We start from the raw sequence: 55460 nt of genomic DNA, 5'->3' as shown, positions 1-55460 counted from the left end.
CTGGAGCTCGCCGGTAACGCCGCACGTGACAACAAGAAGACCCGTATCATCCCACGTCACTTGCAGTTGGCCATCCGCAACGACGAAGAACTCAACAAACTTCTGTCTGGCGTAACCATTGCACAGGGAGGTGTTCTTCCAAACATTCAGGCAGTTCTTTTGCCAAAGAAGACAGAGAAGAAGTAAGCACTTCTGCCACCCACCACGACAAATACCATAACCAGGCTCCATCCGGAGCCACACACACTTTAATAGAGAGATTCAAGTAGACAATCAACTTTCAAACATTAATAATAACATTTATATTGATTTCATTTGGAATGTGTACATAACAAACAAACAAACAAAACAAAATTATAGGGGATATTCAGCATCACTTGGAATATTAACCAATCATATAAATCCAATATATATTTTATATTTTACTTTAAGCGAGGAATTCATATTCTATTAATTTTTAATCATACAAATGAACAAAAGCAATTCTTCACTAGACGTAATGAATGAATAAATGATCAAGGTTTTAATGTGTTTCATGAATATATATATATATATATATATATATATATATATATATATATATATATATATATATATATATATATATATATATATATATATATATATTAATACTTGTGAACCAGAATATGTTTGAGCAGCAGCGATCGTGCCTGCCATTGGCCGAAGTGCAACAATTCAAATAATTTAAAGGGCCTGCTCGGGTATATAAGAGAGGCTGGGAGACTGGGGCCGGTGGTGGGTGATGGGTGATGAGTGATGGTGTGGTGTGGTATGGTGTTGTTAAGAGTTGATTTACGGCCAGCCAGCCAGCTGCAGCCAAGGCAGGGCAGGGCAGGGCAAGGCAAGGCAAGGCAAGGCAAGGCAAGGCAAGGCAATAACAGAACAGGACAGGACAGGACAGGCAAGGCAAGGCAAGGCAAGGCAAGCAGGCGGGCGGGCAGGCGGGCGGGCGGGCGGGCGGGCGGGCGGGCGGGCGGGCGGGCGGCGGGCCAGCCAGCCAGCCAGCCAGGCAGGCAGGCAGGCAGGCAGGCAGGCAGGCAGGCAGGCAGGCAGGCAGGCAGGCAGGCAGGCAGGCAGGCAGGCAGCCAGCCAGCCAGCCAGCCAGCCAGCCAGCCAGCCAGCCACTCCCACTTTGTATTTATATGCATTCAATTTATATTCAAACATTATATATGTTAAGGGCCTAGTTTTAGTGTTTATTTTAAAAATGACAAACATCGAGTCGTTTTACCAGTCCTTTAGCGTTAACAGTGATGCATTTTAAAACTGAACAGAAATCACCTTTTCTGGATATATCAAATATCGAATCCGCTTAATGTGCCTACAATTCAATCATTCAAAAAATACATAATTTACATCATGCCTTTTCATAGAACAGACAATAAGATTTGAGACAATAAGAACTTTACTTTTATAACTAAAGTTGCACAATTATACCAACTCTATGGTGGCTGGGTGGTAAGGTGTGTGGCTGGTGTTTTGGAAGTCGCGAGTTCAAACGACCCAATGGGAGTACTTTTTTTTTTTGCCATACAATCTTCCTAATACTATTATGTAGGTGTGTGTGTGTGTGTGTGTTTTTATTCATTCTTTGGTTTTATAGATGACATACATATTGACTCCTTTTACCGGTCCTTAATTAGGCTCTGGGGAAGCAATGGTGGTGGTGCATTTAAAACTAAACCAAAAATCACCAGTTCTGGACGCGTCAAATATCATATCCGCTTAATGTGTCTACAACCTAATTACTTAAAACTACACTATTTAATTCATTCATATCATGTGCATATTGGTCATTATGCTCATACAACCGACATCAAAATTTATTTTCATTATTAGAATCATACATTTCATCAAGTAATACAGATACAAAGAGATTTTCTTTCTGAGAAGACCGTTAGTATTGGCTGGCTGGCAGGCAGGCAGGCATTTGAGGGTTATTATTTCGCCTGTTGATTGGGGGGAGGGTTGATGTGTTAGGGGGTTTTCGGTTAGGTGTGGTGGTGGTGATTGGTGGTGATTGGTGGTGATTGGTGGTGGTGGTGATTGGTGGTGAGTAGTGGTGGTGGTGGTGAGTAGTGGTGGTGGTGGTGGTGGTGGTGGTAGTAGGTGGGAGGGGGGGGGGGGGGGAAGGGGACTGATGGTCTGTGGATTCCTTCTCCGTACCCCTTACATATAAGCAAAAACATGCCTTCCTGTGGGTATAGAAACATTAACACAAATTATATATGTAACTGATATTGTAGCCTTTTAAACAGAAAAGATTTGTACATACAAATACTTTTAAATTATCATTTATTTGTGGAAATGGCATTTACGTCATTAAATTGATACCTCAGCATCAAGCTTGTGTCCTGCAGCTGTGGTCCAGTGGTAAAGTGTATATAAGTGATGCGTATTCTTGGAGTTGCGAGTTCAAACCCGGATTAAGCTATATATATATATATATATATATATATATATATATATATATATATATATATATATATATATATATATATATATATATATATATATATATATATATATATATATATATATAAAACAACATGTTTTGTTTTGGTTGTTTGTTTTTGTATAAAGCCTCACACACTATATTAAGCGAGTTTGTTTTAAACATGACATACATATTAATTCATTTTACCAGGCCTTATTCCACACAACTCCGTGAATTTCCCGTGGAGCCAGCCATTCAAACAAAAACAAACGAAACAAAACAAAACAAAACAAAAAACATTATTGCCAACAGCATTTGGTGTTCCCAGGCGGTCACCCATCCAAGTACTAACCAAACCCAACGTTGCTTAACTTCGCTGATCGGACGAGAAGCGGTGTTCTCAACGTGGTATGGCCGTTGGCATGAGACTGCCTACACATTGTGGCTAATAACCAACTCTTTTTAGTCATCACGGCAGGATACGGACCTTCTTGTGGTGTCTTAATGGTAATTGTATCCTAACATATTTTTGTCTCCTTGGCATGGATATTTAACATCGTTTATTCAGTCTTGGGTTTATGTTCTTTCGCCATTTACAGACATTTTACATCTACCTACTTCCTCAGCCTGCCCTGCCAATTTCTAATGAATTTGTGGATTTTCTTTTGTAATACATACATGTGTGTGCTCATCTGCTCTTCAGTTTTTATGATATTTGTCTCATCTGTCCTGCTTTATGATACTTTTACAAAGAACATGAACAAATGCTTCTATTTTAGAGAAGATATGGGATCCAGGTTTCGGAGCCGTAAAACCAACCGTTGTGATTGGTGGACGAGTTGCCAGGTTGCAGCTTCTGTACCGTGCCGGCACATAAATAGGTTCGGCTCAAGCGGCGGCAGCATCATTCCCCCGTGACTGTCTGAGCGTCTCTCATCACCTTGGTTATCTCATCATCATCATGGTAGAAGCAAAGCCTACCAAGAAGGCTGCGGCTGCTGCTGTGGTGGCCACCACCAGGAAACCTCGCGTCCAGGTTGCTCACCCGAAAACTAGTCAAATGGTTCTAGCCGCGGTCGCAGCACTCAAAGACCGTAAGGGCTCGTCTCTACAAGCAATCAAGAAGTACGTTGTTGCCAACAACAAAGTCGAGGCTGCCAAGATCGCCATTTACATCCGAAGATTTCTCAAGAAAGCAGTGGCTGACGGCATTCTTGTTCAGACCAAGGGAAGTGGAGCTAGTGGATCATTCAAGCTGGCCGTAGCAGAGAAGAGGGCCGTTCTAACTCCCAAGAAAGCCACCACAACCAAGAAACCATCTACAGCAGCAAAGAAGGCCGTGGTAACTCCCAAGAAAGCCGCCACAAGCAACAAACCACCTACAGCCTTGAAAAAGAAGCAGCAGCAGCAGCTTGTTGTTGGGAACAAAAAGCCCAAAATAAAGAGAGCTTCAAAATCTCCCAAACCACCCAAGGCAAAGAAAGCTGTCAAGAAAACAACAAAGGCAAAATAAACGATGACATGCAAGCAGCATGAATACACATGACAATAAACATCCAGGCCTCCCCCCTCAGTGGAGGGGCCTCATATGATTCCAAAAAGAGTTTAGTTTTGTAGACAAATAAATCATTACTTTTGGGGTAGATTTACTCTGTATATTATATATATATATATATATATATATATATATATATATATATATATATATATTTATATATACACATGGGTGAGGTGATATGGTACCAAAGTTTTGGGTAAGGTGATTGACATTTACACAAGATAAAACACGAACCAATGGGAATAAAAACATAAGAATGGAAGTAACTGCAGAAGGCCTATTGGCCCATAACACAAGCACTTCCTCTTGATGCTTCTATATTGGTTCGGAGTCTTGAAGCTATAATATATATATATATATATATATATATATATATATATATATATATATATATATATATATATATATATATATATATATATATATATATATATATATATATATATATATATATATATATATATATATATATATATATATATATATATATATATATATATATATATATATATATATATATGCACACAAAACTAAATAGTCTTGTTAGACAAATTGCCCCTATTAGAGGCAAGTTGACTAACAAGCCGAATGACTGCAATTGTTTTGAATTTGAGTTAAATCTAACATAGAAATGTAATCAAACCTAACCTAACCTATGCTAACCCAAGCTAAGCTAACCTAACCTAACCTAAGCTAACCCAAGCTAAGCTAAGCTAAGCTAACCTAACCTAACCTAACCTAAGCTAACCTAACCTAACCTAACCTAACCTAACCTAACCCAGCAATTCATGATCTTAATATAATACTGTTAATTGGATAAACCAATTTGGAAAGAAATGTTCGAAAATAACAAAATTAACTGTGCTTGTTAGGAAAATTGGGCCTTGCATACTTGTCCCAATAGTGTGGTTCTCGCTTTTAGGTACGACATAAACGTATACCTAAGTTGAGAGAGAAAAAGATTCGCACTCAAACATGCATATCGATTGCCAGTCCTGAATTCTGGGTAGATATTCGTGTCCTCCCTTTTCATTTACCATCATTTGGATACTATCAAAACAGCTCTGAGAAGGATAAAATGAATAAAACGGGTAGCTCACTCATGTAAAAAGGAAGAGTTGGGAAAGATCTCTCTCTCTCTCTCTCTCTCTCTCCCCCTCACCCCCCACCAATGATCCTGCTCTGCTAGTATATAACGTAACAAACCTTCCCCCCCCCCCCCTCCCTCCCCAATCAGAGTCCCTTTAAGCATGCGAGGATAAAAAATAGATTTCATAAGACCCAATGTGCTAGCTGATATCAAAACAATTTATGTTATCGTCTATTAAGCCCTTCAGTAAAAAAGTATAGGGACCTAATTAGGTCCCGTTTTGAGGTGGTGGTGGGTGGAATCGATGGATTAGCCAAGCTCTTATCCGCCGAATCCGTAGAGGGTACGACCCTGGCGCTTCAGAGCGTACACCACGTCCATAGCAGTGACGGTCTTCCTCTTGGCGTGTTCCGTGTAGGTTACAGCATCACGGATGACGTTCTCGAGGAACACCTTCAGGACGCCACGGGTCTCTTCGTAGATGAGACCCGAAATACGCTTCACGCCGCCACGACGAGCTAAGCGACGAATAGCGGGCTTGGTGATGCCCTGGATGTTGTCACGTAGCACCTTACGATGACGCTTGGCGCCACCCTTTCCGAGTCCCTTGCCTCCCTTGCCGCGTCCAGTCATGGTGTTGAAGTTGTGTGAATCGAATTGACGAATGCCATTCATTCATTCATTTAAATATAGGTCAAGATACCCTGATGGGTGAGCGTGGAAGTGGGGATAGGGGAAGAATTAGTGGGGGTGAGAGGAAGGGTTTTCAGTATGAGGTAAAGTGCCAGGGCTAGACCCAGCTGCATGGCATTGAAATCGTTATGACCAGACTAGGCAGTGAAGGCAAGGAATCGGATCTCTGTGACAACATTTCGTCTTTTCTGAGCACCCACGGAGACAGCAGCCCTCAGCTGGGTGTGTCCTGGGGGCTCACTCCAGATGTGGTCTTAGATCTGCTAATCAGCATCGCGCCCCACCCAAGGCACCAGAAAACGGGAGCTAGTTGGTCCCCCCCTAAAGAGGGGGGAGAAGAGTTAGGAGGCTATAGTTGGAAGTTTGGTTATTTGAGTAGTGATATTATAGGAGAGGGGTTATGTAAAGGACGGAGCAGGAGGTGGATCGTCAATCAGGTTAAAGAGGTTGTGCGTATGTCTGGGTCTGCTTAGGACGTTTCTGAGGAACGTGTCGTAGTTGTCATGATAGGTGAGAATTCTGTCAATCTGTTTCTTCCCCATAGTATCCCAGGTTATGTTCAGAGGTGGGATGTTCGCCCACTCATGCAGGGCCTCACTGGTGGTGAAGTCCTGCCAGTGGGTATTGAACACCCATCTCAGAGCCCTGTTCTGGGTACGCTGGAGTTTCTTCCTATTTGTTGGTGCTGCAAGTGTGAGTGGGATCGGTGCATATGTTAGGAGTGGGAGAATAAGTGTTTTGTATAAATAGAGCTTGGTGGCTTGGGAGGCATGTTTGAGTGGGTAGAGTTTTGATAGAGCGTTTGAGGCTATAGCTTTCTTGGGTGTTATGTGTGTGTGAAAGCGAAGGTTGAAGTCTAGTGTGAGTCCAAGTACTGTGGTTTTGTTGACTCTTGGGATCTGGGTTGCATCTGGTGATTGAGAGTAGAGTTTTACTGGGTCAGGGTTACGTCGTTTGTTGTAGAAAAAGTATGTAATTTTTGACTTGTTGGGGTTTGTTTTTATTCGCCAGTCGTGTTCCCAGAGGGTGACTTTGTCTATTTCTTGTTGTGCTTTCCGTGTGAGGGCGTTAATCGTATAGTCTGTGATCAGTTGGGTTACGTCGTCAGCGTAGCAAAGGGTCATTGATGTCCAGTATATTGGGTCAGGGATGTCGTTTATATAGAGTATGTATAAGGTTGGTGAAAGAACTGAGCCCTGAGGGACACCTGCATTTAGGTTGAAATAACCTGACAGCTTGCTGAGGAATTTGATCTGCATCTTTCTATTTGTTAGAAAGCTGCAGAGTAGCCTCTGCATGCTGTCAGATAGTTGAAACAGAGTGCAGAGTTTGTAACGTAGGCCGTCGTGCCATACAGTGTCAAAAGCCTTTTCGACGTCCTTTGCAATGAGGGCCGACTTGGCCCTCTGGTGTTTATTTATGGAGAGGTAGTTTGTTATTATGTTCAGTGCGTCTTGTGTTGAGCGGTGTTGTCTGAAGCCAAATTGTTTGTCTGTCAATATGTTTTTGTGTTCTAGGTGATTCCTGAGTTTATGATTAATGAGTTTTTCGTATACTTTCCCTAATGTCTCTAGTAAGCTGATCGGTCTGTAGTTCTTAGGGTCTGTCGGGGATTTTTGGGGTTTTGGAATGAGGATTGCTGTGGCTTCTTTGAATGGGCTTGGGAAATATCCTGATGCTAGTGAGGCGTTGTAGACGTCTGTGAGTGCAAGGATTAGGGGGTCTGGAAGTTGCTTGAGGAGAGCTTGGCCAATGCCAGAGGCTCCTGGGGCTTTACGTCTGGTGTTCTTGAGCATGAGTTTAACTTCTTCAGGTAGTATTGATTCTGTGAGGTCACTTTCTAAGTCGTCTAGTGTCGTGAGGTCAATGGTAGGGTAGTGTGTGATGGCATGAGGGTTGTGTCGTATCCATGTTTCTACTCTGTTTATGTTTTGTATTGCTGTTGGTTGTGGGGGGTGGGGATTGAAGATGTCCTGCCAGTGTTGTTTGAATATGCCTATTACTTCTGAGGGATCGGTGTAGTTTTGATTGTTGTGAGTGATGTATGTAAAGGCAGAAGAGGAGGAGTTTCCTCTGATCCTCTTTATGAAGTTCCAGAATTGTTGTGGAGTTGTTTTTCTCTGTATTTCAGCTTTATGTATGAGTTTCTCCCAGTTGTTAGCATGGTCTTGGTCAAGGCTGTTGAGTATGTGGTTTTTGAGTATAGTGAGGTCTGTGTTTACTTGATTGTATCTGTGAAGGTTGTGGGTGAATCTGTTGTGATAGCAGGAGAGTAGCCTTTTTGTTCTGATCGAAGGAAAAAAGGAGTATCTGGTTTTGTGGGTTGTTTTTGGAATGGTAGCATCAGCTGCTTGTATGATGTTATTCTGGATGGTGAGGACTTGGGAATCTATGTCTGTGTGTGGTTTGTCTTGGAAGTTGTAGCCGCACGATTTCCCGACTATATCCCATCAAGCGGACGTACTAGTAGCATTGCAACTCCTGCCTGCCCTTACTTTACGCTTGTGGTCGAGTAGACACGGCTTTCTCACAACGCTTTCAAAACTGCAGTTGCCTACTCGTCTGTTTCACGTCCCTGTGAAATGACTTTTGCACAAATCCAAAAAATAGAGCAAAATCAGCGATAATAGTGATTGAGGTGAGCCGCCTGTTGGCTGCAGCCAGAGGAAGGAGGGGAGGGGCAACGGGGTGACGTAGGCGAGTCGAGCAGCCAATGGCGCTCGAGCAAGCGCCTCGAGACGGCGTATATAAGCAAAAATTTTTCGGCGCCGGCCATCACAAACCACAGTTGTTCACCATGGCTCGCACCAAGCAGACTGCTCGCAAGTCCACGGGAGGCAAGGCTCCTCGTAAGCAGCTGGCCACCAAGGCAGCACGCAAGTCTGCTCCTGCCACAGGGGGTGTGAAGAAGCCTCACCGTTACAGGCCCGGAACGGTCGCCCTGCGTGAGATCCGTCGTTACCAGAAGAGCACCGAGTTGCTCATCAGGAAACTTCCCTTCCAGCGTCTGGTGCGCGAGATTGCCCAGGACTTCAAGACCGATCTTCGCTTCCAGTCGTCTGCCGTCATGGCTTTACAGGAGGCATCCGAGGCTTACCTGGTCGGTCTCTTCGAGGACACTAACCTCTGTGCCATCCACGCCAAGCGTGTCACCATCATGCCAAAGGACATTCAGCTTGCTCGCCGTATCCGTGGAGAGCGTGCATAAGCTAAATCGACCACCCTAGTATACACCAAACTCGGCCCTTCTCAGGGCCAAAATATCCTTCTAAGGAGATTTCAGACATTCCTAGCATAATTTAGGTGTCATACATACATGTGATATCAATAAATCAAGTCATTTGTAGTACAACCTGTTCTCTTACAAACAAAACGCCGTCGCTTTTCACTCTTATGCACTGTCAAGGATCACCCCCCCCCCCCCCCCCAAAATAAAAATTGTCATACTGTACTAGAAATAAAAGCAGCTTGTATAAGTGACATATACTGTCCAGTCCTGTTTTATTCTGTTTTCGGTCCTCTGGCTTAATCTGTTAAGTTAGGAGATGACATTTTAAATTAACCGTTTTCTTGACATTTTCAAACCTAAGAGGGTGGCCTGCATAGTAATCCTAATGTGGAACATAACAATGAATCTCTAATCTCTAGAAAAAAGATACCGAGTGCTTATATGTGTTGAGAGAGAGAGAGAGAGAGAGAGAGAGAGAGAGAGAGAGAGAGAGAGAGAGAGAGAGAGAGAGAGACACACAGACAAGATAGACAAGACAGACAGACAAACAGACAGACAGACAGACAGACAGACAGACAGACAGACAGACAGACAGACAGACAGACAGACAGACAGGCAGGCAGGCAGGCAGACAGACAGACAGACAGACAGACAGACAGACAGACAGACAGACACTGAGAGAGAGAAACACACACAGACAGTTTCATAAATATTCTCATTTTATAGCTATTTGCTTTCAGTGACAGAGGTTTTTGTTATAATAGTATTGGTGTCTAACACTCACAATCTCTTTAGAAATTAAAGTGTGGCTCCAATGGAGCCGAGTTTGTTGGTTTGAGGCCAAGCCACCACCACAGGGCAGTAAGTAAGCCGTTTACTTGGAGGAGGTGTACTTGGTGACGGCCTTAGTGCCCTCAGAGACGGCGTGCTTGGCCAGTTCTCCGGGCAACAGGAGCCTTACAGCCGTCTGGATCTCCCGACTGGTAATGGTGGAACGCTTGTTGTAGTGGGCCAGGCGAGAAGCCTCGGCGGCGATGCGCTCGAAGATGTCGTTCACGAACGAGTTCATGATCGACATGGCTTTGGAAGAGATACCAGTGTCGGGGTGGACCTGCTTCAGCACTTTGTAGATGTAGATGCTGTAGCTCTCCTTCCTCCTGCGCTTCTTTTTCTTATCGCCCTTGGCAATGGCCTTCTGGGCCTTTCCGGCCTTCTTGGCAGCCTTTCCAGATGCCTTGGGTGGCATGATGATGCTCGTGCTGGCTGGCGTTGCGATACAATAATGAACTTTTGCGCGAGGCGAGCTTTCCTTTTATATCCCGCTCGCGACTCAGCTCAGAGCGGGTCGCGTGGCGGAGCGCGCTGATTGGTCAGTGGCGGGCTCCCTTGATCCTGAGCGGGGTATATAACACGAAGCTCGATCTGCGGGGCGGCATAAAACACCACAAACCCACAACAGCAGCAGCAATGTCAGGACGCGGCAAGGGAGGCAAAGTGAAGGGCAAGTCAAAGTCTCGCTCCAGCAGGGCCGGACTTCAGTTCCCCGTGGGCAGAATTCACCGTCTGCTGCGTAAGGGCAACTACGCCGAACGCGTCGGTGCTGGCGCTCCTGTCTACCTGGCAGCCGTCATGGAATACCTCGCTGCCGAAGTTCTGGAGCTCGCCGGTAACGCCGCACGTGACAACAAGAAGACCCGTATCATCCCACGTCACTTGCAGTTGGCCATCCGCAACGACGAAGAACTCAACAAACTTCTGTCTGGCGTAACCATTGCACAGGGAGGTGTTCTTCCAAACATTCAGGCAGTTCTTTTGCCAAAGAAGACAGAGAAGAAGTAAGCACTTCTGCCACCCACCACGACAAATACCATAACCAGGCTCCATCCGGAGCCACACACACTTTAATAGAGAGATTCAAGTAGACAATCAACTTTCAAACATTAATAATAACATTTATATTGATTTCATTTGGAATGTGTACATAACAAACAAACAAACAAAACAAAATTATAGGGGATATTCAGCATCACTTGGAATATTAACCAATCATATAAATCCAATATATATTTTATATTTTACTTTAAGCGAGGAATTCATATTCTATTAATTTTTAATCATACAAATGAACAAAAGCAATTCTTCACTAGACGTAATGAATGAATAAATGATCAAGGTTTTAATGTGTTTCATGAATATATATATATATATATATATATATATATATATATATATATATATATATATATATATATATATATATATATATATATATATATATATATATATATATTAATACTTGTGAACCAGAATATGTTTGAGCAGCAGCGATCGTGCCTGCCATTGGCCGAAGTGCAACAATTCAAATAATTTAAAGGGCCTGCTCGGGTATATAAGAGAGGCTGGGAGACTGGGGCCGGTGGTGGGTGATGGGTGATGAGTGATGGTGTGGTGTGGTATGGTGTTGTTAAGAGTTGATTTACGGCCAGCCAGCCAGCTGCAGCCAAGGCAGGGCAGGGCAGGGCAAGGCAAGGCAAGGCAAGGCAAGGCAAGGCAAGGCAATAACAGAACAGGACAGGACAGGACAGGCAAGGCAAGGCAAGGCAAGGCAAGCAGGCGGGCGGGCAGGCGGGCGGGCGGGCGGGCGGGCGGGCGGGCGGGCGGGCGGGCGGCCAGCCAGCCAGCCAGCCAGGCAGGCAGGCAGGCAGGCAGGCAGGCAGGCAGGCAGGCAGGCAGGCAGGCAGGCAGGCAGGCAGCCAGCCAGCCAGCCAGCCAGCCAGCCAGCCAGCCAGCCAGCCACTCCCACTTTGTATTTATATGCATTCAATTTATATTCAAACATTATATATGTTAAGGGCCTAGTTTTAGTGTTTATTTTAAAAATGACAAACATCGAGTCGTTTTACCAGTCCTTTAGCGTTAACAGTGATGCATTTTAAAACTGAACAGAAATCACCTTTTCTGGATATATCAAATATCGAATCCGCTTAATGTGCCTACAATTCAATCATTCAAAAAATACATAATTTACATCATGCCTTTTCATAGAACAGACAATAAGATTTGAGACAATAAGAACTTTACTTTTATAACTAAAGTTGCACAATTATACCAACTCTATGGTGGCTGGGTGGTAAGGTGTGTGGCTGGTGTTTTGGAAGTCGCGAGTTCAAACGACCCAATGGGAGTACTTTTTTTTTTTGCCATACAATCTTCCTAATACTATTATGTAGGTGTGTGTGTGTGTGTGTGTTTTTATTCATTCTTTGGTTTTATAGATGACATACATATTGACTCCTTTTACCGGTCCTTAATTAGGCTCTGGGGAAGCAATGGTGGTGGTGCATTTAAAACTAAACCAAAAATCACCAGTTCTGGACGCGTCAAATATCATATCCGCTTAATGTGTCTACAACCTAATTACTTAAAACTACACTATTTAATTCATTCATATCATGTGCATATTGGTCATTATGCTCATACAACCGACATCAAAATTTATTTTCATTATTAGAATCATACATTTCATCAAGTAATACAGATACAAAGAGATTTTCTTTCTGAGAAGACCGTTAGTATTGGCTGGCTGGCAGGCAGGCAGGCATTTGAGGGTTATTATTTCGCCTGTTGATTGGGGGGAGGGTTGATGTGTTAGGGGGTTTTCGGTTAGGTGTGGTGGTGGTGATTGGTGGTGATTGGTGGTGATTGGTGGTGGTGGTGATTGGTGGTGAGTAGTGGTGGTGGTGGTGAGTAGTGGTGGTGGTGGTGGTGGTGGTGGTAGTAGGTGGGAGGGGGGGGGGGGGGGGAAGGGGACTGATGGTCTGTGGATTCCTTCTCCGTACCCCTTACATATAAGCAAAAACATGCCTTCCTGTGGGTATAGAAACATTAACACAAATTATATATGTAACTGATATTGTAGCCTTTTAAACAGAAAAGATTTGTACATACAAATACTTTTAAATTATCATTTATTTGTGGAAATGGCATTTACGTCATTAAATTGATACCTCAGCATCAAGCTTGTGTCCTGCAGCTGTGGTCCAGTGGTAAAGTGTATATAAGTGATGCGTATTCTTGGAGTTGCGAGTTCAAACCCGGATTAAGCTATATATATATATATATATATATATATATATATATATATATATATATATATATATATATATATATATATATATATATATATATATATATATATATATATATATATATAAAACAACATGTTTTGTTTTGGTTGTTTGTTTTTGTATAAAGCCTCACACACTATATTAAGCGAGTTTGTTTTAAACATGACATACATATTAATTCATTTTACCAGGCCTTATTCCACACAACTCCGTGAATTTCCCGTGGAGCCAGCCATTCAAACAAAAACAAACGAAACAAAACAAAACAAAACAAAAAACATTATTGCCAACAGCATTTGGTGTTCCCAGGCGGTCACCCATCCAAGTACTAACCAAACCCAACGTTGCTTAACTTCGCTGATCGGACGAGAAGCGGTGTTCTCAACGTGGTATGGCCGTTGGCATGAGACTGCCTACACATTGTGGCTAATAACCAACTCTTTTTAGTCATCACGGCAGGATACGGACCTTCTTGTGGTGTCTTAATGGTAATTGTATCCTAACATATTTTTGTCTCCTTGGCATGGATATTTAACATCGTTTATTCAGTCTTGGGTTTATGTTCTTTCGCCATTTACAGACATTTTACATCTACCTACTTCCTCAGCCTGCCCTGCCAATTTCTAATGAATTTGTGGATTTTCTTTTGTAATACATACATGTGTGTGCTCATCTGCTCTTCAGTTTTTATGATATTTGTCTCATCTGTCCTGCTTTATGATACTTTTACAAAGAACATGAACAAATGCTTCTATTTTAGAGAAGATATGGGATCCAGGTTTCGGAGCCGTAAAACCAACCGTTGTGATTGGTGGACGAGTTGCCAGGTTGCAGCTTCTGTACCGTGCCGGCACATAAATAGGTTCGGCTCAAGCGGCGGCAGCATCATTCCCCCGTGACTGTCTGAGCGTCTCTCATCACCTTGGTTATCTCATCATCATCATGGTAGAAGCAAAGCCTACCAAGAAGGCTGCGGCTGCTGCTGTGGTGGCCACCACCAGGAAACCTCGCGTCCAGGTTGCTCACCCGAAAACTAGTCAAATGGTTCTAGCCGCGGTCGCAGCACTCAAAGACCGTAAGGGCTCGTCTCTACAAGCAATCAAGAAGTACGTTGTTGCCAACAACAAAGTCGAGGCTGCCAAGATCGCCATTTACATCCGAAGATTTCTCAAGAAAGCAGTGGCTGACGGCATTCTTGTTCAGACCAAGGGAAGTGGAGCTAGTGGATCATTCAAGCTGGCCGTAGCAGAGAAGAGGGCCGTTCTAACTCCCAAGAAAGCCACCACAACCAAGAAACCATCTACAGCAGCAAAGAAGGCCGTGGTAACTCCCAAGAAAGCCGCCACAAGCAACAAACCACCTACAGCCTTGAAAAAGAAGCAGCAGCAGCAGCTTGTTGTTGGGAACAAAAAGCCCAAAATAAAGAGAGCTTCAAAATCTCCCAAACCACCCAAGGCAAAGAAAGCTGTCAAGAAAACAACAAAGGCAAAATAAACGATGACATGCAAGCAGCATGAATACACATGACAATAAACATCCAGGCCTCCCCCCTCAGTGGAGGGGCCTCATATGATTCCAAAAAGAGTTTAGTTTTGTAGACAAATAAATCATTACTTTTGGGGTAGATTTACTCTGTATATTATATATATATATATATATATATATATATATATATATATATATATATATATATATATTTATATATACACATGGGTGAGGTGATATGGTACCAAAGTTTTGGGTAAGGTGATTGACATTTACACAAGATAAAACACGAACCAATGGGAATAAAAACATAAGAATGGAAGTAACTGCAGAAGGCCTATTGGCCCATAACACAAGCACTTCCTCTTGATGCTTCTATATTGGTTCGGAGTCTTGAAGCTATAATATATATATATATATATATATATATATATATATATATATATATATATATATATATATATATATATATATATATATATATATATATATATATATATATATATATATATATATATATATATATATATATATATATATATATATATATATATGCACACAAAACTAAATAGTCTTGTTAGACAAATTGCCCCTATTAGAGGCAAGTTGACTAACAAGCCGAATGACTGCAATTGTTTTGAATTTGAGTTAAATCTAACATAGAAATGTAATCAAACCTAACCTAACCTATGCTAACCCAAGCTAAGCTAACCTAACCTAACCTAAGCTAACCCAAGCTAAGCTAAGCTAAGCTAACCTAACCTAACCTAACCTAAGCTAACCTAACCTAACCTAACCTAACCTAACCTAACCCAGCAATTCATGATCTTAATATAATACTGTTAATTGGATAAACCAATTTGGAAAGAAATGTTCGAAAATAACAAAATTAACTGTGCTTGTTAGGAAAATTGGGCCTTGCATACTTGTCCCAATAGTGTGGTTCTCGCTTTTAGGTACGACATAAACGTATACCTAAGTTGAGAGAGAAAAAGATTCGCACTCAAACATGCATATCGATTGCCAGTCCTGAATTCTGGGTAGATATTCGTGTCCTCCCTTTTCATTTACCATCATTTGGATACTATCAAAACAGCTCTGAGAAGGATAAAATGAATAAAACGGGTAGCTCACTCATGTAAAAAGGAAGAGTTGGGAAAGATCTCTCTCTCTCTCTCTCTCTCTCTCCCCCTCACCCCCCACCAATGATCCTGCTCTGCTAGTATATAACGTAACAAACCTTCCCCCCCCCCCCTCCCTCCCCAATCAGAGTCCCTTTAAGCATGCGAGGATAAAAAATAGATTTCATAAGACCCAATGTGCTAGCTGATATCAAAACAATTTATGTTATCGTCTATTAAGCCCTTCAGTAAAAAAGTATAGGGACCTAATTAGGTCCCGTTTTGAGGTGGTGGTGGGTGGAATCGATGGATTAGCCAAGCTCTTATCCGCCGAATCCGTAGAGGGTACGACCCTGGCGCTTCAGAGCGTACACCACGTCCATAGCAGTGACGGTCTTCCTCTTGGCGTGTTCCGTGTAGGTTACAGCATCACGGATGACGTTCTCGAGGAACACCTTCAGGACGCCACGGGTCTCTTCGTAGATGAGACCCGAAATACGCTTCACGCCGCCACGACGAGCTAAGCGACGAATAGCGGGCTTGGTGATGCCCTGGATGTTGTCACGTAGCACCTTACGATGACGCTTGGCGCCACCCTTTCCGAGTCCCTTGCCTCCCTTGCCGCGTCCAGTCATGGTGTTGAAGTTGTGTGAATCGAATTGACGAATGCCCGCACGATTTCCCGACTATATCCCATCAAGCGGACGTACTAGTAGCATTGCAACTCCTGCCTGCCCTTACTTTACGCTTGTGGTCGAGTAGACACGGCTTTCTCACAACGCTTTCAAAACTGCAGTTGCCTACTCGTCTGTTTCACGTCCCTGTGAAATGACTTTTGCACAAATCCAAAAAATAGAGCAAAATCAGCGATAATAGTGATTGAGGTGAGCCGCCTGTTGGCTGCAGCCAGAGGAAGGAGGGGAGGGGCAACGGGGTGACGTAGGCGAGTCGAGCAGCCAATGGCGCTCGAGCAAGCGCCTCGAGACGGCGTATATAAGCAAAAATTTTTCGGCGCCGGCCATCACAAACCACAGTTGTTCACCATGGCTCGCACCAAGCAGACTGCTCGCAAGTCCACGGGAGGCAAGGCTCCTCGTAAGCAGCTGGCCACCAAGGCAGCACGCAAGTCTGCTCCTGCCACAGGGGGTGTGAAGAAGCCTCACCGTTACAGGCCCGGAACGGTCGCCCTGCGTGAGATCCGTCGTTACCAGAAGAGCACCGAGTTGCTCATCAGGAAACTTCCCTTCCAGCGTCTGGTGCGCGAGATTGCCCAGGACTTCAAGACCGATCTTCGCTTCCAGTCGTCTGCCGTCATGGCTTTACAGGAGGCATCCGAGGCTTACCTGGTCGGTCTCTTCGAGGACACTAACCTCTGTGCCATCCACGCCAAGCGTGTCACCATCATGCCAAAGGACATTCAGCTTGCTCGCCGTATCCGTGGAGAGCGTGCATAAGCTAAATCGACCACCCTAGTATACACCAAACTCGGCCCTTCTCAGGGCCAAAATATCCTTCTAAGGAGATTTCAGACATTCCTAGCATAATTTAGGTGTCATACATACATGTGATATCAATAAATCAAGTCATTTGTAGTACAACCTGTTCTCTTACAAACAAAACGCCGTCGCTTTTCACTCTTATGCACTGTCAAGGATCACCCCCCCCCCCCCCCCCAAAATAAAAATTGTCATACTGTACTAGAAATAAAAGCAGCTTGTATAAGTGACATATACTGTCCAGTCCTGTTTTATTCTGTTTTCGGTCCTCTGGCTTAATCTGTTAAGTTAGGAGATGACATTTTAAATTAACCGTTTTCTTGACATTTTCAAACCTAAGAGGGTGGCCTGCATAGTAATCCTAATGTGGAACATAACAATGAATCTCTAATCTCTAGAAAAAAGATACCGAGTGCTTATATGTGTTGAGAGAGAGAGAGAGAGAGAGAGAGAGAGAGAGAGAGAGAGAGAGAGAGAGAGAGAGACACACAGACAAGATAGACAAGACAGACAGACAAACAGACAGACAGACAGACAGACAGACAGACAGACAGACAGACAGACAGACAGACAGACAGACAGACAGGCAGGCAGGCAGGCAGACAGACAGACAGACAGACAGACAGACAGACAGACAGACACTGAGAGAGAGAAACACACACAGACAGTTTCATAAATATTCTCATTTTATAGCTATTTGCTTTCAGTGACAGAGGTTTTTGTTATAATAGTATTGGTGTCTAACACTCACAATCTCTTTAGAAATTAAAGTGTGGCTCCAATGGAGCCGAGTTTGTTGGTTTGAGGCCAAGCCACCACCACAGGGCAGTAAGTAAGCCGTTTACTTGGAGGAGGTGTACTTGGTGACGGCCTTAGTGCCCTCAGAGACGGCGTGCTTGGCCAGTTCTCCGGGCAACAGGAGCCTTACAGCCGTCTGGATCTCCCGACTGGTAATGGTGGAACGCTTGTTGTAGTGGGCCAGGCGAGAAGCCTCGGCGGCGATGCGCTCGAAGATGTCGTTCACGAACGAGTTCATGATCGACATGGCTTTGGAAGAGATACCAGTGTCGGGGTGGACCTGCTTCAGCACTTTGTAGATGTAGATGCTGTAGCTCTCCTTCCTCCTGCGCTTCTTTTTCTTATCGCCCTTGGCAATGGCCTTCTGGGCCTTTCCGGCCTTCTTGGCAGCCTTTCCAGATGCCTTGGGTGGCATGATGATGCTCGTGCTGGCTGGCGTTGCGATACAATAATGAACTTTTGCGCGAGGCGAGCTTTCCTTTTATATCCCGCTCGCGACTCAGCTCAGAGCGGGTCGCGTGGCGGAGCGCGCTGATTGGTCAGTGGCGGGCTCCCTTGATCCTGAGCGGGGTATATAACACGAAGCTCGATCTGCGGGGCGGCATAAAACACCACAAACCCACAACAGCAGCAGCAATGTCAGGACGCGGCAAGGGAGGCAAAGTGAAGGGCAAGTCAAAGTCTCGCTCCAGCAGGGCCGGACTTCAGTTCCCCGTGGGCAGAATTCACCGTCTGCTGCGTAAGGGCAACTACGCCGAACGCGTCGGTGCTGGCGCTCCTGTCTACCTGGCAGCCGTCATGGAATACCTCGCTGCCGAAGTTCTGGAGCTCGCCGGTAACGCCGCACGTGACAACAAGAAGACCCGTATCATCCCACGTCACTTGCAGTTGGCCATCCGCAACGACGAAGAACTCAACAAACTTCTGTCTGGCGTAACCATTGCACAGGGAGGTGTTCTTCCAAACATTCAGGCAGTTCTTTTGCCAAAGAAGACAGAGAAGAAGTAAGCACTTCTGCCACCCACCACGACAAATACCATAACCAGGCTCCATCCGGAGCCACACACACTTTAATAGAGAGATTCAAGTAGACAATCAACTTTCAAACATTAATAATAACATTTATATTGATTTCATTTGGAATGTGTACATAACAAACAAACAAACAAAACAAAATTATAGGGGATATTCAGCATCACTTGGAATATTAACCAATCATATAAATCCAATATATATTTTATATTTTACTTTAAGCGAGGAATTCATATTCTATTAATTTTTAATCATACAAATGAACAAAAGCAATTCTTCACTAGACGTAATGAATGAATAAATGATCAAGGTTTTAATGTGTTTCATGAATATATATATATATATATATATATATATATATATATATATATATATATATATATATATATATATATATATATATATATATTAATACTTGTGAACCAGAATATGTTTGAGCAGCAGCGATCGTGCCTGCCATTGGCCGAAGTGCAACAATTCAAATAATTTAAAGGGCCTGCTCGGGTATATAAGAGAGGCTGGGAGACTGGGGCCGGTGGTGGGTGATGGGTGATGAGTGATGGTGTGGTGTGGTATGGTGTTGTTAAGAGTTGATTTACGGCCAGCCAGCCAGCTGCAGCCAAGGCAGGGCAGGGCAGGGCAAGGCAAGGCAAGGCAAGGCAAGGCAAGGCAAGGCAATAACAGAACAGGACAGGACAGGACAGGCAAGGCAAGGCAAGGCAAGGCAAGCAGGCGGGCGGGCAGGCGGGCGGGCGGGCGGGCGGGCGGGCGGGCGGGCGGGCGGGCGGGCGGGCGGGCGGCGGCCAGCCAGCCAGCCAGCCAGGCAGGCAGGCAGGCAGGCAGGCAGGCAGGCAGGCAGGCAGGCAGGCAGGCAGGCAGGCAGGCAGGCAGGCAGGCAGGCAGCCAGCCAGCCAGCCAGCCAGCCAGCCAGCCAGCCAGCCAGCCACTCCCACTTTGTATTTATATGCATTCAATTTATATTCAAACATTATATATGTTAAGGGCCTAGTTTTAGTGTTTATTTTAAAAATGACAAACATCGAGTCGTTTTACCAGTCCTTTAGCGTTAACAGTGATGCATTTTAAAACTGAACAGAAATCACCTTTTCTGGATATATCAAATATCGAATCCGCTTAATGTGCCTACAATTCAATCATTCAAAAAATACATAATTTACATCATGCCTTTTCATAGAACAGACAATAAGATTTGAGACAATAAGAACTTTACTTTTATAACTAAAGTTGCACAATTATACCAACTCTATGGTGGCTGGGTGGTAAGGTGTGTGGCTGGTGTTTTGGAAGTCGCGAGTTCAAACGACCCAATGGGAGTACTTTTTTTTTTTGCCATACAATCTTCCTAATACTATTATGTAGGTGTGTGTGTGTGTGTGTGTTTTTATTCATTCTTTGGTTTTATAGATGACATACATATTGACTCCTTTTACCGGTCCTTAATTAGGCTCTGGGGAAGCAATGGTGGTGGTGCATTTAAAACTAAACCAAAAATCACCAGTTCTGGACGCGTCAAATATCATATCCGCTTAATGTGTCTACAACCTAATTACTTAAAACTACACTATTTAATTCATTCATATCATGTGCATATTGGTCATTATGCTCATACAACCGACATCAAAATTTATTTTCATTATTAGAATCATACATTTCATCAAGTAATACAGATACAAAGAGATTTTCTTTCTGAGAAGACCGTTAGTATTGGCTGGCTGGCAGGCAGGCAGGCATTTGAGGGTTATTATTTCGCCTGTTGATTGGGGGGAGGGTTGATGTGTTAGGGGGTTTTCGGTTAGGTGTGGTGGTGGTGATTGGTGGTGATTGGTGGTGATTGGTGGTGGTGGTGATTGGTGGTGAGTAGTGGTGGTGGTGGTGAGTAGTGGTGGTGGTGGTGGTGGTGGTGGTAGTAGGTGGGAGGGGGGGGGGGGGGGGGGGGGAAGGGGACTGATGGTCTGTGGATTCCTTCTCCGTACCCCTTACATATAAGCAAAAACATGCCTTCCTGTGGGTATAGAAACATTAACACAAATTATATATGTAACTGATATTGTAGCCTTTTAAACAGAAAAGATTTGTACATACAAATACTTTTAAATTATCATTTATTTGTGGAAATGGCATTTACGTCATTAAATTGATACCTCAGCATCAAGCTTGTGTCCTGCAGCTGTGGTCCAGTGGTAAAGTGTATATAAGTGATGCGTATTCTTGGAGTTGCGAGTTCAAACCCGGATTAAGCTATATATATATATATATATATATATATATATATATATATATATATATATATATATATATATATATATATATATATATATATATATATATATATATATATATATATATATATATATATATATATATATATATATATATATATATAAAACAACATGTTTTGTTTTGGTTGTTTGTTTTTGTATAAAGCCTCACACACTATATTAAGCGAGTTTGTTTTAAACATGACATACATATTAATTCATTTTACCAGGCCTTATTCCACACAACTCCGTGAATTTCCCGTGGAGCCAGCCATTCAAACAAAAACAAACGAAACAAAACAAAACAAAACAAAAAACATTATTGCCAACAGCATTTGGTGTTCCCAGGCGGTCACCCATCCAAGTACTAACCAAACCCAACGTTGCTTAACTTCGCTGATCGGACGAGAAGCGGTGTTCTCAACGTGGTATGGCCGTTGGCATGAGACTGCCTACACATTGTGGCTAATAACCAACTCTTTTTAGTCATCACGGCAGGATACGGACCTTCTTGTGGTGTCTTAATGGTAATTGTATCCTAACATATTTTTGTCTCCTTGGCATGGATATTTAACATCGTTTATTCAGTCTTGGGTTTATGTTCTTTCGCCATTTACAGACATTTTACATCTACCTACTTCCTCAGCCTGCCCTGCCAATTTCTAATGAATTTGTGGATTTTCTTTTGTAATACATACATGTGTGTGCTCATCTGCTCTTCAGTTTTTATGATATTTGTCTCATCTGTCCTGCTTTATGATACTTTTACAAAGAACATGAACAAATGCTTCTATTTTAGAGAAGATATGGGATCCAGGTTTCGGAGCCGTAAAACCAACCGTTGTGATTGGTGGACGAGTTGCCAGGTTGCAGCTTCTGTACCGTGCCGGCACATAAATAGGTTCGGCTCAAGCGGCGGCAGCATCATTCCCCCGTGACTGTCTGAGCGTCTCTCATCACCTTGGTTATCTCATCATCATCATGGTAGAAGCAAAGCCTACCAAGAAGGCTGCGGCTGCTGCTGTGGTGGCCACCACCAGGAAACCTCGCGTCCAGGTTGCTCACCCGAAAACTAGTCAAATGGTTCTAGCCGCGGTCGCAGCACTCAAAGACCGTAAGGGCTCGTCTCTACAAGCAATCAAGAAGTACGTTGTTGCCAACAACAAAGTCGAGGCTGCCAAGATCGCCATTTACATCCGAAGATTTCTCAAGAAAGCAGTGGCTGACGGCATTCTTGTTCAGACCAAGGGAAGTGGAGCTAGTGGATCATTCAAGCTGGCCGTAGCAGAGAAGAGGGCCGTTCTAACTCCCAAGAAAGCCACCACAACCAAGAAACCATCTACAGCAGCAAAGAAGGCCGTGGTAACTCCCAAGAAAGCCGCCACAAGCAACAAACCACCTACAGCCTTGAAAAAGAAGCAGCAGCAGCAGCTTGTTGTTGGGAACAAAAAGCCCAAAATAAAGAGAGCTTCAAAATCTCCCAAACCACCCAAGGCAAAGAAAGCTGTCAAGAAAACAACAAAGGCAAAATAAACGATGACATGCAAGCAGCATGAATACACATGACAATAAACATCCAGGCCTCCCCCCTCAGTGGAGGGGCCTCATATGATTCCAAAAAGAGTTTAGTTTTGTAGACAAATAAATCATTACTTTTGGGGTAGATTTACTCTGTATATTATATATATATATATATATATATATATATATATATATATATATATATATATATATATATTTATATATACACATGGGTGAGGTGATATGGTACCAAAGTTTTGGGTAAGGTGATTGACATTTACACAAGATAAAACACGAACCAATGGGAATAAAAACATAAGAATGGAAGTAACTGCAGAAGGCCTATTGGCCCATAACACAAGCACTTCCTCTTGATGCTTCTATATTGGTTCGGAGTCTTGAAGCTATAATATATATATATATATATATATATATATATATATATATATATATATATATATATATATATATATATATATATATATATATATATATATATATATATATATATATATATATATATATATATATATATATATATATATATATATATATATATATATATATATATATATATGCACACAAAACTAAATAGTCTTGTTAGACAAATTGCCCCTATTAGAGGCAAGTTGACTAACAAGCCGAATGACTGCAATTGTTTTGAATTTGAGTTAAATCTAACATAGAAATGTAATCAAACCTAACCTAACCTATGCTAACCCAAGCTAAGCTAACCTAACCTAACCTAAGCTAACCCAAGCTAAGCTAAGCTAAGCTAACCTAACCTAACCTAACCTAAGCTAACCTAACCTAACCTAACCTAACCTAACCTAACCCAGCAATTCATGATCTTAATATAATACTGTTAATTGGATAAACCAATTTGGAAAGAAATGTTCGAAAATAACAAAATTAACTGTGCTTGTTAGGAAAATTGGGCCTTGCATACTTGTCCCAATAGTGTGGTTCTCGCTTTTAGGTACGACATAAACGTATACCTAAGTTGAGAGAGAAAAAGATTCGCACTCAAACATGCATATCGATTGCCAGTCCTGAATTCTGGGTAGATATTCGTGTCCTCCCTTTTCATTTACCATCATTTGGATACTATCAAAACAGCTCTGAGAAGGATAAAATGAATAAAACGGGTAGCTCACTCATGTAAAAAGGAAGAGTTGGGAAAGATCTCTCTCTCTCTCTCTCTCTCTCTCCCCCTCACCCCCCACCAATGATCCTGCTCTGCTAGTATATAACGTAACAAACCTTCCCCCCCCCCCTCCCTCCCCAATCAGAGTCCCTTTAAGCATGCGAGGATAAAAAATAGATTTCATAAGACCCAATGTGCTAGCTGATATCAAAACAATTTATGTTATCGTCTATTAAGCCCTTCAGTAAAAAAGTATAGGGACCTAATTAGGTCCCGTTTTGAGGTGGTGGTGGGTGGAATCGATGGATTAGCCAAGCTCTTATCCGCCGAATCCGTAGAGGGTACGACCCTGGCGCTTCAGAGCGTACACCACGTCCATAGCAGTGACGGTCTTCCTCTTGGCGTGTTCCGTGTAGGTTACAGCATCACGGATGACGTTCTCGAGGAACACCTTCAGGACGCCACGGGTCTCTTCGTAGATGAGACCCGAAATACGCTTCACGCCGCCACGACGAGCTAAGCGACGAATAGCGGGCTTGGTGATGCCCTGGATGTTGTCACGTAGCACCTTACGATGACGCTTGGCGCCACCCTTTCCGAGTCCCTTGCCTCCCTTGCCGCGTCCAGTCATGGTGTTGAAGTTGTGTGAATCGAATTGACGAATGCCCGCACGATTTCCCGACTATATCCCATCAAGCGGACGTACTAGTAGCATTGCAACTCCTGCCTGCCCTTACTTTACGCTTGTGGTCGAGTAGACACGGCTTTCTCACAACGCTTTCAAAACTGCAGTTGCCTACTCGTCTGTTTCACGTCCCTGTGAAATGACTTTTGCACAAATCCAAAAAATAGAGCAAAATCAGCGATAATAGTGATTGAGGTGAGCCGCCTGTTGGCTGCAGCCAGAGGAAGGAGGGGAGGGGCAACGGGGTGACGTAGGCGAGTCGAGCAGCCAATGGCGCTCGAGCAAGCGCCTCGAGACGGCGTATATAAGCAAAAATTTTTCGGCGCCGGCCATCACAGCATCACGATCACGCATCACGATCACGCATCACGGACTCAGCAACTAGCAACCGTCGCGGTCGGACGTGCTCGCGTTGCTCCAGCTCTTCTCTCTCGCACCCAGTACTGCAGGGTGGATAAACAATTGGCAGCAGACTTGCGTCTCTCTAGATGGTCAGACCCCACTCCTAACTTGGTATTTTATGCCGGGTAGAGACGGGAGGCCATCTTCAGTGACGTGTAGTCTTTGAGAGAGATACATCGGCCTCCAGGAAGCTCATTATGCGTCACAAACGCTTCAAGATCAGGGGTACGCCCCTCAACGAACATCCATTCTCCAAGACATCTCTCCTGAAGCTCTTTAAAGACGTTGCAGGAGTAACACCCAACGACATCAAGCAGGAAGGCACGGACATCCTTTTCTTCTTTTATAGTGAGGAGGAAGTCGACAAACTTCTGTCTTACAGCGCTAACTTCTCCAACCAACACCTTCGTCTCAACTTCCCACGCCAGTACCTGGCTGAACACTCTGTCGTTATTCACGATCTCAGTCAATGGATCGTGGAACAAGATGACGCTGATGATAGTGCGTTCATGCACGACTTCAAGGCATCAAACCCGGACCTACGGCTTCACCAAGCTCAATTCTTCAATTCAAGTCGCTCCCTGAAGCTGACCTTCGAGACGGTAGCTTCGGCTACTATGGCTACCAGAAATGGAGTTTACAGCTTTGGAATTCACATTCCGCCTTTCCGTGTGAAGATGGAACGTTTTCACATCGTCAACCAGTGCCTCCGATGCTACGAGTACACCCACTCCACCAGCAAATGTACCCAGCGGATTCAGAAGTGTAGCCTCTGCTCAGCTGACCACCATTACTCCATCTGCAAGTCTGAAACACTATGCTGCTTGCTGTGCAAAGGCGATCATCCAGCAATCTCCATACATTGTCCTCACAGACAAAACGCTATTAAAAACATGGAGAAATCCACATCTTCAACCGGAGCCAGTACCTCTGAAGCAACAAGCCAATCAGCGACCACCTCTACTTCAGGTTTCAACGCCCAAGCCGCCATCTTCCCGGAGCTCCCGGGAGGACGTCCCACTGCTACTACCAGCCAATGGGGAGCCAGCTCCCAAACGCCAACCAGCGATTCGTCGAGCCAGCCATCGCCACCGGCCCAACCAAAGACAAAGCTAATTGGGCAGAGCACAGTAAAAGCTCTGATATCAACAGCCAGAATTACTGCTGGCAATAACCCCCGAGAATTCGTGAGGCTTCTGAAAATTCTGTACAAGGCGAACGGTCTCCCTACCTTCATTGTTCCTGAGGAAGTTTTCAACGCTCCGCGTTCATCTCCAACAACTGACCCTGTAGAGGAGGATGCTGACTCTACATCCGACGACGACGATCCCGCCACTGCAATGCAGCCCTCAGATCCTGTTCGGGTACCTACAGCTCACAAGACTCTGCCTCAGGTGACCCCCACTTCTGCATCAGTTCCCGTTACCAACCATGACATCACTGTGAACGCAGCCACGCTTTCTGACATACTGTCAGCTCCTGCTCCACACGCTTCTCCAGCTGCTGCTGTCCCTTCACCCGTCTCAGTGGCGAATTTCGCTGCTATCGACCCTTGGTGTGACCCTATAGAGGGTACCGACTATGCAGCACCTTCTGCTGCAGTACCTACCGCTGTTACACACCCTCCGAGAACTCTACCTTCAAGACATCAACCCTCAAGAACCCAACCTTCAAGAAATCTACCCCAGCGTGTCAACACCCCTGCTCCTCACTCATCTGATGAATCGGATGAGGACGTATCTGTCGGTACACCATCACCCCCAAGGAAAGATCACCTTCAAGCATCAACACGAACCGTGACCACCAAGACCGACAAGCCCAAAAAAAAGAACAACGATCAAAGTTTGGTGAAATCAACAAGAAAGAAGACTCCTAACGAACTGACTTAACATCATCTGACATCAAACCTCCACTGCCAGCTGCTTGCGTTCCCGGCCTCTGTGTGTATTGCAAATGACACCCCACTCAATTCTACTTTCATCTGATCAAGCTCAAATCCACGGTGGTTGGGCCACCGATCTTTCATCTCCCCTCTTCACCTCATCTCCAGATCCTTGCTCAAGATTTCTGCAACCTCGCCCCGTTCTTCCATCCCCTGCTTGCCAGCTCTATGGACTTTTTAATCCGTAATCCGGCCATCACAAACCACAGTTGTTCACCATGGCTCGCACCAAGCAGACTGCTCGCAAGTCCACGGGAGGCAAGGCTCCTCGTAAGCAGCTGGCCACCAAGGCAGCACGCAAGTCTGCTCCTGCCACAGGGGGTGTGAAGAAGCCTCACCGTTACAGGCCCGGAACGGTCGCCCTGCGTGAGATCCGTCGTTACCAGAAGAGCACCGAGTTGCTCATCAGGAAACTTCCCTTCCAGCGTCTGGTGCGCGAGATTGCCCAGGACTTCAAGACCGATCTTCGCTTCCAGTCGTCTGCCGTCATGGCTTTACAGGAGGCATCCGAGGCTTACCTGGTCGGTCTCTTCGAGGACACTAACCTCTGTGCCATCCACGCCAAGCGTGTCACCATCATGCCAAAGGACATTCAGCTTGCTCGCCGTATCCGTGGAGAGCGTGCATAAGCTAAATCGACCACCCTAGTATACACCAAACTCGGCCCTTCTCAGGGCCAAAATATCCTTCTAAGGAGATTTCAGACATTCCTAGCATAATTTAGGTGTCATACATACATGTGATATCAATAAATCAAGTCATTTGTAGTACAACCTGTTCTCTTACAAACAAAACGCCGTCGCTTTTCACTCTTATGCACTGTCAAGGATCACCCCCCCCCCCCCCCCCAAAATAAAAATTGTCATACTGTACTAGAAATAAAAGCAGCTTGTATAAGTGACATATACTGTCCAGTCCTGTTTTATTCTGTTTTCGGTCCTCTGGCTTAATCTGTTAAGTTAGGAGATGACATTTTAAATTAACCGTTTTCTTGACATTTTCAAACCTAAGAGGGTGGCCTGCATAGTAATCCTAATGTGGAACATAACAATGAATCTCTAATCTCTAGAAAAAAGATACCGAGTGCTTATATGTGTTGAGAGAGAGAGAGAGAGAGAGAGAGAGAGAGAGAGAGAGAGAGAGAGAGAGAGAGAGAGAGACACACAGACAAGATAGACAAGACAGACAGACAAACAGACAGACAGACAGACAGACAGACAGACAGACAGACAGACAGACAGACAGACAGACAGACAGACAGGCAGGCAGGCAGGCAGACAGACAGACAGACAGACAGACAGACAGACAGACAGACACTGAGAGAGAGAAACACACACAGACAGTTTCATAAATATTCTCATTTTATAGCTATTTGCTTTCAGTGACAGAGGTTTTTGTTATAATAGTATTGGTGTCTAACACTCACAATCTCTTTAGAAATTAAAGTGTGGCTCCAATGGAGCCGAGTTTGTTGGTTTGAGGCCAAGCCACCACCACAGGGCAGTAAGTAAGCCGTTTACTTGGAGGAGGTGTACTTGGTGACGGCCTTAGTGCCCTCAGAGACGGCGTGCTTGGCCAGTTCTCCGGGCAACAGGAGCCTTACAGCCGTCTGGATCTCCCGACTGGTAATGGTGGAACGCTTGTTGTAGTGGGCCAGGCGAGAAGCCTCGGCGGCGATGCGCTCGAAGATGTCGTTCACGAACGAGTTCATGATCGACATGGCTTTGGAAGAGATACCAGTGTCGGGGTGGACCTGCTTCAGCACTTTGTAGATGTAGATGCTGTAGCTCTCCTTCCTCCTGCGCTTCTTTTTCTTATCGCCCTTGGCAATGGCCTTCTGGGCCTTTCCGGCCTTCTTGGCAGCCTTTCCAGATGCCTTGGGTGGCATGATGATGCTCGTGCTGGCTGGCGTTGCGATACAATAATGAACTTTTGCGCGAGGCGAGCTTTCCTTTTATATCCCGCTCGCGACTCAGCTCAGAGCGGGTCGCGTGGCGGAGCGCGCTGATTGGTCAGTGGCGGGCTCCCTTGATCCTGAGCGGGGTATATAACACGAAGCTCGATCTGCGGGGCGGCATAAAACACCACAAACCCACAACAGCAGCAGCAATGTCAGGACGCGGCAAGGGAGGCAAAGTGAAGGGCAAGTCAAAGTCTCGCTCCAGCAGGGCCGGACTTCAGTTCCCCGTGGGCAGAATTCACCGTCTGCTGCGTAAGGGCAACTACGCCGAACGCGTCGGTGCTGGCGCTCCTGTCTACCTGGCAGCCGTCATGGAATACCTCGCTGCCGAAGTTCTGGAGCTCGCCGGTAACGCCGCACGTGACAACAAGAAGACCCGTATCATCCCACGTCACTTGCAGTTGGCCATCCGCAACGACGAAGAACTCAACAAACTTCTGTCTGGCGTAACCATTGCACAGGGAGGTGTTCTTCCAAACATTCAGGCAGTTCTTTTGCCAAAGAAGACAGAGAAGAAGTAAGCACTTCTGCCACCCACCACGACAAATACCATAACCAGGCTCCATCCGGAGCCACACACACTTTAATAGAGAGATTCAAGTAGACAATCAACTTTCAAACATTAATAATAACATTTATATTGATTTCATTTGGAATGTGTACATAACAAACAAACAAACAAAACAAAATTATAGGGGATATTCAGCATCACTTGGAATATTAACCAATCATATAAATCCAATATATATTTTATATTTTACTTTAAGCGAGGAATTCATATTCTATTAATTTTTAATCATACAAATGAACAAAAGCAATTCTTCACTAGACGTAATGAATGAATAAATGATCAAGGTTTTAATGTGTTTCATGAATATATATATATATATATATATATATATATATATATATATATATATATATATATATATATATATATATATATATATATATATATATTAATACTTGTGAACCAGAATATGTTTGAGCAGCAGCGATCGTGCCTGCCATTGGCCGAAGTGCAACAATTCAAATAATTTAAAGGGCCTGCTCGGGTATATAAGAGAGGCTGGGAGACTGGGGCCGGTGGTGGGTGATGGGTGATGAGTGATGGTGTGGTGTGGTATGGTGTTGTTAAGAGTTGATTTACGGCCAGCCAGCCAGCTGCAGCCAAGGCAGGGCAGGGCAGGGCAAGGCAAGGCAAGGCAAGGCAAGGCAAGGCAAGGCAATAACAGAACAGGACAGGACAGGACAGGCAAGGCAAGGCAAGGCAAGGCAAGCAGGCGGGCGGGCAGGCGGGCGGGCGGGCGGGCGGGCGGGCGGGCGGGCGGCCGGCCAGCCAGCCAGCCAGGCAGGCAGGCAGGCAGGCAGGCAGGCAGGCAGGCAGGCAGGCAGGCAGGCAGGCAGGCAGGCAGGCAGGCAGGCAGGCAGGCAGGCAGCCAGCCAGCCAGCCAGCCAGCCAGCCAGCCAGCCAGCCAGCCACTCCCACTTTGTATTTATATGCATTCAATTTATATTCAAACATTATATATGTTAAGGGCCTAGTTTTAGTGTTTATTTTAAAAATGACAAACATCGAGTCGTTTTACCAGTCCTTTAGCGTTAACAGTGATGCATTTTAAAACTGAACAGAAATCACCTTTTCTGGATATATCAAATATCGAATCCGCTTAATGTGCCTACAATTCAATCATTCAAAAAATACATAATTTACATCATGCCTTTTCATAGAACAGACAATAAGATTTGAGACAATAAGAACTTTACTTTTATAACTAAAGTTGCACAATTATACCAACTCTATGGTGGCTGGGTGGTAAGGTGTGTGGCTGGTGTTTTGGAAGTCGCGAGTTCAAACGACCCAATGGGAGTACTTTTTTTTTTTGCCATACAATCTTCCTAATACTATTATGTAGGTGTGTGTGTGTGTGTGTGTTTTTATTCATTCTTTGGTTTTATAGATGACATACATATTGACTCCTTTTACCGGTCCTTAATTAGGCTCTGGGGAAGCAATGGTGGTGGTGCATTTAAAACTAAACCAAAAATCACCAGTTCTGGACGCGTCAAATATCATATCCGCTTAATGTGTCTACAACCTAATTACTTAAAACTACACTATTTAATTCATTCATATCATGTGCATATTGGTCATTATGCTCATACAACCGACATCAAAATTTATTTTCATTATTAGAATCATACATTTCATCAAGTAATACAGATACAAAGAGATTTTCTTTCTGAGAAGACCGTTAGTATTGGCTGGCTGGCAGGCAGGCAGGCATTTGAGGGTTATTATTTCGCCTGTTGATTGGGGGGAGGGTTGATGTGTTAGGGGGTTTTCGGTTAGGTGTGGTGGTGGTGATTGGTGGTGATTGGTGGTGATTGGTGGTGGTGGTGATTGGTGGTGAGTAGTGGTGGTGGTGGTGAGTAGTGGTGGTGGTGGTGGTGGTGGTGGTAGTAGGTGGGAGGGGGGGGGGGGGGGGGAAGGGGACTGATGGTCTGTGGATTCCTTCTCCGTACCCCTTACATATAAGCAAAAACATGCCTTCCTGTGGGTATAGAAACATTAACACAAATTATATATGTAACTGATATTGTAGCCTTTTAAACAGAAAAGATTTGTACATACAAATACTTTTAAATTATCATTTATTTGTGGAAATGGCATTTACGTCATTAAATTGATACCTCAGCATCAAGCTTGTGTCCTGCAGCTGTGGTCCAGTGGTAAAGTGTATATAAGTGATGCGTATTCTTGGAGTTGCGAGTTCAAACCCGGATTAAGCTATATATATATATATATATATATATATATATATATATATATATATATATATATATATATATATATATATATATATATATATATATATATATATATATATATATATATATATATATATATATATATAAAACAACATGTTTTGTTTTGGTTGTTTGTTTTTGTATAAAGCCTCACACACTATATTAAGCGAGTTTGTTTTAAACATGACATACATATTAATTCATTTTACCAGGCCTTATTCCACACAACTCCGTGAATTTCCCGTGGAGCCAGCCATTCAAACAAAAACAAACGAAACAAAACAAAACAAAACAAAAAACATTATTGCCAACAGCATTTGGTGTTCCCAGGCGGTCACCCATCCAAGTACTAACCAAACCCAACGTTGCTTAACTTCGCTGATCGGACGAGAAGCGGTGTTCTCAACGTGGTATGGCCGTTGGCATGAGACTGCCTACACATTGTGGCTAATAACCAACTCTTTTTAGTCATCACGGCAGGATACGGACCTTCTTGTGGTGTCTTAATGGTAATTGTATCCTAACATATTTTTGTCTCCTTGGCATGGATATTTAACATCGTTTATTCAGTCTTGGGTTTATGTTCTTTCGCCATTTACAGACATTTTACATCTACCTACTTCCTCAGCCTGCCCTGCCAATTTCTAATGAATTTGTGGATTTTCTTTTGTAATACATACATGTGTGTGCTCATCTGCTCTTCAGTTTTTATGATATTTGTCTCATCTGTCCTGCTTTATGATACTTTTACAAAGAACATGAACAAATGCTTCTATTTTAGAGAAGATATGGGATCCAGGTTTCGGAGCCGTAAAACCAACCGTTGTGATTGGTGGACGAGTTGCCAGGTTGCAGCTTCTGTACCGTGCCGGCACATAAATAGGTTCGGCTCAAGCGGCGGCAGCATCATTCCCCCGTGACTGTCTGAGCGTCTCTCATCACCTTGGTTATCTCATCATCATCATGGTAGAAGCAAAGCCTACCAAGAAGGCTGCGGCTGCTGCTGTGGTGGCCACCACCAGGAAACCTCGCGTCCAGGTTGCTCACCCGAAAACTAGTCAAATGGTTCTAGCCGCGGTCGCAGCACTCAAAGACCGTAAGGGCTCGTCTCTACAAGCAATCAAGAAGTACGTTGTTGCCAACAACAAAGTCGAGGCTGCCAAGATCGCCATTTACATCCGAAGATTTCTCAAGAAAGCAGTGGCTGACGGCATTCTTGTTCAGACCAAGGGAAGTGGAGCTAGTGGATCATTCAAGCTGGCCGTAGCAGAGAAGAGGGCCGTTCTAACTCCCAAGAAAGCCACCACAACCAAGAAACCATCTACAGCAGCAAAGAAGGCCGTGGTAACTCCCAAGAAAGCCGCCACAAGCAACAAACCACCTACAGCCTTGAAAAAGAAGCAGCAGCAGCAGCTTGTTGTTGGGAACAAAAAGCCCAAAATAAAGAGAGCTTCAAAATCTCCCAAACCACCCAAGGCAAAGAAAGCTGTCAAGAAAACAACAAAGGCAAAATAAACGATGACATGCAAGCAGCATGAATACACATGACAATAAACATCCAGGCCTCCCCCCTCAGTGGAGGGGCCTCATATGATTCCAAAAAGAGTTTAGTTTTGTAGACAAATAAATCATTACTTTTGGGGTAGATTTACTCTGTATATTATATATATATATATATATATATATATATATATATATATATATATATATATATATATATTTATATATACACATGGGTGAGGTGATATGGTACCAAAGTTTTGGGTAAGGTGATTGACATTTACACAAGATAAAACACGAACCAATGGGAATAAAAACATAAGAATGGAAGTAACTGCAGAAGGCCTATTGGCCCATAACACAAGCACTTCCTCTTGATGCTTCTATATTGGTTCGGAGTCTTGAAGCTATAATATATATATATATATATATATATATATATATATATATATATATATATATATATATATATATATATATATATATATATATATATATATATATATATATATATATATATATATATATATATATATATATATATATATATATATATATATGCACACAAAACTAAATAGTCTTGTTAGACAAATTGCCCCTATTAGAGGCAAGTTGACTAACAAGCCGAATGACTGCAATTGTTTTGAATTTGAGTTAAATCTAACATAGAAATGTAATCAAACCTAACCTAACCTATGCTAACCCAAGCTAAGCTAACCTAACCTAACCTAAGCTAACCCAAGCTAAGCTAAGCTAAGCTAACCTAACCTAACCTAACCTAAGCTAACCTAACCTAACCTAACCTAACCTAACCTAACCCAGCAATTCATGATCTTAATATAATACTGTTAATTGGATAAACCAATTTGGAAAGAAATGTTCGAAAATAACAAAATTAACTGTGCTTGTTAGGAAAATTGGGCCTTGCATACTTGTCCCATTAGTGTGGTTCTCGCTTTTAGGTACGACATAAACGTATACCTAAGTTGAGAGAGAAAAAGATTCGCACTCAAACATGCATATCGATTGCCAGTCCTGAATTCTGGGTAGATATTCGTGTCCTCCCTTTTCATTTACCATCATTTGGATACTATCAAAACAGCTCTGAGAAGGATAAAATGAATAAAACGGGTAGCTCACTCATGTAAAAAGGAAGAGTTGGGAAAGATCTCTCTCTCTCTCTCTCTCTCTCTCCCCCTCACCCCCCACCAATGATCCTGCTCTGCTAGTATATAACGTAACAAACCTTCCCCCCCCCCCCTCCCTCCCCAATCAGAGTCCCTTTAAGCATGCGAGGATAAAAAATAGATTTCATAAGACCCAATGTGCTAGCTGATATCAAAACAATTTATGTTATCGTCTATTAAGCCCTTCAGTAAAAAAGTATAGGGACCTAATTAGGTCCCGTTTTGAGGTGGTGGTGGGTGGAATCGATGGATTAGCCAAGCTCTTATCCGCCGAATCCGTAGAGGGTACGACCCTGGCGCTTCAGAGCGTACACCACGTCCATAGCAGTGACGGTCTTCCTCTTGGCGTGTTCCGTGTAGGTTACAGCATCACGGATGACGTTCTCGAGGAACACCTTCAGGACGCCACGGGTCTCTTCGTAGATGAGACCCGAAATACGCTTCACGCCGCCACGACGAGCTAAGCGACGAATAGCGGGCTTGGTGATGCCCTGGATGTTGTCACGTAGCACCTTACGATGACGCTTGGCGCCACCCTTTCCGAGTCCCTTGCCTCCCTTGCCGCGTCCAGTCATGGTGTTGAAGTTGTGTGAATCGAATTGACGAATGCCAGAATCAGAATCAGAATAATACAGGAGAAGATGCCCATAGGGGCGAGCTTGGAAGTGGGGACAGAAGAAGATAAGGGGGGGTGAGAGGAAGAAGATTTGTAAGAGAAAAAGTGCCAGGGCTAAACCCAGCTGCGTGTCGTTAGGTTGCGGCTTTCGAGGCAGGGACTCAGTCGGGTGTTTTCAGTGACAACATCGGGACATCACAAACTCACAACATCACAGTGATTGGCTCAAGAGCGTCAGGGCTGAACTTTTTTACGGATTGTTTGTGCTGGTTGTTGAGAGCTGAATATGTAATGATAGTGGATGCTGGGTGTTGAGAGCTAAAGTTTAACGAAATACAGAGTTAGGAAGAGGATCATGGATGGTAGAGAAGAGGTCATGATTGTTTCGTGGTAGTCTGAGAGTGAGTAGGAGAAAATCAATATGTTGTTCATGATGAGTGAGTAGTCTATCGATTTGTTTGTCTGATAGAGTTTTCCAGTAGGTATTTAGGGCAGGAATGTTAGTACTTTCATGGAGACTTTGACTGGTATTTAACTCTTGCCATCGGGTGTTGAGTACCCATCTTAGTGCTCTGTTCTGTATTCTTTGAAGTTTTATTTTGTTAGTGCGTGCAGATAGAGAAAGAGCTAGTGGAGCGTATGTTAGGAGAGGTCTAATAAGTGCTTTGTAAAGGTGCATTTTTGTGTCAGGTTTTGCAAATCTAAGTCTGTATAGTTTCTTCATGGCTTGAAGAGCTATTGCATGTTTCTGTGTTATGTGTGTGTGAAAGAGTAGTTGTCGATCAAATGTGAGTCCCAGGACTGTGGAGGAGGGAGATACAGAGATATAAGTAGGATTTTGAGTGTATGAATAGAGTTTGAGAGGAATTGGGCGAATAGTTCTTTTACAGAAAAAGTAGGTGATTTTAGATTTGCTGGAGTTGGTTTTTATACGCCATTTGTACTCCCACTCAGTGACAACATCAAGTTCTGTTTGTGCTCTGTTTGTTAGTGTATCAATGGTGTTGCTGGTGACAAGGTGAGAGACATCATCAGCATAACATATGGTTAATGAAGTGTGATGAACAGGGTCAGGAATGTCGTTTATGTATAGGATGTAGAGTGTTGGGGCAAGAACAGAGCCTTGGGGAACACCGGCGTGTAAGTTGAAGTAGTCAGAGTGTTGTTGGAGGAACTTAATTCTCATTGTCCTATCGTCTAAGTAGTTCGAAAGAAGTTTGGTGGTGATAAGAGGAAGATTAAAGTTGTTGCATAGTTTGAATTTTAAGCCGTCATGCCAAACAGTGTCAAAGGCCTTCTCAACGTCCTTAGTGATGAGTGCAGTCTTAAGTCTTTGGTGCTGATTGATACTGAGGTAGTTAGTCATGATGTTTAAGGCGTCGTGAGTGGACCGGTGAGGCCGAAATCCAAACTGTTTGTTAGTGAGTAAGTCATTGTGTTCAAGGTGGGTTCTAAGTCTCTGGTTGATCAGCCTTTCAAAGACTTTGCCAAGTGTCTCTAGAAGGCTGATGGGTCTATAGTTCTTTGGGTCAGTGTGGGGTTTCCCAGGTTTTGGAATAAGAACGGCTGTGGCAGACTTAAAGTTGAGTGGAAAGTATCCAGAGGCAAGGGAGGCGTTGAATAGGTTAGTGATAGCAGTAATGATAGAAGCAGGGAGTTGTCTAAGAAGGATATGTCCAATGCCAGACGCACCAGGGGCTCTACGACGAGTGCCCATGAGAGCTGTCTTGACATCAGCTAGAGTTAGGGGAGTCTGTAGTTCAGTGTTTGAATTGAGATTTTCAAGGTGAATGAGGTCGTCTGGTGTAGTTGCTTGTCTATTTTGGTGTATCCAGTCTTCGACTATTTCAATGTTGGGGCGTGCAAATGGTTCAGGAGGATGAGGGTGAAAGATTTGTTCCCAGTGGTGTTTAAAAATGTTGAGAACTGCTTCAGGATCAGTGATTTTGTTGTTATTATGTAGAAGGTATTTAAACGGTGTGTGAGTTGATCCTTGTAATCGTTTGATTCGTTTCCAGAATTCTTGAGGTGTCAGTTTTCTGTATTGTTCTGCTTGTTCTATAAGGTGTTTCCAATGTTTTGTGTGATCTTCATCTAGGCTGTTAAGGATATGGTTTTTTAATGCTGTTAGGTCCCATAGTATTTGTCCATGACGATGTATGTTTTGTAAGAATCTAGTGTGATAGCAAGCTAAGAGGCGTTTGGAGCGAATGGAGGGGGTGAAAGTGAAATGTGGTTTGTGTGCTGTTTTAGGAATGGAGATGTTTGCTGCATGAATGATGGTGTCTTGTATGTTGCGTGCTTGTGTGTCGATGTCAGTGTGATGTTTGTCATTGTATTCATAAGTGAGATCAGTGTCATCAATGTGTTGTTTGAACATGTCCCAGTTTGCCCTATGGTATGAGAATTGAGGAGTGCTGGGGATGAGAATAGGATTTGTGGAGACTGTGAGAATTAAGGGAATATGATCAGAGCCCGTAATGGGCCCTGGTGAAATGAAGTGTTGCAAGTTGCTGCCGTGTCTGTTGGTGAATATGAGATCAGGCCGGCCAGAACCTGTATGTGTGAAACAAGTGGGGAAATCAGGGCCAAGAAAGAATAGATGTTTTTGGGTGTATATTTGGTGAAGCTGTCTGCCATGCTGATTTGTGGTATTGTGGTGGAATGTAGGGTGTTGTGCATTGAGGTCTGCAAGCAGAAAAACAGGCAAGTGAGAGTTGTTGAAGAGAGTTATGAAATCTTGCATGGGAATGTCGGTGTTAGGACGGGTGTAGGTTGTGCAGATGATGAGAGACCCCATTTGTGTATGAACTTTAATGGCTAGGAAATGTTTGTGAAGCCAATGAGTGTGTAAGAGTTCGTGTTTGTATGAAGAACGGATGAGTATTGCAACTCCTTCATGTGCTTCATCTGGTGACTGGTAAGAGGTGTAGCCATAATGTTTGATTTTATATGAGTTCGTGATGTATGTGCTATTTAATAATAGCACATCAGGTCTCTCGATCTCAATAAAATCTGACACCATGTGTCTAATGTTGAAATATGCCCGCACATTAAACTGTATGATCTTTATGAATTTTTAGGTTTTGATGGGGTGCTGGTGGGGTTTTGTGCATGTACAAGAGCATGAGGGTTGCGTGATTCAATGAGTTGGGCAGTTATTGAGGAGGGTGCATCTTGGAGGATGGTGGTAGGAATTGTAGGATATTTACAGCGGGAGGTGGGAGTAAGACAACGGGTTGCTGAACGGGCTCGGGACGAGACAAGATGAGTTACAGAAGAAATGACTGAAGTTGTTGGGGGATGGAGGGAGACAGAAGGCTTGTTGACAGGGACCGGGTGAGAGGTATCAGAGGTTGTAGTGTTAGTAGTCAGATTGGAAGTGGAGAGGACAATGTTGGGAGAAGAGGTTGAAAGTGCCTTTGACATGGATGCTTCAGTTTGGGATAGTCCAGGATGTGCTGTTTGGTCAGTGGCACCGTTTTCTGTAGCAGTCAGGAGTGGGTTGGTAGGAGATTGTGGGGGAACTGTAGTATTTTCTTCAGCTGAAGTCTTGGTGTTTTGTGGAGTGAGGACTGTAGGCGAGAATGGAGCAGAGCGCAATAGTTGAGTAGGAGGAACAGAGATACTAGGAAGGCCGTTATGAGTGAGAAAGATTGGAAGATAGTCAGCAAAGTCACGGCCATCGTCCTTGGCCTTCAAGTAAGCAGCTTGTACACAGGCAGTGACTCGTTCATATGCAAGGTTCTGAAGAGGAGAATAAGGTGGAGGTGGTGGGTGAGGGAAGAGAGGTGGAGAGGACTGAGTTTGTTGTGCAGTATTATGATGATGTTGCTGGTGAGGTGAAGCATTAAGGACACTGGCATAGGACATTGAGGTGGCTGATGCTGTTTGGTGATGAGATAGGTTATGGGAGGTTGAAGAAGAGGAATGAGGGTGTGCTTGAGTGCGAGGTTGGTTATTGCGAAGAGATTTTAGGGTTTGCTTTCTCAAAGGGCAAGATTTGTCAACTGCTGAATGACCTCCTTGGCAATTGATGCATTTTAAAGTGTTGGCAGAGCACTGAGTGTAAAAATGGCCTTCTGCAGAACATTTTGAACAAATTTGTGGGCTTTTACATTTCCGGGTTTCATGACTGTATTTGTAGCATTTAAAGCATTGCAGCAAAGGAAGATAGTCAACTGGACTAATGAGATAGGGAGGAGTGCTGGTGTTGAGGATTTTTATCCCATGATGCAAGAGTTTTTGAGCTTCTGTAGGGGAGGAACACTGGATCTTAAGGTGTTTTGTGTTGGGCACTGGGTATATTTCCATGACAGTAATAGCATTCCTGTGAGAGATGTCTTGATAGAGATTGATAGTAGTAGGTGCTGAAAGGACAGAGCTGTCGACATTTCTTACAAGTACAGAGCATTTAGTTTTTTGTTCAATAGTGAGAACAGGAGTAAGTGAAGCTTGTGTGAGTTTTCTGAAAGTAGGTTCCTTGAAACAGGCAAAAAGGTCGTCTTCAGAGGCAATGAGAAATTTGATGGTGTTTGTGTTGGCGTGTTTGATGTGGTTAGTGGCTGGTGTGCCAGTGGCATTGTAGAAGGTGGTGATGCAGTCAATAGTGTCTATGGGTGTATTCCCAGTGTAGGTCATCCGTAGACAGTGAGCCATTGTGACTCACTGTCTACTGACAGTCCCGTGTCTTGTGCCAATCACTGCGATTCCATTAGCTCAGTGGGGGGGTCAGTGTGCTCGTGAGCTGTGGGTTGGAGCTCGGTTGTCAGAGGCGTAATTCCGGGTTCCTAGCAGGCTAATTGAACCCGGTTCGGCACAAATACAAAGTATTCGTGAGTCCTGAAGGTGTTACTCAAGGGCAACCCCCACTGCTAGTTGACTCGCACTATCACGAGGTTCTAGCAGTGGATCGGCATAGCAAACAAGCCAGGCAGGGAGACACAGGGCGCAAGCACGTGCTGTGACCCCACCTGGGAGGAAAGGACGAATACCCCACTGCACTTTCACCGCACAGGGGGTAGGTCCCGGCCTGAAGAGGAAGAAATGTTTAGCAGAGGAGAGAAAGAGTGCTATACACGGCAATACACATTACGTAAGTTAGGCCATCCAGCTGTCCCTGGTTTTATTCAGGGTGGCAGTACGGGTTGGCCCACTAGGGTAATGTATCTTTGCACGTTATATCACTGATAGAGCTGTAACATAAACCGTGAACACGCCGAGAGGAAGAGCCGTCGTTGCCTGAAAAAGAGGTGTGTGCCAGTTTGCCTGGGTGTTGCCTTGGATGGAAGATGGCTGTGATAAGGATGTGGCCCCAGGTAGGGTTACCACGAGAGTATGCTCGTCTGGGCCGACCAAGCGGCCCTGACCTTGCAAGTTAGCAACAGGTGCTACTAGCGCTCTGCATCTCTGGCTGTTGTTAAATCGATGCTGTTGGATCACTGTGGTGGTTGTGATGTCAGATGCCTCAAAACGGTGGTCCCATGTAACTGCAATAATGCAGAGGCAGGTGGTTGCAGGTGCGGGGGCGCTCAAACAGCGTATCGCCTAGATCTCACTGCGAGCGCGACGTGCTGCTGCTTCCGTTGACGAATGCCCGCACGATTTCCCGACTATATCCCATCAAGCGGACGTACTAGTAGCATTGCAACTCCTGCCTGCCCTTACTTTACGCTTGTGGTCGAGTAGACACGGCTTTCTCACAACGCTTTCAAAACTGCAGTTGCCTACTCGTCTGTTTCACGTCCCTGTGAAATGACTTTTGCACAAATCCAAAAAATAGAGCAAAATCAGCGATAATAGTGATTGAGGTGAGCCGCCTGTTGGCTGCAGCCAGAGGAAGGAGGGGAGGGGCAACGGGGTGACGTAGGCGAGTCGAGCAGCCAATGGCGCTCGAGCAAGCGCCTCGAGACGGCGTATATAAGCAAAAATTTTTCGGCGCCGGCCATCACAATCTGATGAATCGGATGTGGACGTATCTGTCGGTACACCATCACCCCCAAGGAAAGATCACCTTCAAGCATCAACACGAACCGTGACCACCAAGACCGACAAGCCCAAAAAAAAAGAACAACGATCAAAGTTTGGTGAAATCAACAAGAAAGAAGACTCCTAACGAACTGACTTAACATCATCTGACATCAAACCTCCACTGCCAGCTGCTTGCGTTCCCGGCCTCTGTGTGTATTGCAAATGACACCCCACTCAATTCTACTTTCATCTGATCAAGCTCAAATCCACGGTGGTTGGGCCACCGATCTTTCATCTCCCCTCTTCACCTCATCTCCAGATCCTTGCTCAAGATTTCTGCAACCTCGCCCCGTTCTTCCATCCCCTGCTTGCCAGCTCTATGGACTTTTTAATCCGTTTAATCCGGCCATCACAAACCACAGTTGTTCACCATGGCTCGCACCAAGCAGACTGCTCGCAAGTCCACGGGAGGCAAGGCTCCTCGTAAGCAGCTGGCCACCAAGGCAGCACGCAAGTCTGCTCCTGCCACAGGGGGTGTGAAGAAGCCTCACCGTTACAGGCCCGGAACGGTCGCCCTGCGTGAGATCCGTCGTTACCAGAAGAGCACCGAGTTGCTCATCAGGAAACTTCCCTTCCAGCGTCTGGTGCGCGAGATTGCCCAGGACTTCAAGACCGATCTTCGCTTCCAGTCGTCTGCCGTCATGGCTTTACAGGAGGCATCCGAGGCTTACCTGGTCGGTCTCTTCGAGGACACTAACCTCTGTGCCATCCACGCCAAGCGTGTCACCATCATGCCAAAGGACATTCAGCTTGCTCGCCGTATCCGTGGAGAGCGTGCATAAGCTAAATCGACCACCCTAGTATACACCAAACTCGGCCCTTCTCAGGGCCAAAATATCCTTCTAAGGAGATTTCAGACATTCCTAGCATAATTTAGGTGTCATACATACATGTGATATCAATAAATCAAGTCATTTGTAGTACAACCTGTTCTCTTACAAACAAAACGCCGTCGCTTTTCACTCTTATGCACTGTCAAGGATCACCCCCCCCCCCCCCCCAAAATAAAAATTGTCATACTGTACTAGAAATAAAAGCAGCTTGTATAAGTGACATATACTGTCCAGTCCTGTTTTATTCTGTTTTCGGTCCTCTGGCTTAATCTGTTAAGTTAGGAGATGACATTTTAAATTAACCGTTTTCTTGACATTTTCAAACCTAAGAGGGTGGCCTGCATAGTAATCCTAATGTGGAACATAACAATGAATCTCTAATCTCTAGAAAAAAGATACCGAGTGCTTATATGTGTTGAGAGAGAGAGAGAGAGAGAGAGAGAGAGAGAGAGAGAGAGAGAGAGAGAGAGACACACAGACAAGATAGACAAGACAGACAGACAAACAGACAGACAGACAGACAGACAGACAGACAGACAGACAGACAGACAGACAGACAGACAGACAGACAGACAGGCAGGCAGGCAGGCAGACAGACAGACAGACAGACAGACAGACAGACAGACAGACACTGAGAGAGAGAAACACACACAGACAGTTTCATAAATATTCTCATTTTATAGCTATTTGCTTTCAGTGACAGAGGTTTTTGTTATAATAGTATTGGTGTCTAACACTCACAATCTCTTTAGAAATTAAAGTGTGGCTCCAATGGAGCCGAGTTTGTTGGTTTGAGGCCAAGCCACCACCACAGGGCAGTAAGTAAGCCGTTTACTTGGAGGAGGTGTACTTGGTGACGGCCTTAGTGCCCTCAGAGACGGCGTGCTTGGCCAGTTCTCCGGGCAACAGGAGCCTTACAGCCGTCTGGATCTCCCGACTGGTAATGGTGGAACGCTTGTTGTAGTGGGCCAGGCGAGAAGCCTCGGCGGCGATGCGCTCGAAGATGTCGTTCACGAACGAGTTCATGATCGACATGGCTTTGGAAGAGATACCAGTGTCGGGGTGGACCTGCTTCAGCACTTTGTAGATGTAGATGCTGTAGCTCTCCTTCCTCCTGCGCTTCTTTTTCTTATCGCCCTTGGCAATGGCCTTCTGGGCCTTTCCGGCCTTCTTGGCAGCCTTTCCAGATGCCTTGGGTGGCATGATGATGCTCGTGCTGGCTGGCGTTGCGATACAATAATGAACTTTTGCGCGAGGCGAGCTTTCCTTTTATATCCCGCTCGCGACTCAGCTCAGAGCGGGTCGCGTGGCGGAGCGCGCTGATTGGTCAGTGGCGGGCTCCCTTGATCCTGAGCGGGGTATATAACACGAAGCTCGATCTGCGGGGCGGCATAAAACACCACAAACCCACAACAGCAGCAGCAATGTCAGGACGCGGCAAGGGAGGCAAAGTGAAGGGCAAGTCAAAGTCTCGCTCCAGCAGGGCCGGACTTCAGTTCCCCGTGGGCAGAATTCACCGTCTGCTGCGTAAGGGCAACTACGCCGAACGCGTCGGTGCTGGCGCTCCTGTCTACCTGGCAGCCGTCATGGAATACCTCGCTGCCGAAGTTCTGGAGCTCGCCGGTAACGCCGCACGTGACAACAAGAAGACCCGTATCATCCCACGTCACTTGCAGTTGGCCATCCGCAACGACGAAGAACTCAACAAACTTCTGTCTGGCGTAACCATTGCACAGGGAGGTGTTCTTCCAAACATTCAGGCAGTTCTTTTGCCAAAGAAGACAGAGAAGAAGTAAGCACTTCTGCCACCCACCACGACAAATACCATAACCAGGCTCCATCCGGAGCCACACACACTTTAATAGAGAGATTCAAGTAGACAATCAACTTTCAAACATTAATAATAACATTTATATTGATTTCATTTGGAATGTGTACATAACAAACAAACAAACAAAACAAAATTATAGGGGATATTCAGCATCACTTGGAATATTAACCAATCATATAAATCCAATATATATTTTATATTTTACTTTAAGCGAGGAATTCATATTCTATTAATTTTTAATCATACAAATGAACAAAAGCAATTCTTCACTAGACGTAATGAATGAATAAATGATCAAGGTTTTAATGTGTTTCATGAATATATATATATATATATATATATATATATATATATATATATATATATATATATATATATATATATATATATATATATATATATATATATATTAATACTTGTGAACCAGAATATGTTTGAGCAGCAGCGATCGTGCCTGCCATTGGCCGAAGTGCAACAATTCAAATAATTTAAAGGGCCTGCTCGGGTATATAAGAGAGGCTGGGAGACTGGGGCCGGTGGTGGGTGATGGGTGATGAGTGATGGTGTGGTGTGGTATGGTGTTGTTAAGAGTTGATTTACGGCCAGCCAGCCAGCTGCAGCCAAGGCAGGGCAGGGCAGGGCAAGGCAAGGCAAGGCAAGGCAAGGCAAGGCAAGGCAATAACAGAACAGGACAGGACAGGACAGGCAAGGCAAGGCAAGGCAAGCAGGCGGGCGGGCAGGCGGGCGGGCGGGCGGGCGGGCGGGCGGGCGGGCGGGCGGGCGGCCGGCCAGCCAGCCAGCCAGGCAGGCAGGCAGGCAGGCAGGCAGGCAGGCAGGCAGGCAGGCAGGCAGGCAGGCAGGCAGGCAGGCAGGCAGGCAGGCAGGCAGGCAGCCAGCCAGCCAGCCAGCCAGCCAGCCACTCCCACTTTGTATTTATATGCATTCAATTTATATTCAAACATTATATATGTTAAGGGCCTAGTTTTAGTGTTTATTTTAAAAATGACAAACATCGAGTCGTTTTACCAGTCCTTTAGCGTTAACAGTGATGCATTTTAAAACTGAACAGAAATCACCTTTTCTGGATATATCAAATATCGAATCCGCTTAATGTGCCTACAATTCAATCATTCAAAAAATACATAATTTACATCATGCCTTTTCATAGAACAGACAATAAGATTTGAGACAATAAGAACTTTACTTTTATAACTAAAGTTGCACAATTATACCAACTCTATGGTGGCTGGGTGGTAAGGTGTGTGGCTGGTGTTTTGGAAGTCGCGAGTTCAAACGACCCAATGGGAGTACTTTTTTTTTTTGCCATACAATCTTCCTAATACTATTATGTAGGTGTGTGTGTGTGTGTGTGTTTTTATTCATTCTTTGGTTTTATAGATGACATACATATTGACTCCTTTTACCGGTCCTTAATTAGGCTCTGGGGAAGCAATGGTGGTGGTGCATTTAAAACTAAACCAAAAATCACCAGTTCTGGACGCGTCAAATATCATATCCGCTTAATGTGTCTACAACCTAATTACTTAAAACTACACTATTTAATTCATTCATATCATGTGCATATTGGTCATTATGCTCATACAACCGACATCAAAATTTATTTTCATTATTAGAATCATACATTTCATCAAGTAATACAGATACAAAGAGATTTTCTTTCTGAGAAGACCGTTAGTATTGGCTGGCTGGCAGGCAGGCAGGCATTTGAGGGTTATTATTTCGCCTGTTGATTGGGGGGAGGGTTGATGTGTTAGGGGGTTTTCGGTTAGGTGTGGTGGTGGTGATTGGTGGTGATTGGTGGTGATTGGTGGTGGTGGTGATTGGTGGTGAGTAGTGGTGGTGGTGGTGAGTAGTGGTGGTGGTGGTGGTGGTGGTGGTAGTAGGTGGGAGGGGGGGGGGGGGGGGAAGGGGACTGATGGTCTGTGGATTCCTTCTCCGTACCCCTTACATATAAGCAAAAACATGCCTTCCTGTGGGTATAGAAACATTAACACAAATTATATATGTAACTGATATTGTAGCCTTTTAAACAGAAAAGATTTGTACATACAAATACTTTTAAATTATCATTTATTTGTGGAAATGGCATTTACGTCATTAAATTGATACCTCAGCATCAAGCTTGTGTCCTGCAGCTGTGGTCCAGTGGTAAAGTGTATATAAGTGATGCGTATTCTTGGAGTTGCGAGTTCAAACCCGGATTAAGCTATATATATATATATATATATATATATATATATATATATATATATATATATATATATATATATATATATATATATATATATATATATATATATATATATATATATATATATATATATATAAAACAACATGTTTTGTTTTGGTTGTTTGTTTTTGTATAAAGCCTCACACACTATATTAAGCGAGTTTGTTTTAAACATGACATACATATTAATTCATTTTACCAGGCCTTATTCCACACAACTCCGTGAATTTCCCGTGGAGCCAGCCATTCAAACAAAAACAAACGAAACAAAACAAAACAAAACAAAAAACGTTATTGCCAACAGCATTTGGTGTTCCCAGGCGGTCACCCATCCAAGTACTAACCAAACCCAACGTTGCTTAACTTCGCTGATCGGACGAGAAGCGGTGTTCTCAACGTGGTATGGCCGTTGGCATGAGACTGCCTACACATTGTGGCTAATAACCAACTCTTTTTAGTCATCACGGCAGGATACGGACCTTCTTGTGGTGTCTTAATGGTAATTGTATCCTAACATATTTTTGTCTCCTTGGCATGGATATTTAACATCGTTTATTCAGTCTTGGGTTTATGTTCTTTCGCCATTTACAGACATTTTACATCTACCTACTTCCTCAGCCTGCCCTGCCAATTTCTAATGAATTTGTGGATTTTCTTTTGTAATACATACATGTGTGTGCTCATCTGCTCTTCAGTTTTTATGATATTTGTCTCATCTGTCCTGCTTTATGATACTTTTACAAAGAACATGAACAAATGCTTCTATTTTAGAGAAGATATGGGATCCAGGTTTCGGAGCCGTAAAACCAACCGTTGTGATTGGTGGACGAGTTGCCAGGTTGCAGCTTCTGTACCGTGCCGGCACATAAATAGGTTCGGCTCAAGCGGCGGCAGCATCATTCCCCCGTGACTGTCTGAGCGTCTCTCATCACCTTGGTTATCTCATCATCATCATGGTAGAAGCAAAGCCTACCAAGAAGGCTGCGGCTGCTGCTGTGGTGGCCACCACCAGGAAACCTCGCGTCCAGGTTGCTCACCCGAAAACTAGTCAAATGGTTCTAGCCGCGGTCGCAGCACTCAAAGACCGTAAGGGCTCGTCTCTACAAGCAATCAAGAAGTACGTTGTTGCCAACAACAAAGTCGAGGCTGCCAAGATCGCCATTTACATCCGAAGATTTCTCAAGAAAGCAGTGGCTGACGGCATTCTTGTTCAGACCAAGGGAAGTGGAGCTAGTGGATCATTCAAGCTGGCCGTAGCAGAGAAGAGGGCCGTTCTAACTCCCAAGAAAGCCACCACAACCAAGAAACCATCTACAGCAGCAAAGAAGGCCGTGGTAACTCCCAAGAAAGCCGCCACAAGCAACAAACCACCTACAGCCTTGAAAAAGAAGCAGCAGCAGCAGCTTGTTGTTGGGAACAAAAAGCCCAAAATAAAGAGAGCTTCAAAATCTCCCAAACCACCCAAGGCAAAGAAAGCTGTCAAGAAAACAACAAAGGCAAAATAAACGATGACATGCAAGCAGCATGAATACACATGACAATAAACATCCAGGCCTCCCCCCTCAGTGGAGGGGCCTCATATGATTCCAAAAAGAGTTTAGTTTTGTAGACAAATAAATCATTACTTTTGGGGTAGATTTACTCTGTTATATTATATATATATATATATATATATATATATATATATATATATATATATATATTTATATATACACATGGGTGAGGTGATATGGTACCAAAGTTTTGGGTAAGGTGATTGACATTTACACAAGATAAAACACGAACCAATGGGAATAAAAACATAAGAATGGAAGTAACTGCAGAAGGCCTATTGGCCCATAACACAAGCACTTCCTCTTGATGCTTCTATATTGGTTCGGAGTCTTGAAGCTATAATATATATATATATATATATATATATATATATATATATATATATATATATATATATATATATATATATATATATATATATATATATATATATATATATATATATATATATATATATATATATATATATATATATATATATATATATATATGCACACAAAACTAAATAGTCTTGTTAGACAAATTGCCCCTATTAGAGGCAAGTTGACTAACAAGCCGAATGACTGCAATTGTTTTGAATTTGAGTTAAATCTAACATAGAAATGTAATCAAACCTAACCTAACCTATGCTAACCCAAGCTAAGCTAACCTAACCTAACCTAAGCTAACCCAAGCTAAGCTAAGCTAAGCTAACCTAACCTAACCTAACCTAAGCTAACCTAACCTAACCTAACCTAACCTAACCTAACCCAGCAATTCATGATCTTAATATAATACTGTTAATTGGATAAACCAATTTGGAAAGAAATGTTCGAAAATAACAAAATTAACTGTGCTTGTTAGGAAAATTGGGCCTTGCATACTTGTCCCAATAGTGTGGTTCTCGCTTTTAGGTACGACATAAACGTATACCTAAGTTGAGAGAGAAAAAGATTCGCACTCAAACATGCATATCGATTGCCAGTCCTGAATTCTGGGTAGATATTCGTGTCCTCCCTTTTCATTTACCATCATTTGGATACTATCAAAACAGCTCTGAGAAGGATAAAATGAATAAAACGGGTAGCTCACTCATGTAAAAAGGAAGAGTTGGGAAAGATCTCTCTCTCTCTCTCTCTCTCTCTCCCCCTCACCCCCCACCAATGATCCTGCTCTGCTAGTATATAACGTAACAAACCTTCCCCCCCCCCCCCTCCCTCCCCAATCAGAGTCCCTTTAAGCATGCGAGGATAAAAAATAGATTTCATAAGACCCAATGTGCTAGCTGATATCAAAACAATTTATGTTATCGTCTATTAAGCCCTTCAGTAAAAAAGTATAGGGACCTAATTAGGTCCCGTTTTGAGGTGGTGGTGGGTGGAATCGATGGATTAGCCAAGCTCTTATCCGCCGAATCCGTAGAGGGTACGACCCTGGCGCTTCAGAGCGTACACCACGTCCATAGCAGTGACGGTCTTCCTCTTGGCGTGTTCCGTGTAGGTTACAGCATCACGGATGACGTTCTCGAGGAACACCTTCAGGACGCCACGGGTCTCTTCGTAGATGAGACCCGAAATACGCTTCACGCCGCCACGACGAGCTAAGCGACGAATAGCGGGCTTGGTGATGCCCTGGATGTTGTCACGTAGCACCTTACGATGACGCTTGGCGCCACCCTTTCCGAGTCCCTTGCCTCCCTTGCCGCGTCCAGTCATGGTGTTGAAGTTGTGTGAATCGAATTGACGAATGCCATTCATCATTCATTTAAATATAGGTCAAGATACCCTGATGGGTGAGCGTGGAAGTGGGGATAGGGGAAGAATTAGTGGGGGTGAGAGGAAGGGTTTTCAGTATGAGGTAAAGTGCCAGGGCTAGACCCAGCTGCATGGCATTGAAATCGTTATGACCAGACCGCACGATTTCCCGACTATATCCCATCAAGCGGACGTACTAGTAGCATTGCAACTCCTGCCTGCCCTTACTTTACGCTTGTGGTCGAGTAGACACGGCTTTCTCACAACGCTTTCAAAACTGCAGTTGCCTACTCGTCTGTTTCACGTCCCTGTGAAATGACTTTTGCACAAATCCAAAAAATAGAGCAAAATCAGCGATAATAGTGATTGAGGTGAGCCGCCTGTTGGCTGCAGCCAGAGGAAGGAGGGGAGGGGCAACGGGGTGACGTAGGCGAGTCGAGCAGCCAATGGCGCTCGAGCAAGCGCCTCGAGACGGCGTATATAAGCAAAAATTTTTCGGCGCCGGCCATCACAAACCACAGTTGTTCACCATGGCTCGCACCAAGCAGACTGCTCGCAAGTCCACGGGAGGCAAGGCTCCTCGTAAGCAGCTGGCCACCAAGGCAGCACGCAAGTCTGCTCCTGCCACAGGGGGTGTGAAGAAGCCTCACCGTTACAGGCCCGGAACGGTCGCCCTGCGTGAGATCCGTCGTTACCAGAAGAGCACCGAGTTGCTCATCAGGAAACTTCCCTTCCAGCGTCTGGTGCGCGAGATTGCCCAGGACTTCAAGACCGATCTTCGCTTCCAGTCGTCTGCCGTCATGGCTTTACAGGAGGCATCCGAGGCTTACCTGGTCGGTCTCTTCGAGGACACTAACCTCTGTGCCATCCACGCCAAGCGTGTCACCATCATGCCAAAGGACATTCAGCTTGCTCGCCGTATCCGTGGAGAGCGTGCATAAGCTAAATCGACCACCCTAGTATACACCAAACTCGGCCCTTCTCAGGGCCAAAATATCCTTCTAAGGAGATTTCAGACATTCCTAGCATAATTTAGGTGTCATACATACATGTGATATCAATAAATCAAGTCATTTGTAGTACAACCTGTTCTCTTACAAACAAAACGCCGTCGCTTTTCACTCTTATGCACTGTCAAGGATCACCCCCCCCCCCCCCCCCCAAAATAAAAATTGTCATACTGTACTAGAAATAAAAGCAGCTTGTATAAGTGACATATACTGTCCAGTCCTGTTTTATTCTGTTTTCGGTCCTCTGGCTTAATCTGTTAAGTTAGGAGATGACATTTTAAATTAACCGTTTTCTTGACATTTTCAAACCTAAGAGGGTGGCCTGCATAGTAATCCTAATGTGGAACATAACAATGAATCTCTAATCTCTAGAAAAAAGATACCGAGTGCTTATATGTGTTGAGAGAGAGAGAGAGAGAGAGAGAGAGAGAGAGAGAGAGAGAGAGAGAGAGAGACACACAGACAAGATAGACAAGACAGACAGACAAACAGACAGACAGACAGACAGACAGACAGACAGACAGACAGACAGACAGACAGACAGACAGACAGACAGGCAGGCAGGCAGGCAGACAGACAGACAGACAGACAGACAGACAGACAGACAGACACTGAGAGAGAGAAACACACACAGACAGTTTCATAAATATTCTCATTTTATAGCTATTTGCTTTCAGTGACAGAGGTTTTTGTTATAATAGTATTGGTGTCTAACACTCACAATCTCTTTAGAAATTAAAGTGTGGCTCCAATGGAGCCGAGTTTGTTGGTTTGAGGCCAAGCCACCACCACAGGGCAGTAAGTAAGCCGTTTACTTGGAGGAGGTGTACTTGGTGACGGCCTTAGTGCCCTCAGAGACGGCGTGCTTGGCCAGTTCTCCGGGCAACAGGAGCCTTACAGCCGTCTGGATCTCCCGACTGGTAATGGTGGAACGCTTGTTGTAGTGGGCCAGGCGAGAAGCCTCGGCGGCGATGCGCTCGAAGATGTCGTTCACGAACGAGTTCATGATCGACATGGCTTTGGAAGAGATACCAGTGTCGGGGTGGACCTGCTTCAGCACTTTGTAGATGTAGATGCTGTAGCTCTCCTTCCTCCTGCGCTTCTTTTTCTTATCGCCCTTGGCAATGGCCTTCTGGGCCTTTCCGGCCTTCTTGGCAGCCTTTCCAGATGCCTTGGGTGGCATGATGATGCTCGTGCTGGCTGGCGTTGCGATACAATAATGAACTTTTGCGCGAGGCGAGCTTTCCTTTTATATCCCGCTCGCGACTCAGCTCAGAGCGGGTCGCGTGGCGGAGCGCGCTGATTGGTCAGTGGCGGGCTCCCTTGATCCTGAGCGGGGTATATAACACGAAGCTCGATCTGCGGGGCGGCATAAAACACCACAAACCCACAACAGCAGCAGCAATGTCAGGACGCGGCACGGGAGGCAAAGTGAAGGGCAAGTCAAAGTCTCGCTCCAGCAGGGCCGGACTTCAGTTCCCCGTGGGCAGAATTCACCGTCTGCTGCGTAAGGGCAACTACGCCGAACGCGTCGGTGCTGGCGCTCCTGTCTACCTGGCAGCCGTCATGGAATACCTCGCTGCCGAAGTTCTGGAGCTCGCCGGTAACGCCGCACGTGACAACAAGAAGACCCGTATCATCCCACGTCACTTGCAGTTGGCCATCCGCAACGACGAAGAACTCAACAAACTTCTGTCTGGCGTAACCATTGCACAGGGAGGTGTTCTTCCAAACATTCAGGCAGTTCTTTTGCCAAAGAAGACAGAGAAGAAGTAAGCACTTCTGCCACCCACCACGACAAATACCATAACCAGGCTCCATCCGGAGCCACACACACTTTAATAGAGAGATTCAAGTAGACAATCAACTTTCAAACATTAATAATAACATTTATATTGATTTCATTTGGAATGTGTACATAACAAACAAACAAACAAAACAAAATTATAGGGGATATTCAGCATCACTTGGAATATTAACCAATCATATAAATCCAATATATATTTTATATTTTACTTTAAGCGAGGAATTCATATTCTATTAATTTTTAATCATACAAATGAACAAAAGCAATTCTTCACTAGACGTAATGAATGAATAAATGATCAAGGTTTTAATGTGTTTCATGAATATATATATATATATATATATATATATATATATATATATATATATATATATATATATATATATATATATATATATATATTAATACTTGTGAACCAGAATATGTTTGAGCAGCAGCGATCGTGCCTGCCATTGGCCGAAGTGCAACAATTCAAATAATTTAAAGGGCCTGCTCGGGTATATAAGAGAGGCTGGGAGACTGGGGCCGCAGTACTTTGCTTTAAGAGGTCAGACCCCACCCTGATCCGGTGCATTAAACCGGTAAGAGACGGGAGACCTCTTAAGGAAAGTGCAACCCTCTAGATCAGGCTCTCCTGCACCCAGCACTGCCGGGTGGGTAAACATTAGGCAGCAACGATTAGAGCCATGATCTACCGAATCAAGGTACGATTCAGAGGGAACCAGACCCCTACTCGATCAGAGATATCGGATTTGATCACCACTACAACCAATGTTGCACCCCTGGACGTCGTACTCAACGATGATGGACTCCCTCAACTGCTGTTCAGCAGTGCCGAGGCCGTACAACGCCTCTTTAACCCCATTCACCTCACTGCTCTCGAGGAGGCGCACATGTTCCTCACCCCACCACGACACTACCTCGCAGCCAGGACTGTTTTCGTAAGGAGAGTGAGCTCCCTCATCTCCGAAAAAGCTACCACTGACGTCGCCACCAGCATAACCGAAGATAACCCTTCCTTGACTGCAGTCACCGTAAAATTCATCCCTGTGCAGGACAGCCACCTCTCCACTATGAAGGTCACCTTCACCTCGCCTGAGGAAGCTACCTCTGCTACCACCAACGGCTTCCGGTGCTTCGGCCTCGCTTGTACACCCCGACAAATAACAAGAGAACATTACTACCAGCTACGACAGTGTTTTAAGTGCTATAGTTATGAGCACTTCACTAAAAATTGCCCATCTCAGGACCAACGGTGCAGCAAGTGCGCCGAGAGTCACCACTTCAAACAATGCACCAGCGACTTCCTCAAATGCCTTCTCTGCCAAGGTCACCATACTGCCGTCTCTGCTGAGTGTCCACAAAGACGTCAAGAAATACAGAAGATGACCGAAGCCAGGCAAGCCAACACCACACGACGAGAACCGTCAACATTCAACGTGCAAGCCGCCAACTTTCCTCTGCTTCCGGGAGGGGGCGGAGCTTCTGCACAGACTGCATCCCATTGGGGCCCTGGGTCCCAGCCCGCCAACCAATCATCGACTCAGCAGCGACAGCCACAAGTTTACTCTGCTGAATCAACAAGCCAGCCCTCACCACACCAGATGCTGCTCCCTAACAGGAACCACAACGTCATAATGGGACTCATCCGCACTGCTGAAATGATTGCAGGCACGAACACCAAGGAATTTGTACGAATTCTGAACATTATGTACGCTGACAACGGTTTACCAACATTTACTGTTCGTGACGAGCTCTTCACAACAACAGCCTCAGCCAACACCAATGCTACGACTTCAGCAACAAATACCACTTCTGCTTCTAACATCAGCATCACCATCTCTTCAACTGCATTGGCAGATATCCTGTCTGCTGACGCCCACCCTGTGCAACCTGATACAGACTCTGCAACATCCTTGCACACTGCTACTACTCCAGACGAACCAGCTACTTCTCCAGTGGTACCTGAGACTGCACCAACTTTACCAGCTTCACCAGAAAATACACCAGCCGCACCTGAGACTACACCAGCTTCACAAGTACCTACACCTGATGCTTCTGAAAACCAACACTTGTTTTCCGATGATGACTCTACTGCCTCGATTGACGTTGAAGCACAATCACCATCTCCAGCAACACAGGAGTCTCCAAGAGTCTCCGCACTATATGATCAACGTGAACAACTTACACTTGGAACTCCCGAATACAGACGCCTCTCCAGCAAAATACTCAACACAAGGTATGCGGAATGCCTGCTGAATGATCCAAACTTAAAGTACACACTAAAGAACGAAGTAATCTTCGTTGAATGCGACGAAACCACATTGTCAAAGGACCTTTTCCCACCAGACTACGCCGATTACAAACATCAAATGATTACTCGAAGCAAGAAGAAAGAAGAAACAACAAATTGAAGAAGAAGAAGACACCACATGAAGAAAGATTGTTTCCACCTTGAATGCTGAAGCACTGCCACCGCCGCCTTCCAGACCCGCCTCCAAGCCTAGTCAGTTGTTGGGTTGTTTGCAGCATCGACTTATTGTCACGCAGCTGGGTTTAGCCCTGGCACTTTTTCTTCAACTTCAGCATTTCCTCTCACCGACTACTCTTCAGCTGTCCCCACTTCAAGGCTCGCCCCAATGGGCATCTTCTCCTGTATTATTCAGTTCAGTTCTGGGGCCGGTGGTGGGTGATGGGTGATGAGTGATGGTGTGGTGTGGTATGGTGTTGTTAAGAGTTGATTTACGGCCAGCCAGCCAGCTGCAGCCAAGGCAGGGCAGGGCAGGGCAAGGCAAGGCAAGGCAAGGCAAGGCAAGGCAAGGCAATAACAGAACAGGACAGGACAGGACAGGCAAGGCAAGGCAAGGCAAGGCAAGCAGGCGGGCGGGCAGGCGGGCGGGCGGGCGGGCGGGCGGGCGGGCGGGCGGGCGGGCGGGCGGCCGGCCAGCCAGCCAGCCAGGCAGGCAGGCAGGCAGGCAGGCAGGCAGGCAGGCAGGCAGGCAGGCAGGCAGGCAGGCAGGCAGGCAGGCAGGCAGGCAGGCAGGCAGGCAGCCAGCCAGCCAGCCAGCCAGCCAGCCAGCCAGCCAGCCAGCCACTCCCACTTTGTATTTATATGCATTCAATTTATATTCAAACATTATATATGTTAAGGGCCTAGTTTTAGTGTTTATTTTAAAAATGACAAACATCGAGTCGTTTTACCAGTCCTTTAGCGTTAACAGTGATGCATTTTAAAACTGAACAGAAATCACCTTTTCTGGATATATCAAATATC

At 44.6% G+C, this 55460-nt stretch overlaps 5 non-coding genes across 5 annotated transcripts; all 5 read right to left on the bottom strand.

The window, feature by feature from the left end:
- Positions 1-2761: 2761 nt before the first annotated feature.
- Positions 2762-2880, bottom strand: LOC138361531 (5S ribosomal RNA). Its single transcript, XR_011227012.1, has one exon. It is a non-coding gene; the product is annotated as a 5S ribosomal RNA (ribosomal RNA).
- A 10559-nt stretch (positions 2881-13439) lies between these two features.
- LOC138361530 (5S ribosomal RNA) lies at positions 13440-13558 on the bottom strand. The gene has a single exon (XR_011227011.1). It is a non-coding gene; the product is annotated as a 5S ribosomal RNA (ribosomal RNA).
- Positions 13559-21689: 8131 nt separating this feature from the next.
- Positions 21690-21808, bottom strand: LOC138361527 (5S ribosomal RNA). The gene has a single exon (XR_011227009.1). It is a non-coding gene; the product is annotated as a 5S ribosomal RNA (ribosomal RNA).
- A 10331-nt stretch (positions 21809-32139) lies between these two features.
- On the bottom strand, positions 32140-32258 carry LOC138361526 (5S ribosomal RNA). The gene has a single exon (XR_011227008.1). It is a non-coding gene; the product is annotated as a 5S ribosomal RNA (ribosomal RNA).
- A 14119-nt stretch (positions 32259-46377) lies between these two features.
- On the bottom strand, positions 46378-46496 carry LOC138361525 (5S ribosomal RNA). Its single transcript, XR_011227007.1, has one exon. It is a non-coding gene; the product is annotated as a 5S ribosomal RNA (ribosomal RNA).
- Between the last annotated feature and the right edge of the window lie 8964 nt (positions 46497-55460).

This window comes from Procambarus clarkii, unplaced genomic scaffold (genome assembly GCF_040958095.1).
Source record: "Procambarus clarkii isolate CNS0578487 unplaced genomic scaffold, FALCON_Pclarkii_2.0 HiC_scaffold_443, whole genome shotgun sequence".
NCBI lineage: Eukaryota > Metazoa > Arthropoda > Malacostraca > Decapoda > Cambaridae > Procambarus > Procambarus clarkii.
The sequence above is the reverse complement of the archived record's forward strand: the minus strand, read 5'-3'. Positions and strand labels throughout refer to the sequence as shown.